The sequence below is a fragment of the Candoia aspera genome, chromosome 2 (assembly GCF_035149785.1).
Source record: "Candoia aspera isolate rCanAsp1 chromosome 2, rCanAsp1.hap2, whole genome shotgun sequence".
NCBI lineage: Eukaryota > Metazoa > Chordata > Lepidosauria > Squamata > Boidae > Candoia > Candoia aspera.
In genome coordinates this window covers 102490050-102562138 of record NC_086154.1, presented here as the reverse complement: position 1 = coordinate 102562138, position 72089 = coordinate 102490050, and the positions used below count along the sequence as shown (strand labels likewise).

Genomic DNA, 72089 nt, shown 5'->3' with positions numbered 1-72089 from the left:
TATCATCAGCATGATGATAAGTTACCGTGCACAATAGATGACATGCCCCAGTAGCTTCATGTAAATAAACAGGATGGGGAGAGAAGCAAGCCCTATATTTGAGTGTCTGTGGGCTCAGTCTTTTCCCCACTGCAACCAGTTACTGGACCTGCCAGCTCAAGAAAGAACAGAACCATTGCCTCCCATTCTGATCTTTTTTATACAATCCAGAAGGATACTGTGATCAGTAGTATCAAAAAGCTGCTTGAGAAGTCCACAGGGCTAGAATAGCTGAACTCCCTCCATCCATGTCTCATCATATGTCATCAGTGAAAGTGACCAATGTGATTCTCTCAGGAATCTCCCCCTTCAACAAGGAAACAGATCCAATCCCCCAGTCCATCTTCTTGCCTCTTTAATCAACCAGGAGGGACAGGGAACAAGTTCATAAGTGGCAAAACTCACATCACAAAACACTTTTTCCACTTTCTTCTCATCAACAGGCTGAAACCCCACCCCAATAAAATAGCCAGACATCTTTATCATCTCATCAGATCTCATCCATCTACTTTCCAGCTCAGGGGGAATACAAGCAATTTTATCCATGAAATGGTCAGCTAGATATTTGCACCCTACATTAGTGGATCATCTAGCATTTGTAACACCTAAGTGAGCTGGCCAGAAATCTGGAGAGTGGGGAAGTGATCTATCCAAGATTGATAGAAATGTTTCAGAACTCATCTGTTTCTAGGTGAAAAACAGATCTAATGTGTGACCAGTACTGTGGATCAGGGTCCTGAGGACCTGGGACAAGCATTTGGTGATCATGGCAGCAATGAATTCTTGTTAAAAGTCTGTATGATAAAACTAGAAGAAGTAAACTAAAAACTGAATGAGTGCTGAGTGTATGTAGATGGAACACAAAAATGAGTTACCAGTAAAAAAAGACATACATTGGGGTGGTTTGATCATACCAGGAAAATGAATGAGGATTGAACAGCAAAACAAATATATGAAGGAAGAGTGAATGGCTTGAGAGGAAAGGGAAGACTGAGAAAGTCATGACTGGATGGAGTTGATGAAATCCTCAAAAAGACAGGGTAAGAAATTTAATAAAAGGGAACGTATGAAGCAATACATGCAAGAAGCAAGAAGCACTTGCAAGTATACAAAGAAATCTACAGTATAATAGTGAATGATGTCGGTGCAAACTAGTTGAGAGATTTATATTTTCTTTTCTTTTATAAACTCAAGGAAACTTGGACGTCTTTGGCTTATGATTTGTTACATTGTTTCGGTGTTCTGGATAATGTTGCTTACCCCAAGAGGAAATAGTGTGATGGGCTTGTACGTAAAGCACCCTAAGTTTGGTTTGTATGTTTACATTAGGATTTTTTTTTTAGTTGTTTCCTAATCATTTCATCATGGAGTTTTACGTTTTATCTTTTTCTTTAAGCCCTAGTCTTGACTATTTTTATGGAAAAGTCAGATATATCTATTTGACCATAATAACTAGTATAAATTCTCAGCTGATAAATCAGATGGCTTACTGGATGATTACTTTCTTTGAAAAATCTCTCTCCAAATCTTTCTTGTTCAATTTCTTTAAAAACTAACAAGACTTCAATAATCTCTGGAAAGATTATAAAAAATAAACTAAAGAAGATATATGAAGATATATATGAATCTTGCCAATGAAGTTGGTGCAAAGTGAGATCTTGCCTGTTCATAGTTGGTTCTCAAGTTGTTTTTGTTGAGGCTATCTACTTCTCTACCACTGCAGGGTTCTCTTGGCTCATGGATCAGGGCTAGCTTCTTCAATCATTACCCTTCAAAGTGGTTTCCGCCTCTGGGATTAATCTGCAGCTCACCTCACATGTCTGTTCAGAATTCCTGTTAAATTCAGCTACATCTATTTACAGTTAAATGGATATAGCAGCTTCCCCAAACTCAGCACCTGCCAATGTGTGGAGACTGCAATTCTCAGAATTATCAACTAGCATAGGTATACAGAAGGACAGTCTTAGTGGAGATCTCAGACCCACTTACCTGAAAGTTAGCCCAGTGAATTCAGTGCAATTACTTGCGAAAAGATATGTACAGGATGTCCTATATTGTACTGAAGATACTGAAGATACTATGTCCGATGCATCTGAAAGAATGTATATGTTTGTATATCTAATGCATATGTGTGGATATATACTAGCCCATAGAAGAGATGCAGCATACAATGTGATCATTGTCTCACTAGGTGGTCATATCATTTTACTAGACTCTTGGAAATCTGAGCTCATATTCTAATTTAGCCACAGAGCTCGTGGGTATTGAGTGAAGCTCAATCTCTCAGCTAAGATCTTACGCTGAGATGCGGGTGAGGGGTAGAAAGAACTCCTGCGGTGAAGTAGTGTTCCTAAATCAAAACATCTCAAGCAGATCACACATTTTGCATCAGACAAATGTTCCACAGCCTGTCATCAGAGCAACCAAGATGGAATACCCTGGTAAAGATGCCTGCAGGATATGCAGTAGGTTTAAAAAAAACACTCCACACAGATCTATGGAGTCATGCAGCTCACTGTAGAGTCAATGGCAGCTTGTCTGACTCTAAACATTTTCCATCACAAAGACATCAGTTAAAACCTATGGTGAGGCTATCACCAGGCTGGTGCAAGCAGTTCTCTCGCTTTGGGCACAGCTATTATGGACGTGTGGTCTCCTGAGGATTTTCTCTTTCCCCAAGCACACTCGGAGAAGGAGGAACACTTTGTCCGATTTGCACAGTATTTTTCAGTGAAAATTCATCAGATCTGTGCTGACTTAGATGCCACAGATGGGCCCAGTTGAATGTATACATTAAACTTCTTGGAGAGATTGTCCAGAGTGTGGTATTTGTAGGTCTCTGCGGTGCTGATTACCTATTTCTAGATCTTTTTTATATTTAAATAATTAAAGGAAAAGTATAAGTTATTATTTATGTTCTTATTGAATTTTAAATGTTTTATTGTGAACTGCCCAGGGTGCCCCACATGGGGAAGATGGGGGGTGATAAAAATATGACAGATAAATAAATAAATAAGATGCCAACAACAATTATATTAGGGCAAAACAATTGAGCTTTTATCCAGACAAATCAAAAGTGCTTCTGACAAGCTGAAAGGCAAATCAAATGATAGGGGTTCAAACCACCCACCCTAGAGATACAAGCGCACAGTTTAGATGTTCTCCTAGATTCAGCCCTGAAATGTGTTTTCCCAATTTCACTTGTATCTAGGCATGAGTCTGTATAGTTAAGAATACTTCACCACGCTAATTCTTTTATTAGGAAACTCCACTAACTACAGCTCAGTTTCCACATATAATTCTGAGTGTTCATAGTGACAAATATGATTTGCACGTAGCTTACCTAAGTTAAGATATTCTTCTTAAAAGCCTGCCCAGGATTTAAGATCTGTGTAAATCTTTTTCTCACTCACAGAGGTAGATGTAAATGAAAGAGAACTGTTTAGATGGCTGTTCCTACCTTCTAGAACTCCCTGACAAGAAGTCATATTATTGCAATATTCTTCTGTTGGTACATCTCGGGTGCATAAACAGATTATGGCTGCTAAGATACAGACGTATGCTAGCTCTTTCTGTGATTTTAAATGCAGATTTAAGGATTTAAAACTGAGTTTTAAATAATAGTGAATTAAATGAATTGAAAGCACACATGAACGCATTTGGGTGACAACAGAGGTATAAATCCAATACATCAATAAATGTATTTAATAAATAATGGCTCAATAGATTGAGACTGAATTAAGTACACATTGATGATTCCCATCAATCAGATTCAAAACACCCAATGCTACTTGGTTCCAATCAGTCACTGATGGCTGGAGAATCTGAACTGAAATCTCACTGATATGGAATTCAGTGGTGCCAGGTATTCCCTTGGTGCAGAAACATTTCAGATAAAGTAATTCTTCCTTTTGCCTCAATGGGGTAACAGAGTTGCAGATATAATCTGTTTAAGAGTCTATTTTTGTTTAATGACCACAGTAGCCTCCTTCTCAGGTATTAGCTTGTTTTCTATTACACATGGCCTCAGGAGGTACACAATAATAAGATAACACAAATGTCATTCTTTTGGAAAGGGTTTGCATTAAAGATGGAGACCTTTCTTTGAATAGATTCAAGATAGGTAATTCAAAGCCTCCCTCTAGTGGTAAGAAGGGAAAAATGGTTTTCTCCCTTATTCACACAGTTCACAAGGTCTAAAATAGTATCACCATAAGGGCCCTTCCACATAACCCCAGTCTCTCCCTTCATACCCCTTTTAATGGTTCCACACTGCTGTGCAAGTGTCCCCCTTGCTCTGCTCCATTTTCCCATGTTGCTAGATAGCAGGGCCTAAGAATAAATATGGTCAGATTTTTAAAATATATTTTAAACATAGTGCCTTGTTTCTCAATCAACATTCAAAAGATAAGACTTCCCTGTAAGAGAACTCAGATAATATGGGAGAAGAATAAGTTTCCCCACTTCACCCATTTTATTGATTGAGCATTTATAAAACTCCCCATAAACTCTTTGTTTGTTTGTTTGTTTGTTTAATTTGCCCCTGCCCATCTCCTCCCATCAGGAGACTCTGGGTGGTTAAAAAGGTAAATCTTTTTTTGAGTCATGCTTGAATCCTGGTGACTACACGGATATGCCTGTTTTCTTCAGCCTGCTATTTTGGGATGGTCTTCTATCCAAATACTAGGATTCTGCTAAATATTTTGGGGATCAGACAAGATCAGCCAAGTGTTGCCATTTGCTGTGGTGTATTTTAAATTCATCTTTGTAATTGCACGTTTTATACAACTACATGAATATCTCAGGGCAATAATTTTATTATTGTATAAAGAGTAAGTGATCCTTATATAGCCTGAATACACGATTCTTGATATAATTTCAGGTTCTGAATCACCATCAGGCGATAAAAGTTAATCTGTATTTTACCTTTTTATCCTTACTCTTTATTCGTATTAAACCATTTTTCTTGCCTGACCTGTTTTTCTACTGAAACTCAACTAATTTGGTCTTCACATAAATGGGGATAACTTTGCTTTTTAATTGAGGTTCTGTACAGCTCCCAGATAGGGTTCTTCTCAGTCAAAGGAAGAAATGGAGAAGTGAGTCTCAAGGCTGTTTGTTTCTCAGTGAGATATAGCATAAGTGAATTCAGTGTGTTTTAATATAATATGCACAGCTAGAACTTCCTGTTGAGGAGCAAGCTTCCCTTCCTCTAGAAAAGCTGGAATCCTTGTTAGTAGCCATTTCAGTTCAGCAACAGTGAATCTACTTACTTAAAATCATTTCAATCTCATAATGCTATACTGTAAAGACACGACCTTTTACCACAAAATAATAAATACTTCTCATAACTGTGAAGAGTTAATGGTCACATGAGGCAGAACTGGTCAATGGAGAGAAGTGAGAAGGGTTTAGAGGCCCAGTCATTGGGCTTAGCTGTGGAGAGCTACAGACCAGAGGACAAGGAATTGGTGTTCCTCTTGGAAGAGGAAGAAAAGAAGAAGCACATCTCTCACACAACCATCACCTGCATGAGCTTAGGCATTTTAAATATATATTTTTTTAAATTATCAGGTGGATTGAGATTTTAAGCCCCAAAGGGGGGACATATCTGGGAAACACCATATATATCATAACCCTAATGATCAGGACCTATAGAGTTCTTAACAAATCCTAGAAATAAAAACTAACTTACTCCGCTCCCCCCCCCCCCAATCTATCAATTCCCTTAATGGCTCCTACAATGGCTTCCTGTAAAGACTGATAATGAGTGAGGCAAAGGATCTCCTCTTCACATTGATACATTTGATTTTTATGGATTTCAGAATTCAATGATTTTGTCATGAGTACGGATGGTGAGTAGGAAGAGGCCCCTATCCAGGGGGGAAAATGCATGCATAGTTTAGAGACTTTGAGCTGTCATTCAAAGAAACCCAGAACAGACCCGCCTTGAGTTTTGGGGTTTATCTGTCTGGGTTTTCCCACGCTTCTTCAGTTTGGTAGGATTTTCTGTCTACTATAGCAGTTAAATAAAACACTAGAGACTTTCTCCTTGTCTTGGCGTGGTCCTTGCTTAAATCAGGACAGACTTAGTCAAGAGAGATCAACATAAAGTTTAGTGTTTCTTCACATCATTGTTCCTATTTCTTCTTATTATCATTCTTATTTATCTCTTTTTAATTTATTAGTAGTATTTTATTTGGCATGTGCTTAAATGTAAACACAGTATAAACAGACAGCAATGAAGTTCACAATGGAGTATAAACTTTAGTTTATCTATATCCTGCTTTTCTACTCATGAATACTCACAGTGATTAACAATAATTAAAACATGGAATATGAAATGAAAAGTTGAAAAACCAACTCAGATCAACACTGGTATTAATTAACAGTTACAAGCCTGACAAAAGAGAGATCTCTTGGCTGCACTTCTAAAGTCAGAGCATGAGGGGGAGGAATCAACACAACTGCTTTCTAAAGATTGGGTGTGATGCAACCTGCCAGACAAACTTCTGAGAGCGGGGACATTTTTAGAAAGGCCTTCCTGCAAATTGTAATGGCTGGATAGGCCACTGAGATAAAGAATTCCTCTGAAAATATACCAACTCACTTTCCATTTCTAGCCAAGTCAAGAATAATCATTCCTTCAATTTCCAGTTTGAGCTTTCCTGGACTGTATATTTCATATAATATGTATCATGCCAGGAAAGAGAAAGGTGTAAGTTGAGTTGGGCTAACTCTGAGTTTTGAAGATGGTTAAAAAGATCCTGGGGGGGAGGGCGGACTTTGGGGCGAGGAGAGGAGAAAACCATAAATTTGTAAATTCAGCCTCTGAATGAAAAATTGAGGGACAGACAGAGCAGGAGGACCTTAACAAGAAGGTCCTAAGTGGGAATGGAAGTAGAATGAATTTGGTGGAAAGAACAGAGGGAGAAGCATAGATAATATTAACAAGGCAGGGAAATCATGCAGAGCATGGCTTCTAGAGTTCTTTCCAACTTCTCAGTAATAGCTCTGCTCAGGGTCATGTGACCAAGAAAGGAAGGAATTTAGAGTGGAGAGGATGCAACATTCCAAGCCACCCTCTAACTTCCTGTTCCATAGAGATGCACTGAAGCAATCTTTTGGATATGGCCCATTTTCAAACTCAGTCTTTCTTAAGGGTTTTTTTGGGGTAATGGTAGCTCAGGTTCTTTGTACATCCTTTTAATTAGGGTTCCCCCAAAGTCTGGAGAGCCCCCAACTAAAAGTATACTCAATCTTTCTTTTGCCAAGTTCTTCCCCCACACCATGTTGGGTCTTGTTCAGTTCAGTGGTTGGAGTTAGGCTAATGGACAAAGCCCTGACTCCCTTTACCTGATTTCCTCCCAACATTTTGTTGGGTTGGATAGAATAATGAGGTGGGAAAAACATGCAGGAATTCTTCCAACCCCTTTACCAGGGGTGTGCACAGGAGGCACCAGCATTTTCTTCTATGTAATAAAGCTGCTGCCCCTCCATAGGGATGCATAGGGGATCTTTTTCTGATTTTTTTTTCTCTGTAGCGCCCAGACTGATCCAGCCAGTTGTCAAAATCACTCTCCCCCACCCCACAACATTTGGTTCTGTTGTGTTCAACTTTTGCAGTTATTCTACCAACGGATGGACGTACAGAGTCATGAGTCTGTTTATATAATTTCTTTCCAACTTTCTGTTGGGTTGTGAAGAATAAGAGCAGTAACAACCTTCCCATTTGGATAGGTCACTTCCTCATTCACAGTTAGAAGTTATTTAAAATTTACCCAGCTATTATCAACTATAGAAATTATTAGGGAATGCCAAGGTTTTCCTGTAGCTGGAACTGAGCATAGATGTATCCACCTTCCCCCACCTTCCCAAAAATCAACACTGAAGAAAAAAAATTAAAAAATGGCCAATGAAAACTAAGAAAGCCCAGTAGACATGCAAAGCTGATTGATTGCTACTGGAATGATCCTGAATAGAAGCACTCCCCACTGTGACATAGAGTTGCAGAGGCATGCTTATCCCCTCTAGCCTTTTACATTTTTTAATAAACTTCAATTTTCTGCTTTTGAGGGGGAGTACTTCTGAACAGTAAGGGACGGAATCTTTGCTGCCGAAGGTATTGTCCATGGAATAATGCTTAGGTCTTGTCATTTTGGAACCTGCTAGCGATGGGTAGAACACATTCAGGAATATTCTCAATATATTGCTTAATTGAAACAAAATCATTCAGATGCTTAGAATTAGATCATCAAGCCAACTAGGCTCACTAGTGTGGAAAGTCCTTCCTTCTCCATCTTCAATCTGAAAGTTGTTTATTAATCCCTTCCTTTTCCAGATAACTGTGCTGTTATCACATATAGTAGAGTCCAGAATGTATAGAAACCGTAGGGGATACAGTTACTGTGATTTATTTTTATTTTATGTTCTAACAATAACACCAAAAAGTTCCATGGATGAATATACCAAAAAGGGAGTGTGAATGAATGTGTGCATGTGCATATGGATTAATATGTATTAGGCCTGCACAAATAATGACTCAGTGACTGGTTCTGCTTTTTAAAGGCATGAAATGTCTATGGCCACTTGAAGGCTTAGTGTGGCCACTATGAGACCCTCTCAAGGTCTTCTCAGCATGTTTTGACAAAAAACGTAACATTCTAGTCATGCAGTTTCAATATGACAATCCAGAATGATGCTTACATACCCAAGGACTATGTATTAGAAAAGCATTATTATTGTAATGTGTATATACAGTGATTAGATTTATCTAAAGGCATCTTTGTTCTTGTGTTTATTCTTCTGGCAATACCATTAATCAAATGTGCTTTAATTTTTTCAGTGCTTTGCAATAATGAACCTAGCAAGTAACAACAAGGACTGAATCAATGTTTTAAGTTACACCAATGTATATGCAGCAGGAAGTACAGACCGGAAACCATTGGCAGGATTCATTGCACAATATTGTTGAACGGTTTTCCAAATTTATACAAGCACTTTCAACCAAAAACATTGACATGTTGGGCACTGCTTCCAGAGAAGATAATACATTCCAAACATAATATGTCCCAGCTTCCGCCAGCATACCCCAGCAAGTTTGTAGCTTATATAGTATAATTTGTATGGTGCCACAATGGATTATTTTCACAGAATGCTTGATGGTTTGCTGAAATAGATTTGAAAAGAATTCTGTGCCACAGAGTTCCAATTCAGATAATCTTTCCAGAGTTTTTAAGACTTTCAAGAGAATCAGTTGTGTTAAGAGTCTGATATAACCTTGATTAGATTCCCTTGGTATTGAATGATGTACGGATATATAATGTGCTCATACTGCATATTGTCAGGGAACTTACTTTCTCCTAAATAATATATAAAGAAATGATTCATCTGGATGTATTTAGTACCAAGTTAGTATTTGTGACCATTGTTTTTGCAAAATATATGAACTTGCCATCTATTATTACATCTCTAATTCTATACAATTCTCTGTTTTCCCTTTCCTGAACTGAACACATTTATTGTGTTCTTTCTTCAAAAGTTAAAGAATGCGAGAAAATGAAGAAAGTCAGAAGCCAATTATTGTTTCCATCTTTTCCAAACTTCTGTGTGAAGTTTTAAATAAGGATTTGAGATGTTGATCTGTTTTTTAACCATTTGGGTTAAAAACCCTACTCATAAGGGTTCTAGTGCCAGTTCAGTGTGAAGCCATTAGTGGACAGCTCAGGCCACTGAATGGAGCAGAGCTTAACACAGCAGAGAAGCTGCACACCGAAAAACAATATTATCTAAAATAGCTTTAATGAGTACGTTAGAGAAATATAGGTTATTGATCTTACACACTTAGCCCACCCAAGCATAAAGAATTACACACTTAGACAAAGTAGGTTTAAAAGTAAGTAAAAGGAGTCTTACTGATTTATTTGGTTCAGTTACATACATCTTCAGTAGAAAATGATGTTCCTTGTTTCTTCTGTTCTTTCCCTAAACTTAATGAACTCTCAGCCCTCATTGCTGCCAAGAGCTACATGCAGATAGGGGCAGAATCCTTCTGATTCTTAGGCCCACTGCATGGCCCAAGATAGAGGGAGAGCAGCAAAAGCATGCTGCCTCCACAGACAGTGGAAGGAGGAAGAAAGAGGAAGTGGGAGGGACAACAAACAGCTTCCTCAAGAAGCATGGAGAGTTGCATCATGGGATCATCTATATGCTAATGAGGTATGCCAATTTGCCAGGACCTCCAACACAGTGTACCCACTGAACAAGTTTTTCTTTTCTAATAGTATGAATTGTCTTGACTGAAAACCTTCAAAATAATGCTTTAAACTTGATATACCTATACCTCCATTATATGTTTGCTTATATTGCATAGCTAATTTAATCCTAGGGGATTTTTATAATAAGTATATACTGTATGAATGAATATATGCTCTTTGCTAGCAGGCAATGAAACTGGGAGTGTTTGAAACAGGATTTTATAAAATATAGTTGTAACTACAGCAAGCAATGTAAAGAAACATGTTGCAATGATTTGAACTCTGTTGTAAACTTAGATGTTGTTGTTAGTTGCCATTGAGTCATTTACAACTCATGGCAACCCTATGTATAACAGAACAAAACACTGTTCGGTCTTGCACCACACGCCTGACTGCTCCAATGTTTGCGTCCGTTGTTGCGGTAATTGTATCAATCCATCGCACTGAAGGTCTTCCTCTTTTCTGCTGGCCCTCGACTTTACCAAACATGATCTCCTTTTCAAGCGATCGGTCTTTCCTGATGATGTGCCCAAAGTATGAGAGCCTAAGCCTAGATGTCTTCACCTCTAGGGAACATTCTGGTTGTATTTCTTCTAAAACTGATTTATTTGTTCTTCTGGCAGTCCATGGTATTTTCAACAATCTTCACCAACACCACAATTTGAATGCATCAATTCTTCTTCCATCTTCCTTTCTTAATGTCCAACTTTCACAGGCATATGTGGCAATTGAGAAGACCATGGCGTGAGTCAGACGCACCATTGTTTTTAAATGACGTTTTTACTTCTGAAAACTTTAGATAGGTCTTTGATGGCAGATTTTCCCAGTGTGATTCGTCATTTGATTTCTTGATTACTACTTCCCTTGGCACTGATCATTGATCCGAGTAGACTGAAATTATTGACGACTTCAATTTCTTCTCCATTTATTGTGACATTGTTTATTGGTCCATTTGTGAGAATCTTCGTCTTCTTCACATTCAGGTGTAGTCTGTACTGCTGACTACAATCTTCGATCTTCATCAGCAAGTTCTTCAAGTCTTCTTCACTTCCAGCAAGCAAAGTTGTGTCATCTGCATATCGCAGGTTGTTAATGAGTCTCCCACCAATTCTGATACCCTGTTCTTCATCGTACATTCCTGCTTCTTGAATTATTTGTCCAGCATACACATTGAATAAGTAGGGTGAAAGTATACAACCTTGCTGCTCACCTTTTCCAATTTTGAACCACTCAGTGTCACTGTTTTCTGTTCTAACCACTGCCTCTTTATCCATGTAAAAGGGTCATAATTATGTTTTTTAAACAGTCCCACCTTAGACACAAAGCCAGCTGGGTGACCTTGGGCCAGTCCCTCTCTCTCAGCCCTAGGAAGGAGGCAAGGGCAAACCACTTCTGAAAAGCCTTGCCAAGAAAACTGCAGGGCCCTGTCCAGGCAGTCTCCAAGAATCAGACCCGACTGAATGGATAAAAAAACAAACAAACATATCTAAATCCATCTGGACCGATGTAAAGTCCAATGCCTTGGAACTGTTTCTGTGATTTTTAACTGGTATTAGCATAGCAGAACTGATTCACAGAAATTAATTTCTAACCCTATTATTTCATTTCATTGTTATAACTCAAACTGCAACTGAGATATATCTCTGCTTGGGTTTTTAAGAAAATAGGGTAATCTATAAAGAAATTACATGGTGTATTAAGACCTTGAATGTTCTCATTTCTCCTAATGTTCTGCACTACTCTTTTCCTACTGCATATAAGTGGGCATTCTTGTTTAACACCACTTACAGTACTGTGGTTTATGACGTGCCGCCTAACAGCATCCAGGGATGTCAAAAAGTCATTTCCCCTGGCTCCTGAAAATCCTGGATATTGCCTGTACATGCATGTGGCAGCTGTCTAGATCACGACAGAAGGCCCCGCTGTGACCCCTTACACTTCTGCTGTATTTTACCCAGGGAAAAATGGGCCTTGCCAGTGGAAGGGAACTTTGCTTAAATTGGCATTACAGTGGGGCTGCAATTGTAAAACGCTGCTAATTTGCATTTTGAAGACCTATCTCTTTTTTGTAGTGGCGGTGGTGGGGACAGTCTCTGTCACTGGAAAAGACAATTCTTGTTATATCTTATATTTTACTTGATGAAATTAAACAAATAAAAGTCTCAACTGGAGAGGGTTGGGACATAATATCCTGAGTTCTTTAAAAAGATGAGCTGTTAGTATAATACAAATTAATAAAACATATTATCAAAATGTACTCATCTCTACATACAATATGTACAAATATTTAAAAACATATTCTTTCAACCATGTCATTTATTTAACAGCCATTTAAAAATCCATTTTTCCTATATCATTTTTAATCATTTCTATATAAACTGTATAATCATTTAGAAAGCTCATAATGTCCAGCCCAGGTCTTATATTTCCAATTAATTTCTATATGTCAACCAACAGAACATCATGTAAAAAGTGACTGATAACATTAACTTCATTAACAGTCCTCCTGTGGAATCTGGCCCTACATCATTCAATTAACACATTAATAATTAAAATAACATTTCAGGATGAAATGTTCTGCCATGCAAAACCCTCAGATAGGTGAATTATGGGCATATTAATTCATAACTGGCTTTCTTAATGGGTCTTGGCCTCTGTTTAACACCTATCATACTAGCATGGCCTGAACTGATTTTTCCCATCTATTTCACACATGGTCACTCCTTCTCATTTTAAATATTACACAACTTTCAAAGGGTCCTAAAGAGATTTCAGAGGATGGAGGGAGAGACTAAGAAGGAAGGCAGTCTGGAAGCAAAAAAGCAGCTTCTTTTATTGCTGTTTCTTGCTTCTTCCTCTAAAAGATGTGGGACCAATATGCATTTCTCTCCCTTTGTCAGCCCTTCGAGGTCGACCAGACTATGAAACCAAAGTTATATAGGATAATACTACTTTTGTTATAAAATTATAGTAACAGAATTTTGCAAGTCTGAATCTGCTACCATCCTCCCTTCCTTTATCTTCATGAGAACTAGGGAGGCTCTTGTCTAAGGCACCTTCTCAGGTTACAGTTCTGTCCCAAACTCAGGTTTCTTTAATCTCACTGTTGTCTTGCTAGTGACTCTTCCTCCTGTTCCTCAAGCTCATTCCTTTTATCCATTACACCCTGCTCCCAGGCAGAACATGTAGTGGCTAAACTTAAACTTGGTGTTTTTAAAAACTCAATAAGATGGGAGTGGAATGTTTGGTTGGGGCAATTGACTGATTAAAAATGGATGATGTTTATGAGAATGGTTTTTACTCCAGAAATGCCCTTTCTACTTTGACATATTCCTTTTGCCTTACTCAGACAGAGGCCCCAGCATATCCCACAAGACCATCATATGATCCTCAGGCCAAAAAGGAATTTGGCATGCTCTGTAGGAGCGATAAGCCATTTTCTTTCTGTTGTGGGCCACGTTCATTCAGGGCTAATCTATTGGGACCTGCCTGGTGAAGGGTTGGGAAATGAAGAACATTTTTTAAAAAGAACTTCCTAGCAACATTTCCCTATACAGTGAAAATGACTGGGTCCTGGCCATGCTTTAGCTGGATTGGGTGCTAGAAAATAGGGCTGTCCCTAAGATATAGAGTCCTTTGAAGAACATGCTAGTAATAGCTCTCTGGATGCTTCTAGGTTAGAGCCTTGGGGCAAGACAGAGGCAAGCAGTCAGCAGGAAAGACAAACTCTTTTAGTTCCCCTTGCAAGAAATGGATGAACCCAGAGGAATTTGGGGGATTATTAGGAATTTAGTCCTAATGAAGAGGTTTAACCTTAGCCAAACAGACTAGGATGTAGGCTAGATTTAGGATGCAAAGTTAGCTAAAACAGCAGAGAATAAATAAGCAAACAATTTTTCAAGGATACAGTTCAGGTGCAATGGAACAGCAGAGTGTGCTGCAAAACAGCTGCCATATATAACAGGACAAACCCTTCAGTAGGTTGCTATGGAAATGCTAGTATTATGATACACATGTGCAAAGGTAAACTTTTGTGGGATTCCCCTTTTGCTTAGAAGTGTGTTAAGTAACCAAATGTGGATTTGCCAATGTGATTGCACTGCTGGAAATGCTTTGTGTGAAACTGACTATATAAGTTTGCTTGCATGTACATTTGGGGTCTTTCTTTCACCTCAGAAAGTTTCTTGACATGTTGCTGTGTGTCTGACCAAGATGCTGCAGACTCTTCATAAAATTTTGGAGAAGTAATCCGTATGACGACTGAGTAGAGGAACAGAGCCAAACCTTTCCTCCCAGGTGGCAGAGAAGGGAGAAGGGCACTGGGGGATGGGGGGGGGGTGTCTCAGGGTTTTTCCCCAACATCCTCAAAGAGTAAAAGAATGACCAAAGGATCCTTTCCTTCCACATATCAACATCAGAGGTGGAGGTTCCACTGTAAAATCTGGAAGCAATCCACTCTTTTAATGTAATCTGATACCATCCAGTTTCATTATTCATCCATCCAGGATGGCCTCTTTCACATCCAGCCTGGCCTATGCTCACTAGGCTACATTCGCAGTCCAGCAAACTAAGCTTTAATTAAGAGGTAAAATTATTAAAGCCACAAATTATTATAGCCTGAGGATGCTCCAGGCCTGGTGATACCAAACAGATGGTCCAGGGCAAGCAGAAACCCTTTAATAAAGCACTGTTTGCAATTCATGAGCATTAATTATGTCCACTCCTCTCATTTTCAAGTGTTATGGTTGTCAGGCCTGGCATTGTATGGCAAGAAAGCATGATGAATGAGGCAAACCCCATCTGGTTCAGGACAGTGCCTTTGTGTGGCAAAAATTAAAAGTATTATATCCCAGAAGATGTAGTGATTGGAATGTTTCAGCCTGTGGGTGTCCCCCCCCCCGCCCGCTTTCTTCTCTACCTACCTGTCTTTCCTTTCCTTTCCTTTCCTTTCCTTTCCTTTCCTCCTTTTTCTTTATTATTTTTGTAACCAACAGTTATTTGAAGTTCCACTTGTTTTATTCAAGGGATCATCATTTTTCATTTATTTGTTACATTTATATTCTGCTGCAGTTCACACAATGTGTGAACATGGGACAAATTGAACTTCTAAAACAAAATCATATTACAAGAACATATTATAAACAATGCAAGTGTCTTAGTGACAAGATCTAACCTAGATCACTCTATGAAACAATCAGTTTTCAGCATTTTCCTGAAAGTAGTTAGAGAGGGTCCTGAAACAGTAACATATTAAAACATTTTTAATGGAGTTACTCACTCACCTGGAAGTAAGTGCCATTTGACTCAGTGATTTACTTTTGAGTAGATATATAGAGAACTTGCTATATAGCTAGTGCATATAGCTAGCAAACAATCCAGTTATTTACAAGTCCAAGCTGACTTCTTGGTTTCAGAATCCTGCAATGTCAATATCTAGTCAGTCATGAGTTTACTAACAGGGGCATTCATATACTATTTGGGAAGATGACTCTTCAATAAGAGTTTATTCTAGGGAAGAGTCTATGTATTGGAAGGATGGTTGCATTATATATTTATATTTATATTTATTAATGGAGTAGTTGTGTAGTTCTTTAGAAGAAGCTGCATTCAGAAATAAGGCAAAGTTGTAAATGCAATGAATGTGGCTGTCCCTGCTGTTCTGGTTTCCTTAAATTGCCAAACAACAACCACTGAATGGAATAGTATGTAGCCTGACTTACAGATAGTTAGATAATAGCTCTTTGGTGGTAAAATACTTCATGCTATGGTATAACCTATCTATGTAGCATAGTTAAAAGTCATTTCCATATAATAAACTTGGCATATATTTTAACACTTAACCATCAACATCATTCAACTAATGGTCTTCTCCTCCTCCTCCTTCAAATCCATAAATGCATAGTACAGAAGGGGCACTCCATTTGGACCAAATAAGCTCCAGAATTCCTTTACACCCCTTGGGTTTGCTTCACTGAGCTTTTCGGCTGCCCTGGAAAAGCGTAGTGTCAAGAAGAAGCTCCCAGCGAGCAGCAACCAAACCCTGCTCCCATAACTATAAGTAGCAGTGGAGCCCCTTGCTCAGCTCACTGAGGGAAGCATGTTGTCAACCTGTTCTGTGATGGTTATTTGAGAAAGGACACTCTGCCCCAACAGCTGCCTTTTGATTCCCATTCAGCCCCTTTCCCAGGCATCTGGCCTGTTGGGAAACTATAGCCTATGGAGCATCCGTGATCAACTGCTGAATTCATTTGTAGGAAATCCCTTGCCTCTCCCACCTGCTCCTGCATGACTGTGGGTCAGGTGCAGCTCCAGGCTTGCCCCCATGCAGTCAGAGAACCAATGTTTGAGGCACAGGTCATGTAAGGACTTGGGGGTCTCTCATTAAAGGGGAGGAAGGGCAAACAACAAAAAAAGATTAGACACAGCATAGCCATTCATTATCTTGGTTCATTCTCTGATCCATTAAACAGTCCCTTCTCCCTGGCAAGGGAATAGGTGACAGGGGATGCTGTTCTGCTAGGGCAGATGGGATCACGGCCAAATCACCCCCCAGGTGCTTCGCGGTGCATTAGTGGTGAGGCCAAAAACAAGGAAGTGGGATGACAATTCCTCAAAGGACAGGGCTGAGACCCAGCAGGAGGCCCTGAAGTTCATCTGTATCACAGACGCTAATTTAGTTTAATTTACTTCAAAGGCCTCCTTGAATCAGAGAGGGAACGGCTTCCTTCTCTCTTTGGTGAGAGCCATGGGGCAGGAAGAACAAGAGGCCAGGCCTCTGAAGCCAGTGAAGGAGACACTTCTGAAGTGAAAACAAAACAAAACAGAACAAAACATCAGAATGAAAACTAGATTGAAACAGCAGCATGACATTTAGTTTTTGTCGCTTCCATAACGTATGTTTAAAGGCAACATTCGATCAAGGATTGTTAGAGTTCTGATTAATATGTATACATATATACTTGGCCAGTTAATTTTGAATACATATATATTCTACCAGACAAGCTGCCACACTGGAATAATTCCATGGTTGTGCCATCTATCTGGCTCACCAAGGTAGATAACCATAAATCAGAGAGCCAGTTTGGTCTAGTGGTGAAGGTGCTGGGCTAGAAACCAGGAGTCTGTGAGTTCTAGTCCCGCCTTAGGCATGAAAGCCGGCTGGGTGACCTTGGGCCAGTCACTCTCTCTCAGCCCAACTCGGTGCAATGTAGACTAGCCTCCTCGTGGTGCACCCTGGGCAACATGCCTTGTCACGGCTAAATAGTCTACACATCTGGCTGCTGGACCTCACAAGGATTTCCCAGCAAGAAAAAAGCAGCATGAACACCTAACAGCAATACAATACAATACAATACAAAAAAACCATAAATCAGATAACCAAAAATATGTTGTTATTTTATTTTACCACTTTGGTTGCTTCTGCAGCTGGGCTGGGACTGAATACATTTTAATGGGTCTTCAGCAATTAAAAAAAGTATGTTTTACAGTAATGTCAACTGAACATCCCTTTTACAATATTGTGAATCAGTAGGTGCCAGATCCATTCTACGCTTGGAAAGACACATTCGATTCTTAGGTTCATTGTGGAGCTTCTGCATGTGGTATATAGCCTTGATTTCATCATGAGTCACAAATCTCTAAAGGTCTTTTTTTTAAAAAAGAGTTTCCTAAACATGAGGGTTCAGACAAAAGGGTTGACAATGCAGATATATTAACTGTGTACAAGCAACAGACTGGGAACATGATCCAAATTCCTATCAAATTTCTTCAGGGTTTTCTTTGCCTTTTAATTTTGATGATGAAGCTGTGGGAATGAGGGCAGTCTGAGCTGGCAAAATGGCAAGGGATTCAGACAGGATCCACATGATCAGATCCAAACAGCTTTCTTTTAGATCACTGTTTCTCAACCTTGGGAACTTTAAGATGTGTGGACTTCAACTCCCAGAATTCCCCCACCAGCCATGCTGGCAGGGGAATTCTGGGAGTTGAAGTCCACACATCTTAAAGTTCCCAAGGTTGAGAAACACTGCTTTAGATGTTATTTTCCTATATGCGCTATAATTAAGCCATTTTAGGTGCAGGATTTGTCTCCTTCCTTATACCTTTCCTCTTTTCACCTATTTCCCTGAAATATCAAAATGAGGTTGCTGCAGATAAGAAGGGGAGGGGAAGAATTAGGGAAGGGAGAAAAGCAGCTACAGATAACAAGTGACATTGATGGATGTAAAATGAGAAACCCGAGATCAAACCCAAGAGAGCTACTGTATATGACCTCCAGCTGGTGGCACTCAGCAGCTAGAGCAGCCTGGCCTCGCTCTCTCCAAGGGGATGCAATTTTCTCCCTTTGCTGGAACTGCATTTCCCAGAAGTCATAGCCAGCACTGCCAAAGGCTAGAGCAATGATCTTGACTATTTTTCAAAGTAGCATTATTTTCCTAATAACCTGTCACTGCAAAAATTACATTTACCATTAAATAGTTATGATTAGATGTAACCCCTGCTTTGCAGCCTCTGTGTCTGCACATCAACATGCATGCACAAGAGAACCAAGCCCCCACTATTCTTCTCATATGTTTGCATATCCCAAAATTAAAGAGTTAACTCAAGAAGCAGCACCATGCTAAGAACAACAGAAGAGGCCACCTTAGCCAAGGAGGAATCAAAGGGTTATGAAAGAATCTCTTTATTATACAGTATAATCACGCTTCCTGAGTCTCAGTGACTATCCCTCTTATGCAAGCATGGAGCAAAGAGGAGGCAAGACAGAGCCTCCCACATTAGTCACATGGAAAGCAAAAAGCAATGTGTAGGAAAGTTGTCTTTGCTGGGGATGTCCTTTCAATGGTTAACATCTGGGGCTTTTTAAGATTTTGCAAATCCAAATCCACCTTTTAAAACATGCTATTTGTCTGCCATCATATTAATTGGTTTTATTGTTCTGCTACTTTGCAATTGCTCAATCATGTAAGCTGCCTGTATTGTCCTTTTGAGACAGAAAGGGAGGAGTATCAACGTGAACTGATTAGTATGTGTGAAAGCTATCAGAGAAGAAATTATTTCTGCAGCCAACATGTCATGCTTCCTGATGAAACCACAGACAACTCTGGAAAGGAGAGGTTGTCACATCGCATGTGTTTTGTTGACACAGCTGGAATGAAAACAGTTGTATCAGAGAAGTTCTTTGGATGTAGGATACAAATCAATTTGGATGCACCTCCATTGCCAGTGAGTGAACAAACTTCAGTTTAAACTTGGATAAGTTCTTGTACAAGATATGACGACTGCTCTTTAATTGCCAGGGTTAAAAAAAGGCATGCAGGCTAATTTGCAAGCATGTTAGAGATGATTTTTTGAGCAGCTGAGCACACTGGCTAGCATCTCTGCAGAGAAAATATACCAGAATGTCAACCAGTTGTAGCCTGTGCAGGCCTTCTACTTTCTTGGTATAATAGTAACTTATTCAGCACGATAAGAAGCTGTAACATAAGTTCTGCAATAGATTTTGTAAATAAATACATGTGTAAAACAACCCGTATTATTGCAAGTTTCAGGATCAGATGAAATTGCCAAGAATCAGAGCAGAATTAGAGGAAGATGAGCAAACTTACCATTTAGTAATCATGAAGCTTGAATTGAACCTGCTGCATATTATCTGCTAACACAGTAATGAAACAAATGGAAGACACTGTTCATCTTCTTCATGACGGTAGAGTAGATAGAACTTACATCCACTGCCAGTGGTGGAGGCTTGGTTCATATATACTATATGTATGTGTGTGTGTGTATACACACACACACACACATATATATATATGGAAGATGGTAGATAGATAGATGATAGAGAGATAAATAGATAGATACTGTATATAGATAGACAGACAGACAGACAAATAGATGATAGAGTGTGTATATGGTGTATATCTCTCTGTGTGTATATATTGGATGGATGGATGGATGGATGGATGGATATATATCCATATGTTATATGGACATATGGACATTCATATATATATATATATATATATATCCATATCCATATCCATATCCATATCCATATCCATATGACTAGCAGCAGGCTCCCACCCAGACTGGCTAACACAAGGTAGGACAGGGCTGATCATGAAAGACCCGACAAGGGAACAGCACCGGCCAATAACCTGCCTTCCCACAACATAGAAAGTCCTATCAGGCATCATAGCCACCAAGCTGCAGGACCGTATAGGCCAGTACATGAGCACAGCTCAGAAGGGCATTGGGAACAACACCAGAGGCTCCAAACACCAGTTGCTCATAGATAGAGCAGTCGCCCAAGACTCAAGGTCTAGACAGACCAATCTGAGCACAGCCTGGATTGACTACAGGAAAGCCTATGACTCAATGCCGCATACATGGATCTGTGAATGCCTGACACTATAAAAAGTCAACAGGCACTCAGGACCTTCCTCAAGAACTCAATGGGACTGTGGAAGACAACACTGGAAGTCAACTCAAGACAGCTCGCACAAGTGGCCATAAAATGCACATAAGTGGCCATCATATACCAAGGTAATGCACTGTCTTTGCTGGTGTTCTGCATAAGCTTGAACCCCGTCAGCCAGATAATCACAAGGACTGGATAGGGATACAAGTTCAAGAGTGGAACTACCATCAGTCACCTCCTCTTCATGGATGACATCAAGCTGAATGCTAAGAGTGAACAAGACATCGACTCACTGATCCACCTGACACAGATCTACAGTGAGGACATTGGGATATCATTTGGACTAGAGAAGTGTGATCGGATGGTAGTAAAGAGAGGGAAGGTAGTTAAGACTGATGGGGTGGAACTACCAGCAGGCCACATAGCAGACATACATACCAGCTATAAGTACCTTGGTATCCCATAGTCACATGGGAACCACGATGAGGAGGCAAGGAAGACAACAACATCCAAGTACTGCCAAAGGATACAACAGGTCCTGAAGAGCCAGCTCAATGGGAAAAACAAGATCCATGCCATCAACATGTATGCCCTGCCAGTCATCAGATACCATGCCAGTATAGTGAGCTGGCCAAAGGAGGACATGGAGGCTGCCGATGTGAAGACCCAGAAGCTCCTCACAATGTATGGAGGCTTTCACCCCAAGTCCAACCCCCAGAGACTGTATACCATCCAGAAAGAGGGTGGGTGGGGTCTGGTGAGTGTCAAAGCCACTGTCCTGGATGAGACCCAGAGCATCCAGGAATACATCAGTAAGATGGCCCCCAAAGATAAGCTGCTGAGAGAATGCCTGAGGCAGCAGCAGACGTGGGAAGAAGATCAAGCGGAAGAAGTGTCATGGCAAGACAAGACCCTGCATGGGATGTACCATCGACAGATAGCTGAGGTGGCTGACCTTGGGAAATCCTACTAATGGCTGGAAAAGGCTGGACTAAAAGACACCACTGAGGCACTGATCATAGCAGCACAAGAACAGGCACTAAGCACCAGATCCATAGAAGCAGGGGTCTAGCACACTAGACAGGACCCAAGGTGCAGACTGTGCAGAGAGGCCTCAGAGACAGTCCAACACATAGTGGCAGGGTGTAAGATGCAGGCAGGAACAGCATAGACTGAACGGCACAACCAAGTAGCTGGCATTGTGTACAGGAACATCTGCACAGCATATGGCTAGACCCTCCCAAGTCCAGATGGGAGATTCCACAGAAGATTGTGGAGAATGACAGGGCTAAGATCCTGTGGGATTCCAGATCCAGACAGACAAGTAGTACTGGCCAACCAACCAGACATAGTGGTAGTAGACAAGGACCAGAAGACAGCAGTTGTCCTGACAGTCAGAATCACGCTGAGACGAGGAGTAGGTCTCTAATGTTTATTACTGCTACATTAACAGAATCCTAACAAACTGAAGAAGCATGGGAAAAACCCAGACATATAAACCCCAAAGGCTAAGGTGGGTCTGATCTGTGTCTCTTTGAATGGCTAACTCCTCAGTACTACGCATGCGCTTTCCACCTTGGATCGAGGCCCCCTCCTGCTCGCCATCATTACTCATGACAGCAGTGGTGATAGATGTAGCAGTGCCAAGTGACAGCAACATCAGGAAAAAGGAGTATGAAAAGCTGGAGAAGCACCAGGTCCTGAAGGAAGAACTAGCGAGGATGTGGAAAGTAAAAGCCAAAATGGTCCTAGAGGTGGTACACAGTGGCTGTGACTCCCAAGCTGGGAGAGTGGCTCCAACAGATCCCAGGAGCAACATCAGAGCCTCTGGTAGAGGACCCGAGGTTGAGGAAGACACATACCACCCATATGGGTGAGAAGGGAATTATTATTATTATATTCAAGATGAAGGCTGGGTATTGTACTGGAGTTTAGTTCTCTCTCTCTCTCTCTCTCTCTGTGTGTGTGTGTGTGTACACACTCTTCCCCTTTGGTGGTGTGGGATCATCTTAAATGTAGAGTTGTTGTCTTCTGCTTGGATAATTGTGATATAAGATACTTGACTGACAAAATGGAGAGTTATTGAAAAATCTTTTCTTCTAGGATACAGACTTGGCCGAGCCCTGCTAAGTATTTTTTCAGAAGCTTCTTGGCTTCTCCCGAACTACTCTTCCTAGATAAGCCTGTGTAAATTCTATGGAAATCTGCTTGTATCCTGTAGAATGTCCAGTATAGAACCTCAGAAGATTCAAGAAGAATCCCAGCCTATTGGCATCTGCAGATCTCTTAAAAGAAATATTAGAGGTGCTGCTGCTTGATGGGAGGCATAAACCCTGGCAAATACTTCAGATACCATAGAAACTATTATTGCAAAATAAGAGCTTAACAAAAAAAAAATACATTATGGGTATTCTTCCTATTTTTATGAAAATTGTAGCAGAATCCATTCAGAAATTCCATTTCCTCTCATTCTTCCTGGTTTTCCTTCATTTTCATTCTTGATCTCATCCTACAGGTGGCTTTTTTTAAAAAAATCCTATTTAGAACAAGCAAGAGGGCAGAGAAGCAAAGTATTTGCATGGCTGTAATCTTCCCAGTGGCACAATGTTCTCTAGATTGTGGTTGATTTTTCACTAGCAATAGGCTCTAAAACTGCCACCATAAAATGTTATGCCATATTAAAATAACAAGTGAAAAAAGCATTCTGCTAAAAGCAATAGAAACTTGAATTGCTATAGTGCATTTTATTTGCCTAATAAAAACCTGAGTGCGCTTGAATCAACAGTTAAGAAACTTTTGAGGAAGAATATACAGTAACAACTATTGACTTGGGCCACTATGCTCTAATTTTGTTCAGAAGATTAATAAAATGTGAGCAACAAGTGTTGCTTTGCTATTTGAATGTAATACATCTTGGATAGGAATGCATCAGGAACACAAACTTCAGGAAGGCACATGCGAAAGGGTTAGCAACTGCCTTGTAAATTTTCAAGGAAAACTAGAAAATAAAGACAAATTCCCTGTGTGGACATGCCAAGGAGAAGCTTCAGATAGTTAGAAAATTAGAGGAAAAATATTAACATCACTGTATGTTTATTTAGTTCATTATGGGAGAAGCACTCCCATGATGGACTTACTGTGATCTCTGTAGGCCCTTACCCTTAGGTTTGCAAGGCCCATGAAAGTGAAGACACAATGCTTCAAACGGTTTAGTCATGGTTTGTAGGGTGGAAATGCCACATGGCATGATTTCTACTTGCCAATCCTCCAGTGCATTTTGAAGCCAGCTGCACAATCAGCTTTATTCCCCCCAGTCTTGGAGACTGTGCCTCTGGGTTTGTCCAAATGCATCTCATTCAGCACTGAATGAAGAAAATTTCAGTGAACATACTGAAAACCTGAGTGCTCTGTGTTCAGTGTTACATGCTGGTTGGTTTTTTATGAGATACAAGTAAATGCAGGTAACATCCAGACCCTTAAGCTTTTCAGATAAGTCCCTTTTGCACATTAAAAAAACTCATCAAGGAAGATCCACCCACCCACGCATCCTTCTATGGTGACAGCAAGATAGCCTATGCATATAATCTTCAAGATACGCAGTCCTTTCACACAAACTGGAGCACTGATTATACTGTACATTTGTTCTTCTCATGAATAAATCTATGAATAGAGATGTTCATGCTTAGCACATGGATACCAAGGACAGAAAAATCTGTGAAATGTTGGAAGGTAATGAGGCAGGCACTGCAACTTTCCTCTCCTAGGTGACCCCTTGTTATAGTGCTATGAAAGAAACGGCACGTGTATCCCTTTTCCCCTTCATGTGCATAGACTTCAGTTCTATATTAAACTTAGTTCTGTATTTTGCTTTCTTCTTATCTTTTGAGAAATGCTGTTCAAGGTATTCTTTGGCTTTTAAACTAATTTTCTTTTAAGTTTAAAATGTCCTTGGCTAAATAACCCCTGGGAAAAGGAAGGTTACAACGGTACTGCCCAGGAACACTGTCTTATCTCATTTTGGTAGGAGGGGATGAGACTGCTAACTGAATTACCTTGGTCAGTATATACTGGTGAATTACAAGCATGATGTCAACTGGCATGATTAATTAGAGTAATGGTATATAAATCACTCTTTGAGAATGAGTCTCAGCATAGACCAACATCTCAGGAAGATGTACACATGTGGCTCCAGGGCTCCATCCACTATCATATCTGGGGATTTCTGACCAGAAGGATCATAAAATCCTTTATTTTGTGCTCATTGTATAATTTCACTTATTTTACAAGGTTTAATTTTCACATACTCATAAGTCTTTCTAACACTTGCCTAGTTGTGTGTCCATTGCCTCTGAATCTTCAACCAAACATCAACAGGGGTTGTAGCTTAATAAACTAGCATGTATCTGGCAGGGGAAGGTTGTTCCAGATGAAGAAGGTAAATGCAACAAAATAAGGGAAATGATAAAATAAGCCTCTAACTTCAGAAGGAAATAATAGGTATCGATACACATTGCTATGCACATAGAAAACATATGTGACAGCTGCAGAACAAATTTGGCACAGCATTGGAAAAGATGATCATTACACATTTCTCCAGAAAAGGAAAAGGTGCTAGGATAGAACCAAGAACAAATATACTGTTTATATGTTTCCAAAGTACATATTCATTTAACTACTATTCATATAATTAATTATGGATTGCTAAGCAAGGTTGCATGGTGTCTTGTGCACACTGCTTTTCTAAAAGATCAACTGCAACTGCATTCTTTATAGACATTCTTCCCTTATTGTAGTTAAGAACCAATTCTGACCAGTCTCTGAGCAGTTAAGGTGATTGTGCCAACTCAACTTATTAGAGATCATTTCAGGAGATTTCTTCAGGGCTATCTTGTTCCTGCTATTGACTGTATAAACTGCTTGCTTCACATTTTTCCCTTTACTGTATTAATGAAGCCACCTCCCTATCCTGTATACAAAAGGAAAGCTAACAAAAGTGAATGGCAAAATTACAGAGTGATTAGTTTATTAAGTGTACATGGGAAAGATTTGGGAGAATTTGTGAATGAGTGAAATATGGGAAGCCTAGTGAGGCTATATGCCAGGAGGTTGGTGGGCAGACAAGATTTCTAGTCTTTGGCAGGTCATTGGGCATGTCATTTGAGTGAAAGGAGAAAGACTGCTGCATATTTATGGTTCTAGAGCACTGTTTCTCAACCTTGGCAACTTGAGATGCATGGACTTCAACTCCCAGAATTCCCCAGTCAGCCATGGGTGTTGGTCCACATCTTAAAGTTGCCAAGGTTGAGCAACTTTGTTCTAGAGAAAGCATACAGAAAGCACATGAATAGGTCTGATTTACGGAATTTTTTGTAGAAACATAGATTTGAAGTTAGGTCGTTGAATATGAATGGAGCAGCATTATCATGAAAGTTAAGCATGTGCAAGAAAAGAATGGAATGTTTAACAAAAGGTCTAACTTTAAGCAGGATGTAGGACAAGGAAGGATAATATTCCTTTATTTAATGCATTTATGGATATACAGTATGTATAAGGAATGCTTATGGTGATGTTAGAGGTGTGTTGACTGGGACATGATTGTGCCTATACCTTTGAATTCAAATAATTCCATGGTGTTGGCTGAGAACATTTACTCAAAATCATTTTAAGGGTTAAAGAGATTGTATGATGTACGTAATTAGGAGTTTGGATCTAAAAATTACTGTATCCAAGACTAAGGCACTTGTGTGTGACAAGGAAAACAGAGTTAACGATTGCAAGTTACACAGTTTGTGTACCTTGGAAGAATGTTTACTAAATATGAGGAAATGGATGGAAATTTTTTCAGATATACAAATGCTGGTAGTACTTTTTTGTTTTTTTTTTGTGAGAAAATTATGTTTGTTGAAAGAAGCAAAAATGGTTGGGTACAAAAATATGCTTCTGCTCCTTTTGTTATACAGCTGTGGGAGTTGGGCATGGGAGGAAAAAAAAGTAATGCGAATGCAATAGGTGTGGATTATTTAAGAAGCGTGTGTGGTAAAACAGTAAGAGATAGGATCAAGGATGGGTGTTTGTTCAATGAATGTGGACTGAATATAAACTTAAGTGTCCAGTATAAAAGAAGTACTTTGAGGTAATTAGTTTCAAAGTAGTTTTTTTCATGTAGGATTGAATCACAGAACAAATATATGAAGGAAGAGTGAATGAGTTGACTATAACTGTATGAGGTAGGTTGGACTGAAAGACAGTGAAAGCCATCCAGTGACCTTCCACTTGTTGTGAACATGAACATTGGTCTTATTTCTAGTCCAACACCTTAACCCCTCCATGATACTGATTCATTTCAAGAACCTGTAAAAATCACTCCCTTCTATGAAGCACAGTCCTCACCTCCATCCATTTACAGACTTTGAGAGCTTCTGCCAATAAGTCTTGCCCAACCCACTGCTCTCCAGACATGGATTTTTTTACTTCCAGAATTCCCAGCCAATATGGCTGTGATATAACTAAAGTGAAGTATAATGCATGTGAAGAAGAATAGTCCTGGAGATTGGGGAAGACTTGTGTACAGAGTACTGAGATGAATTGTCATAAGGCAAATTCTTAAATTTACAGTAATTGGTTCACATACCAGACTAAGCTGTGGTTTGCTTAACCATAGTTTACTGAATAAAACATAAAAGAGTCTACATTTCATGACACACTAAGTCAAAATTAAAGAAATCACACTAAATCTTAGTACAATGTATGATTTGAAATATAAATACCTTAAGCAAGTTAAAAGTCAGTTTTTGCAAGTTCAAGGCTATTCTTACACTCATTCTCTTTTAAATTACATTGCTGAAAAATGCATGGTCAAGATCACCCCCTATTGGCTAGAAGCATTCATTGTTTGCATTCAGTTCGCAGGCACTGGAAATGTCTTTCTTTTTAAAAAATGAGAATAATTCTGTGACAATTGTGGCACTTTAAAGTTTGAGCCACTGTGACTATGCTCAACTAAATCATGTCACCCCAAAGCTAGATTTTAAAAAAAAATGAATCAGAGGTATAAATGAAAGCTAAATAAATTATGTGTATTTTAAGTACAAAACATACATCTGTAAAGGATTGTTTTTGTATAGATTTATGGTGCAATGTACATGAAATAATCTTTCCAGAGAGGTTTTCTGTCTTCCTTGAAGTATTGCTTAAGTCTTCAATGTCTTGCTATGACGTTCCTTTCCAGCTGTTTTCCTATGGTTGCTAGGAAGTCACAATTACAGAAGGGTGTTGAGATCCTGAAGATTCATCAGGTTCTGATACTTACTGTATTCAAACATCTAATTTCATAAAGGAACAATTAGATATATTTGTACAGAAATGTGGTCCAAAGACTGGCCATACATAAATAAATGGGCTGGTCCCAATGCTAATAAACATTTGTGTTCTCTTTGTAGCTGTTATTGGCATTTTTAATGGGAAGATTCCAATAAACTAAAAATAGCATCTTAATTCTTTGAGTTGTTCCATGTACCACCAAGACACCAAATGGAGTGCACTAATTCACTGGCATCTTACATCCAGAAGAATGAGATAAGCTTTACTGTATCAGATCAAAGGTCCAGCTGATCTTCTGTTTGTGTCCCATCTTGGCCAATCAGGTGCCTCTAGGAAGTTCACAAGCAGGATATAAGTCAAAAGCCTTCTCCAGCCAGTGGCCTTTAGAGACATATTGCTAGCAGCCATAGTTAATCTGACTCTGATTATGTAGCTTCTTCTTAAATTTATCCATTAACCTACTTCGTGGTAGGGAGTTGCATAGCGGTCTATCGCTCTCTGATAGCTACCTCGACACTTGAAGTTTCTAACCATCCCATGTTGCTGTATAGGCAGCAGAGAACATGACCTCTCACTGGAAGGAACCCAATGTAGGGATCTACTGAAGGCTCCTTTTTGATGCTTTGTTGCCTAAAGATGGATAGGGGCAATGCCCAAAGTAGTGGTTTCTGAGTTCTAGGCATTTAGCATACGATCGTCTACTCAGTCCTGATGTTTCAAAAGATGAATAAAGTACGTATATTATTTGGCCGCACATAATAAAAATTCCTACGAAAGTACACGTAAAGACTGCAGTGTATTCTCTAAAATATATCTAAAACAAATTTAAGTACTTATCTGTATTTTCACTGTTCCTGCTAAACAGGTCTATTCACAAAGAGCAATCTGGCAAATGTGATTCCACCACCTTTTAAAAAAAATATATCAAATCATATAAAGAGAACGTGTCTGCATGTTTGTTTAGGGAATTTGGAAGCCTTTTGAAATGCACATTTTCTCAAGAACAATGTGGTAGTGCCACATTTCTCCCTAAGAGGGCGGACTTTCACCACATTTTGCATTGCTACTAAGAAACCAAACTACCCTTACGGATGACTGCTTTGATCAAAGAAAAACACTTTGAAGGAAGGTTCAAAGACAATAAAGACTGTATGTGTGTTGTGTGTATGTAAAAACTATTCCAAAGGATTTTTGGACGTTCAACAAAATGTGAAGTGAACAGAAGCTTGTCCTGAGGAAATTCACAAAGGAAACATTTCTGAATTAAGGTGGGGGTTTTTTTTTGGGGGGGGGCGTTGTCTAAGGTAAAGATGGCTTGATTTCTGGTAATTGCACTGATGCAGTTTCTTTGTGATATTCCAGAAAAACTTTCTCATGCCAGTGGAATACCCTGATTATATATTTCAGGGATGTGCATGCAGAGCTGAGATTCTGAAGAATAATTACAATTTCAGTAATAAAAATCAAGCAACAAATGCTAGTATATTGAGTGTTGTACTGTATCTCAAACATGAATACATTTAGAATACCATGAGGACTGCAAGACTCCTTGGGTGTTTTTTTTTTTTTTAATTACAAACTGATATAACATTGCTGGAAAGATGTATTTTTCTGAGTATGTAGCATTTAGAGGTACAGGCTTTCACATACAGCACATTATTTCTGAAATGAGTTTAGGAAGACTTGGAGGTTCTGAAGAATTTAGATAACCTGCCCACTTTCATTCTACTCTTACTCTGGTTTTCTGTTGAGCCCTACTTCTAAATCTTAATTGCCTTCAGGTCACCATAGCTTGATTCCTTCTCACCTTCATCTCCCCACATGGCATAGGCCAAAAGGGTAGGCCTTCACACTTATATGCTGTTCTATTTGGAGTCCAGTGAGCTGGATGGTTTCTCCCACACCATATCTTTTTCACATGAACAAGCTGCTAAAAGTTGCCCAGGGAGGCTCGCTGATTTTAATGCTTTTATCTGCCTATTTTGAAATGATCTGTGAAACGCAGCACTTCCCTTTCTCCCTTTTGATTCTGTTGAAGGTTGTAAAGAGGAGCTCCCTCCCTCAGTTCTCTCATTCTGTCTCCTTTCTCATGGGAAAGGGAGAAAGAAGAGAGCTGATCACCATGTGCCCTTGTAGCTATCTATCTGAGAGAGTGCAGCGCCTTTCACAAAACTGCACCTCCTGTCTACACCAATGGAGAAGGAAGTCTGTATGGTCTTCATGTAAGTACAGTCAGTACATTCCTAGAGCACTACCAACACTATCAAGCGCCTTGTAAACAGCAAGGACTTTGGCCAACCCAGTCACGGAACTTCTTAAGGTGAAAGGTGGGGCTTGCCAACGTAGGCTTGCTCTCCATCTGCAAGTACTAACTCCCCATGCAAGAGTGCATAAGTAGTGCTTGCAAGATTGTGGTAGTCTTCATCAGATGCTTAAAAAAAACCTCTAAATCCCTTTGAATTCGTAATTTTAAAAGTGCCCTTAACATCATTGAAAAACTAGCTTACAGGCTTGAAGAAATGCACAGACACACAGACAGGGTTTCAGTGTATGCTAGCAAAGCTGTCCCCTGGTTAATGGTTATGCTGAGTTGGGATTAAAGGACTCATAGTCCATCAAATATTGAGGGAATCTTATCATTGCATGGAAAACAAGCAATGAGTTTGTTGATGGAAATTTGAGGCATTGGCATTCACAGAATTTTGGACTCAAAATCAGACCAATTCTGCTGCAATTTGAAGTGTGTTCTCTCATTGTGCACGAGGTAATGCTTTGAAGTACTAGCAAGCCCAATTCACAAAGCACACTCAGCCCTAAGCCATACGCTCACTACTCGCTTACAGCGTCTTCCACTTCCTGAAGCCACTGAAGTAATAATGAAGGCTGTCCTCAATACTATCGTTTAAGCACAATGATGGCTGAATGACTCTAGAAGAAGTAGGTCAGTAATGGGGATCCCCAGCTGATCTGGTTGGTTTAATTTTGGGTGTTTGGTAAAAACCTAGCCAATTGTGATTTATTGAGTAAAATATTATTAAAACTATGCCTTAATGGAGTATGCAAATCTATTTAGAGAGTCAATGAATAAAACCAGCAGTTGCACCAAATAAATCTTCTATAGCAATACATGAAAGACACATCAACTGGGCCCATCAGGATTGGCTTAACCTTGGTTTACTAAATGAAGCACAAACAACTCATTCCCAACATATATTAATCTAAAACTAAGCAAACCATATTATAGCTTAGCACAGTGTGTGAACCAGGTCACTAGCTTGTCAGTTGCCCAACATAAAGGCTCATTCAGAACAATTGATTGAGATGCAATATAAGCCAAAGTACTTGAGTTATTCTGGCTTTTATTTTGTTGCTTCTTAGTCCACACAGCTGGTATAAAATCAGAAAAGCAAAGCAAAATAATTGCATAATAATGCCTGGAATCGTAGCATTAGACGGCACTGCCTACGCCACTATGGGCGGTCACCTGTACAGTTCATTCCCAGACGTTTCTGGAAGGACAGAAAAAGGTTACAGAACAGCTTTGGTGGCGGTAGTGGGTTCTGTAAGTTCTAGAGGGTTGCTTACTTCCCTTCTTCCCATGAAGGGGAAAAAAAAATCCTTGGTTATAAGTGCTTTATTAAAAAAAAATAGTAATAATAATGGATAGCAACTTTCCTACATACAAAAGCAGTTATAGGCTGTATATATTACACAGAATTATTTATCATTCCTATTCCTTGGCTTCTCTCAAAATGGTTACCCCACTTTCCAGTGAGCAAGGGTTAAATGGCTTAGCAATATAAGGAATGGTAAATAGATAGCACCATTTCACAGATTTGGTATTTGATTTCAGAGGATTTAGGAGAAGGGATGGGGTGGACCATAGAGATTAGAAAGCATCATTCAGCTTTTCCACTTTAGCTTATTCTCCAGGAAATGGAGGAAAGTCTTTTCTGAAGACCAGCTGGCATAGCTGGAAGAGAACCACTAGGCTAGTTAAAAATCAATTCACTGAGCTTTTTAGATCCTCATCCCACCCATAGTGTTCCTTTCATCTAACTCAGCCTCAGCTGTTTCAAAATATGCAAACATTTCCTTCCTTCCTGAGACTGATGCCTAATTCAGGATCTTTGCATCCTCTCTTTCCTACATGGAACTCAGGTGATCATACCTGGGGTTATAGGAGGTGGTGACAGTGGCAAACAGCTTCAGGTTGTATCATCAGTGAGGCAATATACCTCATTCAACCCCTCCACAGCTTGGTCATCATCCCAAGCATTGAGAAGCTGGGCTCACCCACCCTTACCTTAACACACCATCTGCTTTTGGGTAGACCTTCTTCCCCTTTCTGCGTAGCATTTGGTCTCCATCATTTGGTTAACAGGGCCACAATGCAGGCATGGGCAAAGGTAGGTGCCAGGGTAGCAGACCATACCTAGTTGGAAGGCCAGATGGAGGGTTCTTGAATTGGGCTTGGCTTGAGGCTGACAGTGGAAAGCTTTGGAGGAGGGATCCACTTGTTTCCACAGCAAAAAGGAGGGGAGGAAAAAGCGGCACTCTCATTACATTGTTAGGAGTTAAGAGTTCTTAGGCACTTTTTTTTAGGCTTTAAACATGGTGGCAGGTCAACGAACAAAAGCAAACAGTACTCTGTACATATATGTAAAAAGTGTTATAAATAGGCTTTTTAAACCATAGATACTATATACATCTTCAATGAATACAGTAACCCTTCTTTCAGCTCTCTTTCAAACTCTTTTTCCTCAATATCTTTGTGGATTTGGGGAGGGCAGGGTGTAGGTGGATGGGGAGGGTTTTTGGTTGGTTTTTTTTTTTTTTTCATTTTCTATCTTGTCAACACCCCTTGTCCTGAGGGTGCTAGTCTCAGTGACCTCCCCTGACATTTCACTCGCGCTTCCTTAAGATGACATAGATCACCCCACTAAGGATAGCCAGCGGGAAGGCCACCCAGGACAGGATGTAGGCAAAGCCGAAGGAGACATTGTCTGTGGGAGGATGCCACTCCGTGTGTCTCACTGTGAAGATGGCCGCACCACTCATCACGCATAGGCCTAAGGCAGAAGAGAGAAAGGGAGAGAATATGAGCAACTCAGTCCATGACTGGGACCAAGGAACAAGAAAGAAGGTTTGGCTAAGGAAACTCCCTCCTCCCCTCAACTCCACTGCTCCAACTTCAGGAAATTGTAGGAAATTGGCAGCCATATTTAAGGCAACATTATCTCTTGCGTTTGGCAGAATAAAGCCTTATTTTCAAAACCTCAGTGAAGGCCAAATTTTCTTCAGGGCCAACACAATTGCCCCAGCAGTTACAGTAGACTTGGTATAATGCAGTGAATACAAGTACTGTTCAGTTGAAAAAAGGCCCCAGGTCTGTTCAACATGGAAAGCCTAATAAGTGCTCTTTTTAAATTCAGGTTGCTGCCTTTAAGTAGGGATCCCAGTCTGACTGGAGCTCTGCTCTGCAATCCCCAGCACAGTAGCTAATCCTGCCTTGTCCTAATCAGTAAAGCCAAGCCTGACTTCTCTGTTTTTCCACTCTGCTGCCTCCAGCATCTAAGCTCCTGTGATCAACATTTAAGCTGCTCAAATCAGGCCCCTGCACAGTAATGCCACTAAGGTCAGCTTTTTTGTATTGCCAGCTCAGCAACACAAGCTCTATGGGCTTTTCCCCCTTTTGCTTTTTCTGAAAGCCCAGCATCAGGGTTCGCCAGGATTACACAATGCCCCTTCTATTCACGGCCCAGAACAAGGCTTTTCCGTTGATCCCAGCAATTCCACAACCTGCTCCATAGGCCACCAGAGTCATTTCTGTCCTACAATGTGCCTCCGGACCACCTACACCTCAACTGCAGTGATATTTGAGCTGTTCTTTCCCTCCACACTGCCCCCTTTGTTTGCAGAAAATGCAAGAGTAGGAAGGTGTTGGATTCACAAACTGCTGATGTAGCTCCCGTTCCCTGGGCCAGGGAGTGGACACCCACAACCTGGGCCCACATGCTGCGAGCAAAACCTATTGTCTCTCTGCTTGGGTGGGATGGAATAAAAGAGAGCAGTGGTCATTCCACAAGTCACCTACAGTCTTTAGAGAAGAGAGCATAGATTGTGTGTGGAAAGGGCAGCACAGAGAAGATCTGTGACTTTAAGCAGAAATACTCAACCTCAATATTGGTGTGTGTTGGGGGGAAGTATTTTACCAGGTAAAGGTAAAGGTAAAGGTAAAGGTTTCCCTTGACATTAAGTCCAGTCATGTCTGACTCTAGGGGGCAGTGCTCATCTCCGTTTCAAAGCCGAAGAGCCGGCATTTGTCCATAGACACTTCCGTGGTCATGTGGCCAGCATGACTACACGGAACGCCGTTACCTGCCCGCTGAAGCAGTACCTATTAATCTACTCACATTTGCATGTTTTCGAACTGCTAGGTTGGCAGGAGCTGGGACTAGTAATGGGAGCTCACCCCGTCACGCGGATTCGAACCGCCGACCTTCCGATCGGCAAGCTCAGCAGCTCAGCGGTTTAACCTGCAGCGCCACCGCGTCCCTTAAGCCAGGCAGGTGGGAAATTCATACATATCTCTTGTACTTCCTTGCTTTGCAAGAGGAAGCCAAAAGGTAGCACTTGGAATCATTTCCCACAGTTCTCCTGGGAGTATGCATATGCGGCAGAAGCAAAGGCTGTGGGCCTCTACTCCAAATCCACAGTGATGCTGAAATTCAGCCCTTGTATTTCTCTAACTACTGTTGCAAAACTGGAAGCACCATCCTGACAAACGCAATCTGCTATATTAATATGGTTGCCAGTCATCTTTCCTCTGGCATTCTGTACCCTTGCTCTTCCAGACAGGGCCCTTCTGATACCACAGCTTAGCTTCTCACATTCTTAATGTACTTGTATGGAAGCAACCACATCAAGATTCTGGAACTGGGCCTATCTTTGAGCATAGGTTTATGAGGCATAGATTTGAGGTGGGCAGCCCTCAAACAAAAGTCAAGGGACTCTCCTATATTTTTTTGTCTGAGACTTCCATTTTATTGGTTGTAAAATTAAGAAGAGGGATGCCTTTGGCCACATTATTGCCAAGTTATCCTGCATTGATAATTAGCATTGATAATTAAAATCCTAATGGAGGAAATGAACTGTAAAAAAGAACAGAATTAATATTAATTCTAGTATAAGATGATCCAAACTCAAAATTTAACATTTGGATCCCAAATAGGAAGGGCCACTGGGCTATGGTGGCTGCAGCTCCATGTGAGTGTTTGACAGGTTTGTGTTGTTGACTGGATCTGCCATTTTGTTACTATTATACTACATGCTCGCTCTCTCTCTCTCTCTCTCTCTCTCTTATACTGCATATTGGGTTCTTTTTATGCCGTGAGCTGCTCAGAGTTCATTGGAGTTGGGTGGTGCCTAAGTCAAATAAAATTAATTTAAAAATGTCAAGTCCAAGAGGATATTGTCTCCTGAAGCTTAATGGCATCAAGACTTCTTTTGTATAAGGGTAGCAGATTTTTACAGATTGTAATAACAGAAATAAATGTTCAAAAAGGTTCAGAGATTTAGTTCTGAGAGCTCCATCTCCAGACAGCTTATATATGCATGCGTATCATGTGCTGTTAAGGCTATTCAACTGAATCCACTTTGTTTCTTCTGGGAAAACACTGTATATGGAGCAAATGAGGACTACTCTGCTCAACATTTTGTTCCTTCCAGCACTGTGGTTGAATTACACAGCAACTCCCCGCCCCACCATCAGCCATTGTAGCTCTTCCTAGCCTGTGCCAGGCTGAGTCATAGAACAAAAGGTTGTTTTGGGGCAGAAGCTTTTCCAAAGAGAATGATGGATGGCTGGACAACCAGTGCTGTCTCACTGACTCCCCCAGGGATGCTTTTCAGATATTCCACCCAACAGAAACTGAAGTTCTATTCACTCACACTGATCCTGCTGATGAGAACTCAAATAGGAAAAACATGGGCAAGGGCCAATCTTATCCTAGCTGCAAAGAATCCCAAATATTCACAAATTCCAGCAATGATCTGCAAGGTATGGACTAACATTCACAAATGCACCATCATCTCCCTGCCACCCCAGGAATGCTACAAGGAAACATCACCATGAATTTTGGAAAACGTTCTTCTTTTGAAAAACGTTCTTCTCCTTTTTTTGGTGGGGGGGAGCAAATTTATCTGTGCCAAGGCAGCCCCCATTCTGGAAAAATTAAACAAATGTTTTTCTCAGACATGAAATGTTTGGCAATAGCTAAGCTGGAGTACAAGGAGATGAAGGACAGTCAGCAGGGAACATTAGCTCCTGGCACAAGGTGTAGTGAGCAGCAAATAACACTCTCCTTTCAGCCAGATCCTACCCAAAGCCAACTCGCTGGCTGAACTGGCAAATCATGCTCGATAGTACTTCAGGACTGATAATGAATCATGATAATAGCTGGGAAATCTGCCATGAAAAAAATCCAAAGTATGGGAGCTGCAGCCCAATGTATCTGGAGGGCACCAGTATATGGAAAGCAGCCATATAATATGCAGCTCATTTTAATGTAACAGGTATCATCTGTGGCCTGGTAGAGCAGAAGGACTTCAGTCAGCTCACATCCTCTCCTAAACGGATGGTTATCAGTCCAGTCCAATTCAAATTGGGCCAACTAGACCTACATTTATGCCTTGATGCTGTATGATGAAACATCTTCAAAGTAAATTGAACTGTATTTTCGGGAGGAACAGCCTAATACACAGCTCACAGTATTAGAAGACCAGGAAGGAAATAGGTATTTCAGGGCTTCATAAAATCTTTTTTCTTAAAATCTAGCTTTGGCTGCCAGTTTGTTTTTATCCTGTTCTTAGTGGGCCAGTAAATACACTTCGTGCATAAATTCTATAGCTGGACATTGTTCTGAACAAAGCAAGCCTGTTGGTTTGATTCCTATTTCAAATAATCCTCAAATTAATTCATTTAAATGTTCATTTCACTAGAATTTTCTTACTGGGTTTTAACCAAGATGTTGAAGTTTTGGTAAGGGTGAAAACGGAGGCATGGAGGAATAAATTTGTGAATACATCCAAGACCATGTTAGGTTACATGGATTTACCAAATCTCTGAAATCCTATTATTACAAGATACAGAAATGGGATGAGGCACCTGTGGTGGGACAAGAACAACTGTTTCTTTCACAGTACAAAATACTGAAAAAATGATACAAGAACCTGTCTCTTCCTATTACTGCTGTTATCCTCCCAGATCAATTCACTGCAGGATGAAGACCTCTTCAGTGAAAATTATGGACTCTAATCTACCACACTGGTCCAGTATGCATTGGTAGACAGATGTTTTTCAACTTCCCAGTCTAACCACCCTATACCAGCACCAAAATACTTCAAATGGAAATGCTAAAGAAAAGTACTAACTGTGGAATCTCCAGGGCTATTGTCCATATCCAATTAGCAAGTGAAGCTGAAATCTTAATTTGTTATGTGGAAGAATTCCTCTTGAATTAAGTGGAGCCCATTTCAGAGTGGATAGACACAAGGGTACCTTGTTAGTGAGCTACTGAAATTGGCCCATGATGAGACTTGCAATGCAATCCATGTGAAGAACACCAAGTTGAGGGAGGTTGCAGGAGATTCTTGCTTTACTAGAGTCACTCTGCTTTATACTATTAGCCATGGCTTTCTTCCCTTTGCAAGCATTCCAAGGTACACATTTTTTTTTCTCCCCTCTACTTACCAGCAAGGATCTGGAAAATACCAGTAAGGTAGAATCGTCCACCTTTAGTGAGCGTGAAGAGCTGGCAGAAGAACAGGAACAAAGATATAACACTGAAGATGATAGAAAGTATCATCAAAGCTTGGACAGATTGCAGCCATTCTGGAAAGGGAAACAGGACACAAGAGGAGAGTTAGGACCATATTGACCGGATACAATATTTCTACTGTTGTATATACTCAGGAGATTACAGTAGCATTTCCACCCAGGGTTCCCCCTTGTGGGGGAGATGGGTGGTGATGAAAATATGATTGATTGATAAATAAATAAATAAATAAAATTTCCAGCTCTTCTAGCTGTTGAACTCAACTGACAATTTAAAAAAATCAGTGAAAGTTATACTTTCTTCCAGATGTTTGGTATTTATTTTATTATTAGACCCATACCTTGTTTTTTTACTTATCTAAGCAATGGTCTGAAAATATAGCATATTTTGCTTAAAAACTATAGATATCTGTCTGATTTCAAAGATAAGATTTCATAACCATCAGGCATACAAGACAAATTATGAAGTGAGCGCTTTCACATCTAGCTGGAATGGACAGGAGAACTAGGTATTATTGGGGTTGCAGTTCAATACCCCTGAAAGGTGCTTATTTGGGGAAGGTTAGATTACGGGCATACATCTCTCCCTGTGAAAATAATCACCAAGCCTTGCTAGACATAGTTGCTGAAAGAGCTTGCAAATCCATCCCTGAGCATACAGTGAGGAACACCACTACATTGTCTGACTTCACACCCTTATCACTGCCGCCATCCACCAGCAAAAGTTGCATCTGCTAAGACATGAGCCACATCACTGGTGAGGTGCTAGGAAAAAATACCTTCCCACACTATAGCAGTGGGAAAACAAGGGTATCCGGGAAGGCTGCAGCATGCTGTTATCAAGGCTGGGATGTCAACAGGTGGCAAACACTGAAAGCAGCCAAATCATTTCTAACTGATGGTCCTGTCCTCTTTTCAAACTTTACAGGAGGCACTGGGTATAGCTGCCAAAAGAACAAGCCAGGAGACTTAAACTATGAGCTCACTCCAAGACACCCTGGATATTTGAGTCAGAGGCTATTTGTGAGCCTTGTGGGTGGCTAAGTGGCCTTGCAAAACAAACACTACAAAATGCCACAACAGTGCTGGTTTGATGCAGGAATATTTTTAAAAAGTCTTTATGTAAAGCAGAGTTTACTCTGGCTGGTCTAAAAAGACAGAATAGAATTAGCTCAACTCCATGGACCAGTTCTACCTATTTAAAGCTATGTGGAAATTAGCAGTCTGTGCAAGAGGACCATTTGATTTGCATGAGCTACTTTTTATGAATTCTTTCTTGCCTTTATTTATATGATAAAACGAAACAAAGGGAAAAATAACCAAAGGAGTAAAAGAAAGCAATACAACAGCCTTTTCAGCTCTTACTACTATTAAGCCCAGAAAATTCAGAAAAGGGCAAATGGCAATCTGGATTCCATGCACAGTCTCCATAAACCCTGTTTAAAAAAAGGTGAAAGGTCCCCTGTGCAAGCACCAAGTCATGTCTGACCCTTTGGAGGGATGCCGCTTTCATGTTTTCTTGGCAGACTATAGTGGGGTGGTTTGCCATTGCCTTCCCCAGTCATCACCTTCCCCAGCAAGCTGGGTACTCATTTCACCGACCTCGGAAGGATGGAAGGCTGAGTCGACCTGAGACGGCTACCCGACAGAGAATCCAGCTTCCGCTGGGATCGAACTCGGGTCGTGGGGAGAGTTTCGGTTGCAATACTGACCCCTACCACTCTGCGCCCCATGAGGCTCTTAAACCCCATTAGGGGCTCTCCATTTTCCTTCCCCCAGAAAAGTGAAGCAGAAAAAAAAACATTTAAAAATGGGGTTGATCTTCTCATAGTTGAGGGGCTTATGACAGGTACTCCTTCTTACTTACTTATTTCTCCCTATGGTGTCCAGAATCTCTTTGTTCTAGTCCAGTCTTTTTCAACCTTGGCAACTTTAAGATGGGTGGACTTCAACTCCCAGAATACTGGGAGCATGCTGGCTGGGGAATTCTGGGGGTTGAAGTCCACATATCTTAAAGTTGCCAAGTTTGAAAATCACTGAACTAATCCCAATAGATCTCCATACCATATGCACATCAACTTCTTTTGTTTGTTTGCTTTTTTAATAAGAGAAGGATTCATTATTATCTTTATCTAATGATGTATCATTCATTCAAGCCACTACAAATGTCAAGAATGTGTACTTGTATCATGAGGCACAAAGGAAAAACTTATTACTTGCAATGATATAACAAATGTCATCATTTTGATATCATTGAGGTTTGTTACAGATGCCACTACCAGTTGCAACCTGTTCTTTTTTATCCAGAAACTCAGACATGTAGAAATCAGGTGTTACAAGTGCAACTGTTTCCTTTCAGAACTAAAAACTCCACACATTCACACATCTATGCATACTTTCCCAATTTAAAATCTAGCTATCCAGGTTAGCTCTGAGTTCCAGAAGAATTGTGGTGAGACACCCACAAAGAATGCTAATTTGTGATGGCACCCAAGAACTACAGTTCCCACACATCACTACGCCTTCCAATAAGGTTTATCCAGTCTATTTAAGCTTCTATTCCACTTTAGCACTTTTCACACATGTCCTGATACCATGACCTCATCCAATTCATAGGAGAACTACCTGTGGTTGTTTTGGGAGCCATGTTTTGATGTGTATTCTTCTAACTCTGGATACTTTTTCATACACTGTGTCCTGGCTTAAGCAAAGACCATGCTGAAACGAGGAGAAAGTCTCTAGTGTTTTATTTAACTGCTATAGCAGACAGAAAATCCTACCAAACTGAAGAAGCGTGGGAAAACCCAGACAGAAAACCCCCAAAACTCAAGGTGGGTCTGTTCTGCACTTCTTTGAATGACAGCTCAAAGTCTCTAAACTATGCATGCGTTTTCCCCCCTGGATAGGGGACTCCTCCTGCTCACCATCCGTACTCATGACACACGGTGCAAATTAAATTCTTCTAGGAGAAGTCTGTATGCCTCTAGGACATACTTTGAATAGAGCTTGTATAATGCATTTTTCATACATAGACATTCACGCAAATAAACTGCAAAAAGTTATTTATTATCCCTATACCATATTATATACTATTTGGCACAATGTACTAGACACACCATACAGGCATTAATATATTGGTATGTGGTTCATTAATTATTGTGGTGATAAATGGCTAACATATTCTAACCACGATTATACCTGAATGGAATTCTTGTTCTCTAAAACTGGCTATCTTTATTTTTTTTAAAAATCTTTCTATATGCAGTTATCTCCAAAGCCCCATTTGTAAAGGACTATCCAATCTTCTTGTGTTCTTATTCTGTAAACAAAGCTTTGTTTACAGAATAAGAACAAAAAAAATTACATGGAATTCTATATTCTCTTTTGACTTCTAGAGATAGCAAAATGAAAAGCAGGGGGACAGCCATATTGCAGATCAGTGTTGAATAAGAAAATAGTAATTTTGTGTTTTGTTAGTGTGACTCTTTTCCTGTATTCCCAGAACCTACCAACATTCCTATCATATCATGTTTGGCAGCCAGAACTGTGGTAATTATTTAACAAAAACAATTTTCCAGAGGATTGATCTGTACAGACATAGAGGATTGTGCTAATCAAAATTAGAGAGAGAATACAGTACTGCCTAAGAAGTTCAGCTCCAATCTGACTGTACATTTTTTAAGAGCAGCTGTTTTTCTGGTGTCCAGATTAAATCTCAGTTCCCACATGTATATCCCATGTCCCAAAGTAATGTACTTCAGCTGGATGTCCATCAGAGCATCCTGCCTATTACAGTTCATGCTGAAGCCAATGAAAGCAGATTCAAAACAATGACTAAAGTGCAAACTATGAAGATGAGGAATGCTCTAGCAGCTCTCATGTAGGGCATTTGGGGATAGTGTGTTTCCTGTTCCATGTACAGTTTCTCTTCTTGTGCAATAGGATCTCAAGTATCCCAATGGGTATATCTTGGGAAGAAATAAAATATTTACTATTTATTTCCTCTCCCGCCTTTATTATTTTTATAAATAACTCAAGGCGGCAAACATACCTAATACTCCTTCCTCCTCCTATTTTCCCCACAACAGCAGCCCTGTGAGGTGAGTTGGGTTGAGAGAGAGTGAGTGGCCCAAGGTCCCCCAGCCGGCTTTCATGCCTAAGGCGGGACTAGAACTCTCATATCATGCCTGATTGGCTCTTGGACTGAGAGAGAGTGAGTGGCCCAAGGTCACCCAGCCAGCTTTCATGCCTCAGGCAGGACTAGAACTCATAGCCTCCTGGTTTCTAGCCTGGTGCTTTATGGGTACTCTTCGGTTGGAGGCTGGTATGGCATGAATGTGCATGAGAGAGAGTTTGGGGAGATTCCTTGAGAAGATGAAAAAGTTTTGAAATGCAATGCTCAGGGAGAGAGCTATGAAACATTTTACATTTCATGGTGTGGAAATTATTTTTTTCCATGATATGATCCCACATAACCAGAGCAAAAGGGAAATGTGCAACTAATGCAATAGTATGGGTGGGAAGATTTTATAGGGCTTTCCTGCAATCAGCAGCTTCTAGTTTGCTGGAGACCTCCCACTCTCAGGGTTGCAACTAAATTCCACAAGAGCCAAGCTAAGCAGAAAAGCTCTTCCTATTGATCCACATAAAAACAAGAATTGGCCCTATTTTAAAGGAGAAACTGAATGGAATGAATTGAGAGAGGCATGCCATTGGATGCCAAACACTTGAAGGAGGTTTAATATTTTCTGTTCTCAGAAAACTCGTTGTTGCTTAAAGAAAATACATAGCGTACACGTTCCTTCAGACCCTTCAACATATGAGCTCCTAAGAATGTAATTCTTGGCTGATAAGATTTTCTGCATCTGGTGCCTTCCAGATGTGTTGAACTCTCATAATTACCAACCAGCAACCCTAATCTCAGCATTTGGCTGTAGATTACAGAGACTGAAGTCCATATTGGAGAACACTAATTTGCAAACAGCTGAAATAAAGCACTTAACATTGTCTGCTAATTTTAATGTTTTCCCATTCAAAATGGATAAGAATGGAGGGATTGGCATATAGTAGGTTTTAATTTTAATTTTATTCCCTAACAACTACACATCAAACTGGACCTCAGACAGCGAAGATGGGAAACAGCTTTAGCTGGCAAGGGAATCATCACTGGCCAAACTAGACAACACTCAGTTTAATGCAGCATTATATAAGGAAATTGCATCTACAATAATGAGCCCTACAATTCCATCAGGTTTATCGAACAACTAGCTTAACATCACTGAATTACCTGAAGTGAATTAGTCATCTAATTCAACACTGAGCCGATGTCAGGTTTATGGGCCTTTGTTTTTTGCTTAGATCCCAGAGGCTACTCAAGACACACAAAACCAACAGCTGAGGAGAAAGTCACAGAGTAACTCATAGAGTATTGCCAAATTATTGCCTATTATTGGACCATCTGCACATACAATAAAAGAATTACAGATCAGCAGTTGGGAAACTAAACTCAAAACTGTACAGCAGAGCTGCACAAAAACTTGGAAAAAGTTGAATGTTATACTTAGCATTTTTAAGCTAATGGGATTCAGAAACCCTTGGAGATGTACTGCATATCAGAGGAATCTATAAGTACATACTTAGTTTTGACCAACCCTGATCTATTTATTATTTTATGCATACAAACTTTTGAGTTCAATATTTTTTTATCATGTTCATTTACTACCGCAATCATAGGCACTTCTACACCATCCCTTTTACCACTCCCCATTCTCTCAAAAGCAGTTGGAAGATGATCCACAACCATTTTCTCTTCTCCTGGCTCAGAACCCCGAAAGGTAGGATCAAAAATCACTATGACCTCAAATACCACAATTTCTGCAGTAACAAAAAATGTCCACTCATTCCTCATAAGAAAGAAAGAAAGAAAGAAAGAAAGAAAGAAAGAAAGAAAGAAAGAAAGAAAGAAAGAAAGAACCTTGCTTGCACTTTCTCATCTTCACCTGTAGTTCAAGGTATGTTCTTTGTCTGCTCATATGCAGAGGGATCCCAGAGGGGTCCAATGAAGACAGCTGAGAAGATGTCAAGCCATCTTTTCCCTTGGGAGACCTGAAGGCGAGGAGTTGGGAAAAACAAGAGTACCTGCAAATATGAAAATAAACTGTCCACTCATTCTATACAGCTGAAGCTTAAAAACGAAAGAAAGAAAGAAAGAACGAACGAACAGATCAACTGTAGTAATTATATCAGTATGACAAACCACCTAGTCCATGAGAAGACAAAGAAAACATTTCTTCCAATCCTGAATGGCAGAACAGAACCTCTGCATAAAAGAACTATGTCAGAAGACATAGAAGACACACTGATAAGATCAAACAAAAAATAGCTGAAAGAATTTAATATATTTAAATATGTGGATGTTAGTGGCAGTTTTCACAGCTGTTTTATCCAGTGACTTGTTTCCAGATTAGAACAATTTTGCTAAATTATTCAGAATGAATTGAGATGGCACAGTTTGACTAGGACTATTTCTTAATCATAAATTGAAGCACATGTTTAAGTCTACCAGTCATTTTTTTCCTCATTTATGAGATACCCTCACTGTTAACTTGCAGTCCCTGTCAGATCCTCCAAGCAGCAAACAGAAGAATAGGCGCTTTTCTCAGATTACTGTCAATTTAGAAAAGAATGACTTTAGAGCATAAGAACACCCATAGTGGATCAAAGCAGTTCAGCAATTTTTTCTACAATGGCTGACCAGATGCCAGCGGGGAGTCTACAAGCAGGACATCCTCCTGTTTGCATGCCACAGCAACTGGCATTTGAAAACAGACTGATCGTTTTTCATTGACCTTATCTGCAACTTTTTTTACTTGTGCAATATCGTTTTTTAGATTCCATGGCAGAACTGTACACTGTCCTCCAAGTGTGTATACATACTTCTCTAAAGGCACCACATAAATGATCTAGAGTTTCTTTCCTCATGATTGCCTAAAGAATGTGACTTTTCACAGCATTCACACCAAGTATTAACATTCATCAATCTGTCCACAATAAACCCCAATCCTCTTCCTGATCAGTCACTCCTAGCTAAGATTTCTCAGAATTATTTTTATTTTTGGTCCCAACTTTACACTTGCATCTGGGCCATTTTAATGTCTTTTTTCTACTTCTGATGTATACAATTAAAGCAAATTAGAAACATTATCATAATATGAGAAAGAAAACTACAGGAAACTGAAAATATCTAACATGGAGAAATAATAAGAGATCTGCCAAGTGGCAGTAGGAGGCAGATCTCGTCTGGACTCACAAGCAAAGCAAGGCTAGGCCTGGTTATGACTTGGATGAGAATTTCAGGGCTGTACGCTAGAGTGGGAAGTAGAAAAAACATCCTGAAAGGAGGCGATGGCAAACCACATTTGTGCTGCTGCCAAAAAGACATGCACGCTCACATATTCACCAGGAGTTCAGCCTGACTTGAGGGTTCATTACTTACTTTCTATATTAAGAGGGACGAAAGGAGAGAGAGAAAACAGATCAGTTCATACACTGTATTTACATCATCTTCCCTAGTTTTCGAAAACACATAATATGGCCTTCTGAATATCTTAAGACACTGAATCAAAATCATTAGATAAAAGGTCAGACGAACCTACATGCACAACCTACAGTCTGTGGAAAAGTATTTGCCCCCCTTTTGGATTTCCTGACTTTTTAAACATCTTTGCCTCTGAATGAATGACTAGGAACAAATTCAGTACTTTAGAATGGTTATGCCAATGTTGACTTAAACCCCACTGGAATGGGGAGGCAGGACCTGAACCAAGCACGTCACGCAGAAAGATCTAAAATGTTATTGAGTTGAAGCAGTTTGGTATGGAGAAATAGACCAAAATACCCACCTAGCAGTATGAGAAATAGATCACCAATTACAAGAAGCACTTGGTTGCAGATATTGCAGCTCTAGGTAGTGCAACAGCTGCCTGAATCTAAAGGGGCAATTGCTTTCTCACATTGTATGTTAATGAAATAAATGATACAGGTGCCAAACTTAAAAAGATTGCATTCTCCGTAAATTAGCATACCTTGCCATTCTACTTGTGGAAAGTAGCCTAGTTCCACAAAGGTGCACTAGAGCTGAAGCTGAGCAATGTAAATGGTGTGGAAGCTGCCTGTTTAGACCCACCTTTTCAGCATGAGGGCTTTTGCTTGCTTGTTTTTTCAGTGTTGTGAGTTACAAACAACCAAAAAAAAAAAAAAAATAGGGTGGTTTTCTCAATACTTATGCAATGGAATAGAAATGCTATCTTCTTGTTCCATTTACCTCCACGCACTACCAGGCTCTCAGGCTGATTTCATATTCTAAATTGTCTTCCATGTTGAAGACACTACTTGCTGGGAAGTACAAAGCCAGGTTTTTCACGAGAGGGGGAGAAAAAAGAAGGGCAAAGGATGTAGTCTGATCCTTTTCCTTGGCAACTTTGCTATATGTTTGCCAGTGCAAACAACCTCAGCTTGCAAAGTTTAATAGGAGAGATACTGTTGCCACACATCTACATGGTTCACTTGCTTAATCACTTCCCTGCTAACAGCCTTCCCAGGTGAGGTGCCTGCTAACATCTGGGCCTACAGCTCCCATCCTCCCTTATCCGTATGAGTATGTGAGAACATTAGGTTCAGCAAGGCTATCTCCCAAGAAAGGGCAAATATTCCAAGGAGAAGGGTAGGGTGTCTTGAGGAGAAGCTTGGCATTCCTACATCTTTCTCAAATGCTTCTCTGGCAATTCTACAAGGAATTTCAAAATAGCTCACTAAAGTCTGTAGTCCAGTGTTTCTCAACTCTGGCAACTTTAAGCTGTCTGGACTTCAACTCCCAGAATTCCCCAGCCAGCAGGAGTTGAAGTCCAGACAGCTTAAAGTTGCCAAGGTTGAGAAACACTGCTGTAGTCGCAACAATCTTTTTTAAAGGATTATAATTCTGTATTTATTTGTTACACACATTTATGAAGATGCCATACAAAACATGCAAACAAACAAAAAATCAATGATAAAATAATTGCAAATCAGGCTAAAAATTCTCACCTCACTATTTTATAAGCCTGGCAATTTTTATTTTGTTTTACTTTATTATTTTTTGTTTTATTTTTGGTCCTGACGTACAGTACTGCATTTAAGCAAGCTGAAGCTTTTTGTGGCATGTACCTCTCAGAATGGCAAAAACTCTTTGCTCAGTTTTTGTTTTGGGAGGCTGCCAACTTTATTTAAAATGTTTTGAAACTGCCTTTTAGGGTGGATTACACTTTCAAAGCAACTCTTGGTAAAACAAAAGCAAATTGTAAGTATCCAAATAAAAGCAGGTAAAAATAATTTAAAAGCCACATTATTCCAGCTCTTAAAAGAAAAAAAATTAACACCAGAAAGCCACTACCATCAAAATAATGCATGGAGAATACGTGGATCCAGAGAACTCATTAAAAACTTGTAATGACAGCACTTTATGAACATCACTTGATTAAAAAAAACAAACTTGCCTCTCTGTTGTAATTATGCAGATTATATTTATCTGTTGAAAACACCTATGGAGCTTTATTTTATAGAATAAATGCCATAAATTTATAATTAAAATAGGAAATAAGACAACTAATTTATGCAATGTAAGAACTGTTGAATGTTGTTCCTTTGGAAAGTTCAGTAGAACAAAGAGCCTTTCTCTTTTACCAAGTTCAAGTGCTACCTCCCAGCGCTACCACCCCTCACCAGAAATTTTCATCTGCCTGTAATTTGATGCCCACACAGCTGATCCCAATCCTGCCTCTCTTGCTTCTGTTTCTATACTGTCAATCACCCAATTCCCTCCAAAGCAATGGGTGACTAAGACTGAAGATTTGGTAAAGCCTTAGGCTGCCCTTGGACAGTGGTGGAATAAGAGGGAAAACACTACTTAACACTAATACAGCTAAGAAAAACCAAAGCCTCTCTCAGTCACACCCAGCAGATAAGATGAAAGCAGTATCATGGCTATAATGCAAAAAGAAAGACCGCCAGGGGATGACCGTGCCATAGCTAGGTGCAAGAGGAACATGGTGATAAACCAAATCCACCCTTGCTGAATCAAACTTAAGTGTACCCGCCTTGGCCCTAGGCAGCCGCAAATATCCAGCATGTCCTCGTGATCTCTTGTCTGGATTACTGCAATGCGCTCTACGTAGGGCTGCCACTGACGAGCATTTGGAAGCTTCAACTGGTGCAGAATGCGGCAGCATGGCTAGTAAATGGCGCCAGTTATTTGGTTACCCAGTTTGGTGTAGTGGTTAAGGCACCAGGCTAGATACCCGGAGACAGAGTTCTAGTCCCACCTTAGGCACAAAGCCAGCTGGGTGACCTTGGGCCAGTCACTCTCTCTCAGCTCTAGGAAGGAGACAATGGCAAACCACTTCTGAAAAACCTTGCCAAGAATGCTGCAGGTACTTGTCCAGGCAGTCTCTGAGAATCAAACACGATTGAATGGATTTAAAAAAAAAAAAATTGGGTGACCACTACTAGCTGCATTGGTTACCAGTGTGTTTCCAGGTGCAATTCAAGGTGCTGGTTGTCACCTTTAAAGCTCTTCATGGCTTTGGAATAGTCTACTTGAGGGACCGTCTCTTCCCAGTTGCTTCTATCTTTCTCATCTGGTCAGGCAGGAAGGGCATGCTTCGGGTCCCATCAGCTAAGGAATGCCAGTTGGTGGGACCTAGAAAACTTGCTTTTTCTGCCATAACACCCATCCTATGGAGCACTCTCCCTCTGGAGATCAGGATGGCCCTGACCCTGCTGGCTTTTCATAAGACCTTAAAGACCTGGCTCTGTGCCCAGGCCTGGGACTCCGAGGGTGTTCAAGAACCCGTATCTTGGTTATGTTCGTGATTATGGTATATGATTTATTCTCGGCTGCTATGTATTTTAATTTTTGTATTACTGTAATTGTTTTTATTTCATTTTTAATTTTGTTCACCACCCAGAGTCACTTGTTGAGATGGGCGGCCTTAAGAATAAAATAAAATAAAATAAAATAAAATAAAATAAAATAAAATAAAATAAAATAAAATAAAATAAAATAAAATAAAATAAAATAAAATAAAATAAAATAAAATAAAATAAAATAAAATAAAATAAAATAAAATAAAATAAAATAAAATAAAAAAAACATATTTTTTTAAAAAAATAAAAATTTAAAAAATAAAAAATAAAACAAAACAAAACAAAACAAACCATCTAGCAGCCACTGATGAATTCATCCTTCATGAAGGTGTCTCACCATCCTTTAACATTGCCTATGCCAATGACCATCATCTCAACTGAAACAGCAAGCTGCTTAATTTACTTGTGCTTTAGGTGAACAGCTTTTGCTGCATTGATCCTTCTGCATGAACATCTGGACCAAAGCGCTACTCTCCCCCCAAAAAATTCTTCCCTGAGAAGTACAAAACTCCAGCTGTGCAGAGAAAAAGGGGGCAGCCAGGGCAGAAATTCGCCACACGTGTGCCAGAACTCTTCCAGCAATGACCATGCAACAAGTAGCAATTCCACAGAAGATGCCACACAGAGAAAGATTCAGTAACCCCACCAGCGCTACCCTGGGTGAAAAGCAGAGGCTTCTGATGAGTAAGGAAAAATGAATGGCTACTCTACATACTAGCGGGGCACTCCAGAGAACAGACTGAGCCAAGAACAAGCAATGTGAATATAGACTGCTATGTAAAGAACATGAATGGCATTCATTAGAAATCCTACTCTACAAGTCAAGATGCTTTTTTTAACTGTACACTGCCCAGACTCTCTAGGAGTGGAGCAGCCTATAAATGTGATTTACAAACAGGTAAACAAAGAAATACGTTGTGTCTTAAAGAGTGGCCTCTGCCAATGATCTCTGTACTAGGAAAACCCTCACCTTCTCAATTTCTGCGTATGTGGCTCCTATTAGAGGCACAAAAGCAATAAAAAAAATAGAAATAATACTTCACAATTTCAAAGCTCAGAACTTTGTTTTATTTAATGAAAAACAAGCCCTGTTGTATATCAAGGATACAACGGTGAGGAAAGTGTGTGTGTGTGGGGGGGGGGGGAACAGAGGGACAGATTTGAGATTCAAATATGTCATCTGAAAAATGGTATCTGGCCTTGACCATGAGCTCGTCATTCCAGGAATCCTCTGGCTTTATGCCACCCCTTTCAGTGGTGATGCTTCAACAGAGAATCTGACCGGTAATCCTTTGATATACAAGTGGGACATAATCCTAAATTCCTTAGATAAGTCTTGATGAAGAATGCCGGGCAAGGCAAGCTAACACTATGATGAGTACAACATTTGAACTTACAATTATTACATACTGATCACTTAACCGAAGAATGAACTTCAGTGTTAAGAATGTACTAAAATCAAACAAACATGCTCCAGACAAGACGATTAAAGTCTCCTTTTTGTGCAATTTTCAGACTATCAACCACCAGAAACTCTTTCCCTCAGCAATCAGGGATTTGAAAAGGATTTCAGTACTTATCTTGATACTGCTAGACAAAATTGTAAAGAAAAAAAAATAGATTCTGAATGCAAAAGTTATGTGTTCTTTACTGATGTAAAAATAAAAAGTCCACTGCTGAAGTGCCTGATTGTTCACGAAACACACAACTTTGCTACTGGTTATTGAACAAAATATTTCGGCAGCTGGCAACATCTAGCAGACCTCATCTGGGCTTCATAGTCCTGGCTGGTCCCTGGATGGGAGACCTCAAGAGAACATGAGAGCTTTAAACTGGACATCTCAGAAGAAGTAAAAGGCAAACCATTTATCTACTGCTGCCTAAAAGCGGTATGGATGTGTCTAAGAAGTCCTGATCATAACTTGAAGGAGATTCTATCTTTTTTTAAAAAATCGAACTGTCCTAACTGCCAGGAAACACACTGAGACAAGGAACTGGTCTCTAATGTTTTATTGCTTGTACATAACAGGAATCCTAACAAACTGAAGAAGCGTGGGAAAAACCCAGCCATATAAACCCCAAAGGTTAAGGCGGTCCCGATCTGTGTCTCTTTGAATGGCTACCTAATTCCTCAGTGCTACGCAGGTGCTTAACAGTCTGGATGGGAGCCCCCTGCTCGCCATCCTTACTCATGACACGAACATGTAGTATAATATGAATATCTATTTGAATGAGATTTAGGGTTTATATTACATACACAGAGTCTCGTGTGGTGCAGAGTGATAGGCGGCAGTGTTGCAACCGAAACTCTCCCCATGACCCGAGTTCGATCCCGGTGGAAGCTGGATTCTCAGGTAGACAGCTCAGGTCGACTCAGTCTTCCATCCTTCTGAGGTTGGTAAAATGAGCACCCAGCTTGCTGGGGAAGATGACTGGGGAAGGCAGTGGCAAACCACCCCACTATAGTCTGCCAAGAAAACATCGCGAAAAGCGGCGTCCCCCCAAAGGGTCAGACATGACTCGGCGTTTGCACTGGGGACCTTTCACCTTTACATACACTGCTCTGGAGAACTTTCACTGGGGACTTTTTTTCCCCCCACTTTACAGAATTTTAAATACAGATATTGCTACCTTAAGCTACTTGACCACCTTTGAGAGCCACAATTCCTAAGAGGGATGGCCACAATCAAACATTGCACATGTACTAAATAGAAGGCAGCATAATTGATGTAAGGGGAAAATTGGCAAATTATGTTAAGTAAATGTAAATTAGGCATCAATCTTAGACTCTATTGCTTGATTATTGTAATGGTGTGTGAGAACAACCTTGGGAGATGGGGTGAAGAGATGCTGCCTAGGGAACGGTCAGATAAGAGACAGCATAGCCTGCAGCTGGACAGTGGGCGGGGCAAGAGGCTCAGAAGGTACTCTCCCTAGCTTTTCGGGCTGTACAGGAGACAGCAGGAGAAATGTACTTTCAGACTTGCAAGATTCTGTCAATGCAGCTTTACAATAAAGTAGAATTAGCTTATCTGGTCACATTTCCTGTCTGGTCCACCTCATAAGGCTGACATGATTGCATGGATAGTAGTTAATTCAAGTAGGCATATATCTGCAAATGTATTAATCATTCTAGAACTAGTTTGGTGGAGTGGTTAAGGCACCAGGTTAGATACCAGGAGACCGTGAGTTCTAGTCCTGCCTTAGGCACAAAGCCACTTGCGTTACCTTGGGCCAGTCACTTTCTCTCAGCCCTGGGAAGCAGACAATGGCAAACCACTTCTGAAAAACCTTGCCAAGAAAACAGCAGGGCCTAGTCCAGGAAGTCATGAGGAGTCAACATTGACTCCAAGGCCATCCATCCATCCATCATTCTACTAAGCTCCAGAGCAAGGCTTGCCAATTAAAGTAAGATGCAGTTGGGGAAAATATTCTGATACATTTCCTGTCCCTTGCAGTGGTATTACTCAGGTGGTATTGATATTTACAGAGCTAATGAATAGCACATGGCACCCAATTCAGCAGGATGAAATTACAAGGGTTAATTTTTTTAAAAGTATTTTATCACCTTTCTGCCACAGTAAACACAGACAATGGCTTTAAAAGATCTGATCTGTCTAAGAATAGCAGCAAATAAAATTAAAAATTAGCATTTCAAGCAGATAAGACAACCAAAGACATGCTCCTACATTTTTCAGCAAAAATCTGAGTGACCTGGACTACTGCATGAAGGCTAACAGAAAGAAACCCAAAGAAATTTCAAACTTCCAAAACTGAGCTTCAAGGCTACTTCCATTTGGCATCTTCTCTTCAAAAGCTGCAAGAAAACTTCTGTAATCAAGGACATCTAAAGGATTAATCGTGACATCCATTTACAGTGCATAAAATCTTTCTTTGCAGATCTGTGGAAGAAACAGCCATCTTCAGCTAGGAATATCTGAGAACATCATTTGTATTCAGCAGGAACACAGAACATAATTTGCATTCAGAATAAGGATAAGGCTACCTATAACAAAGGAGGTCTGGATAGATTGTCTTGATATGCGTTTGCCCAGATGTAGAAAAGATGTTGCTGAACCACAGCTCCCAGAAGCCCCAAACCAATAGTGAAGGATGCTGAGAATTGAGTTCAGCAACATATGGAAGGCCACAAGTTTCCCATTCTTGATATATAAGGTTTGGCAGGGAGTGTGCTGGGAGGAGGCACAGGTTTTGAGCCAAAAGAAGGAGGTTCCAGAACATGGTCTAGCATACAGCTCCTTCTTGTCTCAATCCATTCCATCCCCAGAAGTAAGGAATATACTTATCCAAAATAAAAATTCAAGTATTTCCTGGTGGTTGTCCTTTGGGGTATGACACGTACGTTTGCAAAATTTGGAACTTCCCAGTATAAGCTTCCATTGCTAAGAGCAAAACATTCCTCCATCTTTCCCAGCTGTGAAAACAACAGCCCCCCCGCCCAAGTTGGAGGGCTCACTTAAGATAAATAGCTTTTATCTGAAATTAAAGCGTAGCCACTACATCAGTGACTTCAAAATGGTTTGCATAGCCCTGCACATATTTAGCTGGACCCAAACAAATGTCACCAAACGGTGGTTGCAAACTTTCAGTTTTAGCATATAAAGCCACTACATTGTTACAGAGATGTATCCAGGTACCTGAGTACTCATCCCAAACCACTAGGGGCCAACAGAGCATCCTTTCCATTCACTCAAGAGAGGAGCAATGGATCACTGCTGCTTTCAGCAGAGTTACAACAAGCACTGCAATTGCACTGGGAACAACACAGAACACCCCAACATTACCAGACAAGGGACTGAGTATGGAAAAAGCAGTTTGGAATATGTGGAAGCACACACTTGCCAGCTGCCTACAACTTACTAAAGCTGGCTGGCTGACTGAGTTGCAGACTGATGAGTTTATACATCTGCCTGTTCTGAACCACTGAGTCCAGGGCACTACACGGCCTAACAAGATATACGTTATACCTTTGTGGGTTTGCAATTAAAAAAAAAAGACAGTGCAAAGTAGCCCACCAACTCCACATACCCGTGCTGACATTCACTGGCTATAGAACTCGGGATTTAGAGAGAGATGTAGTCCTTGATAATAGGTATCTATTTATGTGGGCATTAAAAAATGCTGATTCTCTTACACATGTATAAGCTTCAATCCAGCAGCTTTTAACACAGAGTTGACCCCAACTCTTGTCACCTTCCAGAAACTTCTTAAAATTGAGGTTTTGGAGGGAATTTGGGGGCTGATGCAGATGCCTCATGGAGTATAGGTCTGTATATTTTGACTGTTGGTTTCATTTTATAACATTTTCATTGTTGCTGTCATTTTTCTTTTATATTGTGAGTCAATGAGAGCCTGTGCACAATTCAGCAGGGTATAAAAATGTGGTCTATAAATAAACAAATAAACTACACCGACTGACAGTTTGGCTCACTGTATTGTTGTCAGATCCTGAACTACCATCTTGCACAGCAGCTTTCTCCAGTGCTCTACCCTACAGATGCATCGGAACAGCTATTCTCAGAATCTGCAGCCAGCAAGATCCATGTCCATATTGTTGGAGCACTATCAAACTGAAGTCCAATACAGCAAGCTGGGGAAGGCTATGAAATGGGAACATCACTTGGTTGCAAGATGATGCATAGCTATCTCCTCAGCATTACTATAATTCTAAAGTATTTTATCCCCTGAGAGCTTGTCTGAATTCTCCTACATGTGGGGCTCCATGACCAAGCTACAAATGCTATTTGGAATCCTTTCCTGGATTTATTTCACAATTGTAGACCAATTCAGTAAGTGGGCAACAGACTGGGGGAAACTGACAGAGGAGCAAAAAGATGGACCACCACTATCTGTCTACAATTTTTTTTAATCTCTTTCAAGTAGCCCAGCTATTTTTGATACTCAAGATTAACTTTTTGTTTGTGATGTCTATTGTGATGACAGATTAAGGGATTTCAGGCTAGTGACCTCAAAATGAAGTCCACATTTCCACTCTCACAATTCAGACCTAAAATCACAAGATCCCTCACAATTGCTCAAATTGTCTAGGGCAGAACTTATCAAATGGGCACAATGTTCCCAGCTTCTGCCACACTGTACTGAAAGTAACCGAAGTTGTAGCAGTTTCCAGTATTCCTGTTGCATGACTTGGAGTTTTAGGAACAGCAGAAATAATTAGCATTGGATACATTCAAAACAATTCATTTCCAAAAACTGTCATAGGCTCAGTGCTTTCAAATGTATGTAAATGAAAGCATCTTCAAAGGATGGAGACATTACAGTTTCGTTCCAGTACAATGTTGCAATTCAATATTTATTCTGAACCAAGAACAAACTATCATAGATCAAACTACTTACAATTCACCTCCTTGAATATTTTCCCAGAGGGACTATTAAAAAAAGAAAAGAAAGCAGTTGCAAGAAATGTCAATCTACACTTGGTGTTTGTAATGGGAGGGGAGGCACTTTTCCTCTTTGTCATCAAACACTTCTATTCATCCTAGGGGGGGGAAACTACAAGTATTTATTTCCTTTCCCCAAGAGACTGTATAATTGAGAAGACAGTTTTTCTAATTAGAAAAACAGAACATCGCAAAAGTTAAGTGTTCTCCCAAGTCCTCCCTCCCACCAATGGTGACTTCTGCTGCAACTACTCTGGATAAAATGAAAAACCAAAAGCACCTACCCAAAGCAACAATTCAGATAAGAGATTTGCACAACTCAGCATCACAACAAATGTGCAACAAAGAATTCGATGCACCTAAGAGGAAATGGGAAGAGATCTTCTAACTGGGAAATACTGGAATATTTTTGCCAGTTGCAGCCAAAAATTCATTGGTATAGTGGTCAAGAAATACAAAAACTGAAGCTGGGTAGAGTATATAGCTGTTGGGAGAATAAGCACCTATCGCCAGTGAATTATCTGTAGAAAGCAAATTGAAAAAGGATTCAGACTGGAGTAAGTGTTACTTCTTTTCATGAGAAAAGCTGTTACCAAAATAACCCTTCCTCCTCTAGATTTAAGGTGCTATCTCTGGAGGAAAATGTGAGAATGCTTTTATCCGACACCACATGGTTGTGAGTTACAACACTCAAGAATACTTTGCTGGACTAAACCAAATGTCCATATAATTCAGTGGTCCACAATGTCCTTTCAAACACCCTTAGAAAGCTCATGACAGGGTCTTAGGAAAAATAAGCCATGCTCTTGACTGGGAAGCAAAATGGGACCACCCAAACAATAAAACAGAATCAAAGGACTCCCTAGGTACACGGAAGGTAAGTTTTCAGAATAAGAAAAGGCAGCTAACAAGGACCTATGAGGCTGATGACAAAGGAAAGAGGGAAATGAGTCCAAGAATCCAGAACCTGCAGCAACAGATGTGAACAAACCACATGCAGGGACCTTAACAAAGAGTCAAACAGTCAAAGACAAACAAATCTGGAAGAAAACTCAACTCATATATTTCATGATTTTCCTTAATACAGGTCCAGTTTCATCATCATTACAAAATTCTACAGTACATCTTACACATATTTATTTAAAAGTCCCATTTTCAGCAGTGGGGTTTATCTTTTAAATAAGCAAGCATAGGATTGCAGCCTCAGTGACCCTGACATATTACCATTTATTCATCTGTAAAACACCACTGCCTATTGCAATCCCTGTCTAAAATTATTTGCTTGTAGATTAAAAACCATGGTTTAGCACCAAGTAAGGTAATACATTGGCCGGGTTCATACAGATGTTACTATTTGTTGCGCTGTTGCATATTCCAAAGGTTAAGGAAATATCCAATTTTGTGGGTAGATTAAGGAAGCAGGACAGAGTCAACCACATGAGGAGCACCCCTTTTCTTATTAGAAGTCTGCCACCCAAGTTACTGCAAAATGGGAAGAAAGAAAGCGAATTATATATTCATTGAGGAATGGAGCTAAGTGCCTGCATAGTGTTAATGAGGCAGGATTGCCTAAAGATCTGGCAAGAAGTTGGGAAAATAGGGCACACACTCAAACAGCATATAGCTGGCAGTGAAAGAAGTGGGGTACATCATAAAATTCTGCCTAAACTGTTTCCAGGATTAGCTGATCACGCCATTTCAGAGGTATTACTGGAGTAAAAAAGAGAGAAAATACGTGTATTTAAAGAGAAGGTCACCCCCACCAGAATTCTCACCATTTGTGGATGATGTTATGCAACGAAACTGATACATAGGCATGGTGCAGTTCAGCCAAAGGTCGGCCCTGTGCCCATTCCCAACGAGCCATTGCTGAAAAAGAATGAGTGGTTTATCAGAGATGGAACAGTTCTGAAGGGGGTGGAGCTAAATGTAAACTTCCATGCTAAGGAAGTTAAGCCAATCAATCAAGATCATTTAAGGAACGAAAGCAGTCAGAGATCCCTTGAAGGTCCATGCATGAGGAAGGCTTCTTTCCAACAGGGAGTGTAGAAATACACGTGTCTCTTTATATTGGCTGAGAGGAGAAAGACCTTTCTTTGTGGCTTGATTCCTTTGACTGCATTACAAAGTGCCTTCAAAAGAAGAGCAAAAACAAAGCAAAATGCCCCACTCTTTTAAAATCTTTGCCATATTTCACAGGGGAAATCTTATCCCCTTCAACCTTTGTTTCCCAATGGTGGGGCACTGAGAACGGTTCTGGAGCAGAATACCAATAAAACACATGGCAGCTCATACAATTGGCTATCTTTGAGTACTGGCACATGTGCAGTGCCAGGACTAGAAAATCTGTATTCTTCCAGATGTTGCTGAACAACCACCACAGCATGCTTCTCATCAGCCATGGAGGCTGGAGCTGCTGGAAATTGTCATTCGGCAGCATTTGGAAGGCCACTAGTTCCTGTCCCTAAAAAAATAAAAAAAATTGGCTCATGGCCACTTTCAATAGCCTGGAAACTTTTCTGTGGTTACTTAGTAGGAGGAAATTTTTCCTGAACCAGTCTAGTGTAGAAACTGATTCACATTTAATAAGCTTTTATGCTTAAAATGTTGGTTTATATTTTATTTTAGCTAACAGATACCCCCAACGGCCAATATATTCTCTGGCACATATAACTACATTGGCTAGTATAGCAGAAGTTATGAGAATGACTATTTTTGAGAACAGTTTGGGCTACAATTTCACATTAAATTTCAAAAGAATAGATAGGTACGCTAAAATAGATGGAGTTGATATATTTCATAAAGAAGCAGTGGGTTAATTGTCCTGGAGCATTGGGTGCAATCAATAAAAACAGGCATAGTTTACTTACACTGACAATTGTAGAAACGAAGAGAAGAACAAGCACCGAAATATGGAGCACAATGATTCCCAACAACAAAAGGAGCATTTTGGCAAAAGTGTTCAGAAGATCTGAAAGGGGAAAAAATACCTTTAAGCAGAGAGAAAAATGTTTACTCATGGATGAGATTAGGCAAACCTGAATTTAAGAAATGAACAGCAGAGGGTGCCTCTGAGACAGAACAGAGAGATGTTTTAAGGCTCACTTTATGATCACTAAAGAAATTCACCAAATGTGTTTTTGTTTTATGCAGAATGAAACTAAGAATATGCATTAAAGTGGGACAGTTTCCAACTGGGAGATGAAAGCAGTAAGTATAAAACAAACAGCAGTGATTTTGTATGTCTGAAGCAACTCAGTGAATGTGATTTCTCAGAGAAGTAAAGGGCGAGATTTGAAATTATCCAGACCTGGGGAGTTTGGGCACTTCCACTGCAACCACAGAGGTAACTAGGACTTGCAGAAATTGCACGAAAAAGAGTGCAACATTCCCTACCAAGCAATCCATAAAATATACATCTTGAATAATCTTCCTTCCCAGAATTTGATTCCCTTTCCCCTCCTCCAGTTTTGGAAAAGTTACGTGAAGTCTGGTGTACTGACTTTAAATGCCATAGCATTCCTCAGAGTTTCCATTCAGCCTACAGGAGCTCTCCTCTCCTCTGGAAAGAGACAGCAGACAAAATCTCTTTTCTGAGGGTGCACTTAGATTGTTTCAAAGGGAGAAAAGTCTAAAATAAAGTAGGAAAACAGTGCCGTGCTTGGTCTAGACCTCCACTGGCTGAGCTGGTTTAGGGGGCAGGGAATGTAAACCGTTATGCCACAAAGCCACCGTTCTCCTTTGAAATCATCAGCATCTGCAGACTAATAAACCACCAATCCCTCCAGCCCACAGCAATCCTCACCATTGCTAAAGATCATAACATTAAATGGACAATTATCTGGGGGGCAGGTGGGGGGACAAACAGATTTTGATGCTTGTAGTATTGTACAGGATAGATGCAATGAAGAATGGAGGAGAAGCATGTCCTGCAAGTTCCAAGGCAACAATTAAGTGGGTCTTTGTAACACAGCAAGCAAATAGGGGGCTTGGGAACTTGATGAAATTAATCTAGAGGAGGTGGGAAAAACCTCTTCATTTATTTATTACAAACTAGGAAAAAGGGAAACCACTACCGCCACACCATAAACACGCACACCACACACTTCAAAGTCTACCAAGGGACTGCAGGGAGGAACTGGATTCCAGGCAGCGAGAAATGGGAGTGAGGGGTGGAGAGATCTACGTGCTAAAATGTTTCAACCCGTTTCTAATTATATCAAGGCCAGCGTGATTTAGAGCGGCTAGCTTTCAGCTACGAAACTAAACTTTGCGGATCTGAGAATTCCGAGCGTGAACCAAAGTTGTCTGCCGAGGTTCGGTCGGCTAAAGAGGGTCTCTCCCGCCCCTGCCCCTCCCAACGAAAGCTTCACTTATGCCCGCTTAGGCTGCAGGGCAGGAGGAATAATAATAGCAGGCGGGTCGTGGATTTGCGATATCCGTACAGTAAAAGTGCCGGGAGTCTTCGGGGCGAGGAGGGTGATTTGTAGCAAACACCCCGAAGCGAGTTTGGGTGACAATTCCCCGTCCCGCCATTAGAATGAGTTGGAAATGAAGCTGCCTACTTACTCGGCTGAAATTTGTTTTAATTGCTGCCGGGGTCGCTCCGCCGGTCGCTCCCTGCCACCGTAAAAAAGGAAGGGCCCCAAAAGTGAAGCCCGAGAAAGCGGCTGCCCGCGTGTTTTTCTCGCAGAAGACAGAGAGGCGGGAACTGAAACGTTTCGCCCTTCAGGAGGAACAACGCCCCAATCGCGGCAGGGCGCCAAGCGGGCTGTGTATGCGTAGCACGCCGACGCCGAGGGGCAGGCAAACCGGCAGGCTGGCCGTGCCCCATCTATAAATACTTTCCCGGCGAAAAGAAGGGGTGGGATGGCCGGGCCCTTCTTTAATACAGCGGCTCTCTGGTGCTTGCGGCGCCAATAACCGAGCGCAGGGGAACGACCTTCCCGCGGAACCTGTCTACTCTTGCGCCTCCAACAAAAAGCGTGGAAAAGAGGCAAGCCAAGTATAGATCGCGCCTCATCAGGACAAGGTGCCACCTTTCCAGGGCGGATATTCCTCACTTCAATCCCTTTCCTTTCCCACCTTGTCTCCAGAAAGGGACACTCCCCAGGCCCAAGACAAGAGGGCAGCGATCCCGACAGGGCCCCCATCCTTTGCTTTTAATGATCCTCGCTGCGGGGACAAATCCAGAGGGTGCTACGAGAGTCTCCCGAAGGATGCGCAAAGACGCTGCTCTGAGCTTGGTGGGGCGTATCTCGGAGCGCTGAGTGGCGCCAGGGATCGCAGAGAACTCACGTAACTCCCCGTTTCCCAGCAGTGTTGGTAGCCTGTAGTGCGTCTGCCTCACACGCTCGCTTGCACGCACACTCACTGCCAAGAGCGGCACAGCACTCCGTTAGTAACCCCAGAGGGAAATTTCAAGATTGCCTCCCTCGCCCCACAGTGATCGCCCTCGGTTCCTGTCGTGGGTGATGCCTTCCATCCCCGCGGCTTTCAAGCCACTCTATCCCCCTCCCAGCTTTGGCTTCCCATGGCCCAGAACCAGGAGGTCTCCGAGCACGGCGCCTCACGCGCAAAATCTCTTCGCAAAGTTGCCAGCGCGCGACTATCTAATCGAGCAAAGCCTTTCTTTCTTCTTGGAGGACGACTTTCGAACGGGGTTGGTACCCACTGATAATCGTCCAGCAAGCTTCTGTGCCCCTCAGTCCCAAATAAACGAAGCGGTAGACCGCTGGGGGGCTAATCTCGATTAAAAAGCAGAACTGAGATTTCCTGATCGTGAGATGTTCCCAAAGGACTTTGACCCATTAGCCTTCCTAAGAGGTAAAGCTAGAAAAGTTTACGCTGGACCTGGACGATGATAATAATAAATACTATTATTATAATAAAAACGCTTATCGTCGTCATGTGGTGGACTTACCAAGGCCGAAAACAGTGCGCTTTCTTTGCAGCAGTATTTCCTAAAGCAAGAAAACCCGGCGGTTTAAACTCCAGGAGCAGAGTCCCGCCTAGCAGAACCAAAGCCGTCTCAAGCCACTCCGGTGCGTATCTGCGAATGGGACAAGCCCCAACTGTTTGCAATCCCTTTACTGCAAGCGCAGATCTCGTGCTTACTCAGTTTATTCAGCCCCCGTTCCAACGCCCAGATATGTCACGGTGGCCTGAGAGAGATCACCCTGAACTATTTAAAGGGGCAGCGGCTCTATCTTTATCCCCCAGCAAGGAACACTCACAGCAAGCACGCAGAGCCTATTTGGGGGGAGCAAAGGATTACTCCGCGAGGATGTAGCTTTTTGACTCTCTCTGGGACCGAAAAGCCACGTGAGGTGCCAGAAGCGACAAAGGGGTCGTGTTCCGTGTTCGTGATATCCTTGGCAGCCATCTCAAGGATGGTCACTCAAAAGCCAACGCAAGGGGCAGAACTAGAAGTGCAACATCATATGTGGGGATTTAGTGGGAAAGATGGAAAGCGTAGAGTTGCCTTGCCTTCCCTGTTCAAGGTCAATTTAGCTTAAAGCCTTGAAAGAAAAGAAGAGCTGGTCGAGGCGTCGTTTGCCATACTACTGTGTTTTCCAAGGCCATATGTTAAACAACCAGAAAATCTGGACTTCCTACGCCATGCCTTTTTTAATATGGGTTTATTCTTCTGGATTTGTGTTTCTTTTCTGATTGTGTTTAAGCAAATTTTGGAGATGTTCTTGAAGTAAACAAAGTGGCTTTAACTTCACCCCATTTATGATATTTATTCGGAGTTCCCCTCTTTCCAGATTACTGCCAGGTGAAAACTCCTATCTGTGTCCATAAAGCAAATCATAAAATTGTTAATTCATGTTGTGGTGAAAAAAGTGGACCACATTCATTTCCTTATGGAATCTCATAATTTTTCTATAGATCTCTCTTCCCAAAAATAGCAGCTATTTATCCCTGCGAAGATAACATGAGAGGACGGAATACTATACAGGTGAAAAGGTGAAAGGTCCCCAGTGAAAGCACCGAGTCATGTCTGACCCTTTGGGGGGACACCGCTTTTGCGACGTTTTCTTGGCAGACTATAGCGGGGTGGTTTGCCATTGCCTTCCCCAGTCATCACTTTCCCCAGCAAGCTGGGTGCTCATTTTACCAACCTCGGAAGGATGGAAGGCTGAATCGACCTGAGACGGCTACCCGACAGAGAATCCAGCTTCCGCTGGGATCGGACTTGGGTCATGGGGAGAGTTTCAGTTGCAATACTGCCCCCTACCACTCTGCGCCACATGAGGCTGTAAGACTATACAGGTAGTCCTCACTTAACAACCATTTGCTTAGTGAATGTTCAGGTATACAGTGGTGCTGGAAAAAACAACTTACGACTGGTCCTCACACTTGCGACCGTCACAGCTTCCCCGCAGTCACATGATCATGATTTGGGCACTTGGCAACCAGTTTGCACTTATGATCATTGCAGCATCATGTGGTCACATGATCCCCATTTTTGATCTTCCTGGCCAGCTTCTGGCAAGCAAAATCAATGGGGAACGATGTGATTTGCTTAACAATCATGTGGTTCACTTAATGCCCAAAGTTATTCACTTAACAGCTGCCACAAAAAAGGTCATACAATCTGGTTGGATTTGCTTAATGACTGCTTCACTTAGCAACTGAAATTCTGGTCCCAATTGTGGTCATTAAGCAAGGACTACCTGTATACGCCACTACTGGAGGAAAGCTGAACTAAAGATCTAGCAAGTGATTGCATATATAAATTAATAATTTGGATGAAAGTTTAGTTCAGTAGCAACCAACCAAAATATTGCATTTTTTTTACAGAAACAAGAGGTAAGATAATCTCTTCCATATTTATTTATTTATTTATTTATCATATTTATATTGTCACTCATCTCACAGAAAAGTTACTCTAGGTGGTGCACTATAAAAACAAAAATAAAATCAAAATATTAAAACAAGTACAGTTAAAAAAAACATCAACAATATTATTAATAGCAAGACAGTAGAGAAAGATTGATGTTAAAAACAATGCAGCCATCTCATTAGATCACAATTTCCATGAGATCGCCAAGCCTGCTGACACAGCCATGCTTTGAGGGCCTTCCAGAAAGATATCAAAGATGGGGCCAATCTCACCTTTGAGGGGATGATGCTCCACAGGGCAGGTGCCACAGCAGAAAAGGCCAGTCTCCAGGTCCCGCCAGATGAAACTTTTGCAGAAGGGACCCCCAGCATACCTCTTCTGCCAAACCTGATGGGGACAGGCAGGTGTAATCAGGTAAAGGCTGTCCCTCAAATGGCCCCATGCCATGAAGAGCTTTAAAGGTCAAAAGCAGCACTTGAGTTGGACCTGGAAGCAGACTGGCAACCAATGCAGCTCACGAAGCAGAGGTGTAACATGTGCCGTGGCAACTGCCCACGTCACTGCATTTTTGCACCAGCTGAAGCTTCCAGATACTCTTGAAGGGCAGCCCCATGTACAGCGCATTACAGTAGTCCACCCAGGAGGTGACCAGGCCTTGAGTGACCATGAGCAGAGCTTCTCAGTCCAGGAGAACTGGCACACAACATGAAGCTGTGCAAAAGTCCTCCTAGCCGTGACTGCTACCTGCTCTTCAAGCAGGAATTGTGAGTCCAGGAGGACCCCCAAGTTGTGCACCGGGTCTGTTTGGGGCAGTGCAGCCCCATCCAGTACCAAAGATGGCATAGTCCCTAAACCAGAGGGCCCCAAAGCCCAGAGCCACTCAGTCTGCCAGAGCCACCCAGTCATTAATCAGTGATGGTTTCTTGAGGAAGGTCGGACTTAAGGGTCAGAGAAACAACTCCCTCACTCAAAGACGGATTCACCACTGCTAGAACCCACCCACATGACACCCCCAGGCAGCTTCTTGCATCAATTTTTTGAGTTTTTTTTTAAACTCCACTATTTTTTAACTCCATTTTTTCAAAAACTCACTTCCCCCAAACCTGAAATGCAAAGATTGGTCCTTCCCCACCAATAATGTCAACAAATCACTATCATGCCTGCTGTAGCTCATACAGTCTGCTTCTTTTTTAAAAGTATGCCCACCAGGCACAAAATCTTTGCACATCTGTACTGTAAAGGCTGCAATGCCATGTGGACTTTGCCTGGAAGGAACTCTTCTTGAACCCAGTAACAGTTCCTAGTAACTACATTGCATGTCATCTGGTCAAGGCATCATCACTGTAGCTAATTCCATTCAGGAGTAGATGGGGCTGCACTTAGATCCCTCTTGAGAACTCTACTTTATTTGTTTGTTTGTTTGTTTATTTATTTATTTATTTATTTATTTATTTATGCATGCATGCATGCATGCATGGAAGCCCTCCTTTATGTCTCTCATGTCCCTTCTGATTATATCTTTTATTCATTAAATTGGAGAGTACAGAGTTTCAAAGCCTCTTTAGTTTAACTTACTAGAGAGAAATGAGAAGCCATCCACATGCCAAAACTAATTCAGCCATCTCAGTGTTGCTTAAGCAAATAATAATTAATCAGAATTCTCCTAGGGCATAAGCTATTCAAAAGAGGAAAAAAAGTTGAGGTTTGATTAATTGAATCCTCTCTAAATAATGAATTTGTACTGATTTTTTTACCATGTACCTGAAACTGATTCTTCTCCTCCTTTTGCCAATCTGCACAAAACTGGCACTCATATTTTGCCTTCAAATATTCCGAAAGGCATTCTGATAATTGGCATTCTAAGGGAAAGAAATCTGGGCCTTTATTGGTATGCAGATAAATGTGGCTTGTTTCAGAGATTTGAGTAGGCACTTTGTTCCTTGCACACAATACCCACTTTCTTGGAGCAATGTTTTATAGAGTACTTGCCTAAGAGTTCAGAGTTGATACCAAAAAGTCGCATCATGGTAGGGAAGTGAGCAGGAGCTACTTCGGTATGTTTTTCTGAGAGACATGCAGCAAATTCTCATGATCATAAAGTATGTGGCTGGCTAGTAATTGGCAGACTCACTAAAATTAATTTCTGATATGGGTATCAAAGTCAGTATTTTCCTCCATTTTCTTAAGTAGACATGGAATTACTGTACTTAAACTTTGTTATGACTTACAGTAACTGAGTGAAACAGGAGATTCTTCTGTAGGGCTAACACATCTGTCGTGGTGCTGGAGCTTGAGCACCTCAATGATGCCATGAGCTGAACTGTGAAGGGCCACCCAAGACGGGAAGGTCATGACAGAGAGGTCAGACTAAATGCGATCCCTGGGGAAGGTAATGGCAACCCACCCCAGTATTCTTGCCGTGAAAACTAAATGGATCAGTACAACCAGAGATATGTCGGTATACCATCGGAAGATAAGACCCCCAGGTCGGAAGATGGTCAAAATGCTACTGGGGAGGAACAGAGGATGAGCTCAACTAGCCCCAGACATGATGACGCAACTAGCTCAAAGCCGAAAGGACGGCTAGCAGCCGACGGTGCTGGTGGTGAACGGCGAATCCGATGTTCTAAGGATCAACACACCATTGGAACCTGGAATGTAAGATCTATGAGCCAGGGCAAATTGGATGTGGTTATTGGTGAGATGTCAAGATTAAAGATAGACATCCTGGGCGTCAGTGAACTGAAATGGACTGGAATGGGCCACTTCACATCAAATGACCACCAGATCTACTACTGTGGACAAGAGGACCACAGAAGAAATGGAGTAGCCTTCATAATTAATAGTAAAGTGGCTAAAGCAGTGCTTGGATACAACCCAAAAAACGACAGAATGATCTCAATTCGAATTCAGGGCAAGCCATCTAACATCACAGTGATCCAAATATACGCCCCAACCACAAATGCTGAAGAAGCTGAAGTAGAGCAGTTCTATGAGGATCTGCAGCACCTACTGGACAACACGCCTAAAAGAGATGTTATTTTCATCACGGGAGACTGGAATGCTAAGGTGGGCAGTCAAATGACACCTCGAATTACAGGTAAGTATGGCCTGGGAGAACAAAATGAAGCAGGACATAGGCTGATAGAATTTTGCCAAGACAATTCGCTCTGCATAACAAACACTCTCTTCCAACAACCTAAGAGACGGCTTTATACATGGACTTCACCAGATGGACAACACCGAAATCAGATTGATTACATCCTTTGCAGCCAAAGGTGGCGGACATCTGTACAGTCGGTAAAAACAAGGCCTGGAGCTGACTGTAGTTCAGATCACAAACTTCTTCTTGCACAATTTAGGATCAGACTCAAGAGATTACGGAAGACCCACAGATCAGCTAGATATGAGCTCACTAATATTCCTAAGGAATATGCAGTGGAGGTGAGGAATCGATTTAAGGGACTGGACTTAGTAGATAGGGTCCCGGAAGAATTATGGACAGAAGTTGGCAGCATTGTTCAGGAGGCGGCAACAAAATACATCCCAAAGAAAGAGAAAACCAAGAAGGCAAAATGGCTGTCTGCTGAGACACTAGAAGTAGCCCAAGAAAGAAGGAAAGCAAAAGGCAACAGTGATAGGGGGAGATATGCCCAATTAAATGCAAAATTCCAGAGGTTAGCCAGAAGAGATAAGGAATTATTTTTAAACAAGCAATGCGCAGAAGTGGAAGATGACAATAGAATAGGAAGGACAAGAGACCTCTTCCAGAAAATTAGAAACATTGGAGGTAAATTCCAGGCAAAAATGGGTATGATCAAAAACAAAGATGGCAAGGACCTAACAGAAGAAGAAGAGATCAAGAAAAGGTGGCAAGAATATACAGAAGACCTGTATAGGAAGGATAACAATATCGGGGATAGCTTTGACGGTGTGGTCAGTGAGCTAGAGCCAGACATCCTGAAGAGTGAGGTTGAGTGGGCCTTAAGAAGCATTGCTAATAACAAGGCAGCAGGAGACGACGGCATCCCAGCTGAACTGTTCAAAATCTTGCAAGATGATGCTGTCAAGGTAATGCATGCTATATGCCAGCAAATTTGGAAAACACAAGAATGGCCATCAGATTGGAAAAAATCAACTTATATCCCCATACCAAAAAAGGGAAACACTAAAGAATGTTCAAACTATCGAACAGTGGCACTCATTCACATGCCAGTAAGGTAATGCTCAAGATCCTGCAAGGTAGACTTCAGCAATTCATGGAGCGAGAATTGCCAGATGTACAAGCTGGGTTTAGAAAAGGCAGAGGAACTAGAGACCAAATTGCCAATATCCGCTGGATAATGGAAAAAGCCAGGGAGTTTCAGAAAAACATCTATTTCTGTTTTATTGACTATTCTAAAGCCTTTGACTGTGTGGTCCATAACAAATTGTGGCAAGTTCTTAGCGGTATGGGGATACCAAGTCATCTTGTATGCCTCCTGAAGAATCTGTATAACGACCAAGTAGCAACAGTAAGAACAGACCACGGAACAACGGACTGGTTTAAGATTGGGAAAGGAGTACGGCAGGGCTGTATACTCTCACCCTACCTATTCAACTTGTATGCAGAACACATCATGCGACAAGCTGGGCTTGAGGAATCCAAGGCTGGAGTTAAAATCTCTGGAAGAAACATTAACAATCTCAGATATGCAGATGATACCACTTTGATGGCTGAAAGCGAAGAGGAACTGAGGAGCCTTATGATGAAGGTGAAAGAAGAAAGTGCAAAAGCTGGCTTGCAGCTAAACCTCAAAAAAACCAAGATTATGGCAACCAGCTTGATTGATAACTGGCAAATAGAGGGAGAAAATGTAGAAGCAGTGAAAGACTTTGTATTCCTAGGTGCAAAGATTACTGCAGATGCTGATTGCAGTCAGGAAATCAGAAGACGCTTAATCCTTGGGAGAAGAGCAATGACAAATCTCAATAAAATAGTTAAGAGCAGAGACATCACACTGACAACAAAGGCCCGCATAGTTAAAGCAATGGTGTTCCCCGTAGTAACATATGGCTGTGAGAGCTGGACCATAAGGAAGGCTGAGCTAAGGAAGATCGATGCTTTTGAACTGTGGTGTTGGAGGAAAATTCTGAGAGTGCCTTGCACTGCAAGAAGATCAAACCAGTCCATCCTCCAGGAAATAAAGCCAGACTGCTCACTTGAGGGAATGATATTAAAGGCAAAACTGAAATACTTTGGCCACATAATGAGAAGACAGGACACCCTGGAGAAGATGCTGATGCTGGGGAGAGTGGAAGGCAAAAGGAAGAGGGGCCGACCAAGGGCAAGGTGGATGGATGATATTCTAGAGGTGACGGACTCATCCCTGGGGGAGCTGGGGGTGTTGACGACCGACAGGAAGCTCTGACGTGGGCTGGTCCATGAAGTCACGAAGAGTCGGAAGCGACTAAACGAGTAAACAACAACAACATATTGCTGCACTGTAGAAGTCATTTGGACTTTTGCCCATAGGATCAGACTGAGAGTGTCAAAACTCTATAGGTAGATAGAAATAGAAATAGTAGAAGTAGAAATAATAGAAATGGAAATATGCTGGATTTTTTTTCCTTCGAGTGGCTTTCAGATTTGAATTGGCCACATTCTGTATCGGAAGAAGAGTAAAATTTCAGTAATGTGTTGACTTTTCAACAGTGGGTTGTATATCCAGACAAAATCCCAGTAAATATTAGCTTATGAAAACTAAATTAGCATTAATTCTATGTATAATAAAAATAATCTAGATATAATACTGCCCAATAAAAAATTAACAGAATAAAATAAAAAATCCAACCTAACTTTCTACAAATTCTAGTCCCTGGGTGGGGTTGGAGAGGATATGCAAAGTAATCCAACAAGTATAGTTCAGAATAGAGAGGGTCTTAATAAGCTAAATGGTTCACAGCTAACTCTTTCTTCTCCAAAATATGGCTGTTTGCTAACAGAGGCTGGTAATAGCAAGAGGAAATGTTGGGAAGTGGCAGTTGTGATAAGTCCTCTTCTTTAGGCTTTTGGAAGTCCCAGCTGTCCCAGCTGTCCCAGCTGTTTGTGTTCATTGAAAGAGAGAGATTTGTGCAACCAACCTCCATGCTTGTTGAAGTCCTTGTAAAATAAAAAATTCCATTTTTCTCCAGAACTTTTATATCTCACGTATTTCCATTTTTATATCTTCTGGACCACCTAATTCAACTGCCAGTTTGATGAAGACCAGGTTTGTAGATCTTGATGTCTAAAGCTGAATGTTGTTAAATGGAGTGACTAGGAAGGAGTGCAGCTCCTTAATGACCAGTGACTATTGATATATCCAAGTTCATTCTCTGATTGTTTTCTTCAATCTTATTACAATTCAGTCTCAAAAAGTTAACCCAGAGCTGTTCTTATGGTCAGACACATGAACTTTCAAAATCGAATTACCTCTAGCTGGTGATATAAAGTGGGGTGGGGACAAACTGCTACTCCAAAGCAGTATGTCTTGAAATCTTGTCCCTTCTAGGGGCCCCAGTGTATATAGGGAGAAGGACACAGGGAATGATAATACACATTATTCTCCAAACAGAGAAGGGACTGCCTTTCCCTGTACAAAGTGATTTTACTAAATATGGTTGCTCCTTTGGCATAGAAAAAAGGGCTTTCCCAAATGACTTAGGACTAAAAGTCGTCCTAGAATTCCCAGCTAGCATGGCCAAATGACCAGAGGCAAGACTCCAAAAGTGTAATAACAAATATTCTGAAATATATAGAATGCAACAGTAGCTTGTTCATAAATAATTATGTCTTCAAGGAAAAGCCAGAAGCATGGGGGATTTGCATCTACTGTAGTTCTGCTTGAATGAGACAGTGAGGCAACTGTAACTTTGAGCCTATCTGGTACTTTCCAAATATACCCTTTGGATTAGTGCAACATTAATATTGGATCTCTCCTACCTGGAACTCTGTTTTGATATTTAAGGTAGCAGACTGCAATTTAGTGAAAGATATGGTGGTGTTCTTTGAAAAGCAAGTAACAGAAGTCTTGATTTATCTCCATTTTAAAAGCAGAGAAAATCTAGAATCACTTGTCTATTCATCACCTTCAAGTGGTCATACTAGTTTACAGATGGTAGATATGATAGCAGAAGAGTAGGTTTGTGTTTACATATGTTTTCCAAATTTAAAATGATCTGTGCTGCAACAAATTATCTTTAGGATCACATGAAGCATTGCCAACATTTGAGTTGCTTCATCTCCCACATCATCCACTTCAGGCCCTCCATGAACCAAGGGGAGCTAATCCAGTAAAGCAGAAGGGAAAAAATATATTTCAATAGCCCCTAGTTCTTATTCTAATTTTAAATTTGGCTGTATTTCTCTTTCTCTCCTTCATATGTTCACCCAAGTTGTCCACTTATATGTACAGTCTAAGTTGCTAGCTAGCAACCTACAGCTGGAGCAATGTCTTTAGCCAAAAGAAGCCCAGCCTTGTCATGAGGCAGACTAAAAGCCTATCTTTGGATGACTAATTTGGGAGACAAATTTGGACTCAAATATACCATTCTTGGTATAAAAGTCTGGCATTAACCTGGATCCTGCTTAAGGTTAGTTCTGGATTAAGAAAATTGCAAAATGTCCACCCAATTATTTTTAAACCATAAATATTTTAATTAAATCATCCAGTTCACATATGACACTAAGCCATGGCTTGTTTAATCATGATTTATGATTAGTGTGCCTTGCACCACATACTAAGCCAGGAGTATGCATCTTCTGTGAGACTGAAAGCCATCCTTGTCCTTTGAATGGCATACTGGGGTTGAGCTACAGAAAGAAGTATGTGGCCCAGGAGAAAAACTAAAGTGGATATTTAATTTTGTAATAAAATTAAATGTTACTAACTACATTTATTATGCCCATCTGCCATGTATTTAACGGTTTTCCCCCTTCTGTCATGTTAACAATTATCATTTGGCAGCAACCTTTAGAGGGGCTCAGGAAGCTAAACCCAAGATCTGGAGAGCCATAAATAGCCTCAGGTTGGGCAACCTACTCAAAGACATAAACCATGGCTTATTAACCACATGTGCTCTCACTAATTAAAAGCCAAGTAAAGTACATTATGGCTTAGTGTAGCATGTAAACTTTTCACACCACTAGTTCACTCATTAACAGTATAATCACAGACAAGTTTTTCAGAGAAGAAAGACATTCAGAGGAACCGATTTCTTCCCAGGAAATGATTTAAGGAGTGCAGTCTATGTTTTGCAGTTAAACGCTGCATTTCAGACAACCAGCATTTGACAAATAATGTTCTGATTGTGAAACAGTTGGATCCTGATATGAGAAATCGCAGCTTACAGCTCTTACCTAGGAAGAAAAAACCTTCATCTTATCCTTTGTCCAGCAGAAATGGGCCAGAGAAAACCCCTCTTTTCCACTCAAGCCAGATATACCTCTTAAAGTGAGAAATATGCCAAGCCCAAACATAAATTCACAAGAGCCTAGAGCTGAGGAATACTCTTCTGGCACAATCTGCTAGATTAGGAAATGAGGAGGAAGCACATACATGAGCTCTTGCATCCTGCCAGTATCCTGTCTCAGAAAGTCTCTTTTTGGAAGGAAAACTAGTCCAAGCAGACATGGGGCCTCCGGACTTATTTATTGAGCATGTGGTTTCCATTATAGCTCCAGGGATTTTAAAACTATGCTGCTTCCAAATATTTTTAATCACATGAACAAGCCACATGGAAAGTTACTTTGCCTCCCTTCTGCAAAGAGAAGGGATGAGGAGAGCATGGCTGTTCAGACTGTGGATTTAATTTAAATGCATAAAAAGAACCAAATCCCTAACAGCCTTTTCTTTTGGTACAGCACAGGATCTACTTTAGGATCCCATGCAACAGAATAGACTTGCATAGGATTTCTGCAGGCATTTTCTGGTGCTCCTGTGCATGGGGCCGGAAGTGTTCA

The 72089-nt window shown here is 40.8% G+C and overlaps 1 protein-coding gene across 1 annotated transcript; it reads right to left on the bottom strand.

Moving 5' to 3' along the window:
• Positions 1-31377: 31377 nt before the first annotated feature.
• Positions 31378-61424, bottom strand: PMP22 (peripheral myelin protein 22). The gene is made up of 5 exons (XM_063292627.1): positions 61178-61424; positions 58125-58225; positions 57030-57123; positions 37790-37930; positions 31378-33107 (listed from the first exon to the last, which is right to left on the bottom strand). Exons 2-5 carry the CDS (start codon positions 58200-58202, stop codon positions 32941-32943), a joined length of 480 nt encoding a protein of 159 aa, XP_063148697.1. The 5' UTR covers positions 58203-58225; positions 61178-61424; the 3' UTR covers positions 31378-32940.
• Positions 61425-72089: the final 10665 nt, after the last annotated feature.

What these genes read in the sequence shown, in the direction of transcription:
- PMP22 (XM_063292627.1), bottom strand. Translation starts at nt 58,202, where the DNA reads ATGCTCCTTTTGTTGTTGGGAATCATTGTGCTCCATATTTCGGTGCTT. An exon ending in CATAACATCATCCACAAATG is followed by an intron (nt 37,931 to 57,029) that starts GTGAGAATTCTG and finishes TTCCCTTTCCAG; the next exon opens with AATGGCTGCAATCTGTCCAA. An exon ending in TATTTTCCAGATCCTTGCTG is followed by an intron (nt 33,108 to 37,789) that starts GTAAGTAGAGGG and finishes CTTCTGCCTTAG; the next exon opens with GCCTATGCGTGATGAGTGGT.